The 72,089-nt window shown below is 49.1% G+C and overlaps 1 protein-coding gene and 1 long non-coding RNA gene across 2 annotated transcripts in view; both read left to right on the top strand.

Moving 5' to 3' along the window:
* LOC122393856 overlaps positions 1-3,896 on the top strand; it is a 5,332-nt gene extending 1,436 nt beyond the window's left edge. The window contains exons 1-2 of the mRNA XM_043390275.1: positions 1-250; positions 3,855-3,896. The exon at positions 1-250 is cut by the window's left edge and continues 1,436 nt beyond it. Of these exons, the coding sequence (XP_043246210.1) occupies positions 1-250; positions 3,855-3,896 (292 nt within the window). The remainder of the gene's footprint in view (positions 251-3,854) is intronic.
* A 24,183-nt stretch (positions 3,897-28,079) lies between these two features.
* On the top strand, positions 28,080-63,171 carry LOC122393852. Its single transcript, XR_006258767.1, has 2 exons — positions 28,080-28,221; positions 62,434-63,171. It is a non-coding gene; the product is annotated as an uncharacterized LOC122393852 (long non-coding RNA).
* The last annotated feature ends 8,918 nt before the right edge of the window (positions 63,172-72,089 follow it).

The following is a 72,089-nucleotide window of genomic DNA, read 5'->3' as shown; positions in this document are numbered from 1 at the left end:
TCTCAGACTGAAGGCAAGGGCCCTACCAGCGCCACCTAGCGCGAACTCACACCCGGCGCCTGTCCGAGTCTCTGTTCCGTTTGCCGGCCCCCTGTTCTACCAACTCAAACGGGAGGCCAGCAAGATCGGGATCCAGCTCGTCTCCAAGCCTTCAGTCACCATCGGCTCGCTGCTCTGCAGCAAGGCTAAGCACCAACTGCCTAAGCTACAACAGAGCAACGTCATCTATCGGATCGAGTGCTCCTGCCAAGTGGACGGTGACCCAATGGTCTATATCGGCGAGACAGATCGTGAGCTGGGCACGAGACTCCGAGAACACCGGGAGAGCTGGACTGGAGCAGTCCGCTCGAGAGCCAATACATCGGCCTTCAGTACCCATAGAGACTGCTCACCTGCTTTCGATGCCATCAAGATCTTGAATCGAGCCAGTCATCACCAGATGCGACTTCTCCTGGAATCGGCCTATATTCGGACTGTTGGTCGGCGTGAAGCCGTCCTGGTGTCGCCGAATGACGCAAACGTGAACAGGAACTCGGGTGCCCTGCTGCATGACCGCTGGCTGCCGATAATCCGCCGTTTTTGTCAGTAGTGTTTACGTCTAGTTCGGCCTTTGTATGTATTTATATTTGTACTCGTCCTTTTACAGTTTTTGCACTCAGTTTTGTATAGTCTTTGTTCCCTTTTCTACTCAGTCTTTATCACCATAGGTATCCTGTTCCCCCCCCCCCTTATTGTACTTTTATACGTGCCATTTATGCATTTTAGCACCCCATTTTAATTCATTTTAGCAGCTAGTGTATCATGATTGTTCTCACGTGTTTTTTATTCTCTTTAATGCATAATTCGAATAGTATGTGATCGCTCTGCCGCGCAGCTCCCGAACCTCTTCGATACCCGACTCGATTCGACCCGTTATTGATTCGCTGACGACGATATGTATAATACATATTGAAAGCGCTCCGACCCATTCGATCTCCTTGTGGAGTAAGTCCTAGTATTTCATCAATTTAATTCCATCTCCACATCATGTCATTACGTCAAGATACAGTTCAGTTGACACACGAAAACATCTGCGTAGATAACAGCCACACAATGCGAAAATTACACAAATATTATATTTGTGAATATTATAATATTGTAAATATTATCTGTGTATATTAAATGTGTAAAGTAAATATGATAACTTTTACTTAGATACATCTTTCAACTTAACTATTGTTTTTAAGCAGGTCGTATTTTGTTGAAAACCCTACGGATGATATTGGTAAAACGTATTTCAGATATTCGATTCGGAAAAGAGATGAGTTGCTTTTCGGCCCCGCGTCGCCATTCTGGGTATTCTGTGATCGATTCGCCCCGTGTTTGGTTGGGCCCGCGCCGCGTGGTTCGGCGGTATTTCTTTGTCCACGACTTCGGTTGTGAAGAACACGCCTGTAGTGTTGGACTGGCGCGATTTGCCTACTTTGTCCGCTTCAGTGTCGCGTTGCACTGATTTTGGTATGATTTGCTGCTTGGTAGAGCCAGAATACAATACGGGTTAATAGTTTGGGACGCAGGAACGCTAACGCACCGAGCGAAAAAAAATTGAGGAACGCTATTCCTGGAACGCACTAACCGCGGCCGGAGGAACGCAGGAACGCTAACGCACTACCGAAAATCGAGGAACGCGCCCAGCTCTGACAATTGGTACCTATAATTAGTATTCTGTACCAGAGTGCAAACTCCCCTACGGCAAATGATAAAACCATTACAGGTTTTCAAAGGCTTCACCACTTTCAATGTTGCTGGGCATCCTTTGCATGATTTTTTTACAGGCATGACTGCTTATCAGAATGTAAGATTAAGGATTTAAAATTTTATATTTGAGTACTTAAGATTGAGCTTGAAATCTCACAGCCGTGGCCACAGCCGTAGCCGTGTTCTTGGAGATATTTGCAGCTGCCCCGGCCCACAGCCGTGGGGCTGCAGCCAGCCGCGGCTGCAGCCGGCCGGTGCAGACCTCTAGAAGCCATATATGTAAAAAAAAGCTGATGCTCAGCTGGTGGCAACATTTTGTTGGATGTGAGGCGAGGTGTAACGTTGTTCGACACTGTCAGAGGTTGTACACTCGAGGGCAGATTGATGTTCTACAACTCTTTATCCACCGGGTTCCTATGGCTCAGCATTGGCAGCAGCCGCCTGGTAACTACCTACCGGTAGACTGTGCCACTTCACTTACTTGTCAAGCGGCACAGCCTACCCACACCGTATGACACCGGTCTGGGTCGGTGGCTGGAAGGTGATGTGGGCCGCCTGTGACGTCAGCGCAGCGGTGAGGGCCGAGCCCGGAGGCATGGCTCGGGTCGGCGCGGCGCGGCGGCCGGCGAGGGCTGGGGAGTGAGACGGGGTGGAAGCATGGACCATCGCGCGGCTGGGCGAGCGTAGTTAACTTTCGCGTCTCCCAATTATTCTACCTATCAATTGCGCTAAAGCATTTGTTAAAATATCCTATGCCCAAGACAGCGCCTATCATTTACTTGCTATGCGTATTACGACGCACTTAAGCGTGGCAATGGGACAGCCGATAGAACTTATGTCACACGTGCATCGATGTGGGGAGCTATATTTTGTATAACATATTAGTATTAAGGCCTTGATTGAGCAGATTGGTGTCTATTGTTTCGCACGGCAATCGTCTAGAGCCGTGGGAACTAGGGGTTATGGGTATAGTGCGGCAGCCAACGCCCCAATTTAAAGCGATTATTACTGTTGCTCTAATATGTGGTCGCAGCCGCCAATAGCAAACCGTTTTAACTAGGAGCCAGAACTTCGGACACTCAGGCGGGTTCGAACCGGGCTTGCCCCACCGTTCAGCTTACGACACGAGCGTTCATCCACTGAGCTACCGAGAATGGTCCCCGATTGCACAAAACAAAATGACATTCACTCGCTGACTGCAAATGACAGTTTTGTGACATTTGATCGCGTTTGACCGCGGCGGGTGGTCGCTGGTCTCGGTAGCTCAGTGGATGCAGGCTAGCGTCGTAGGGTGACCGGTTGGAGAAGCCCGGTTCGAACCGTCTCAGATGCGCGACTTATTTGCTCCTAGTTGGAACGGTTTGCTATTGGTGGCTGCGATCACACATTAGAGGAACAGTAAGATTTGCTTAAAGTTGGGGCGTTGCCCGTTGGCTGCCGCGCTATCCAAAAACTGCAGTTCCCACGTCTCTGGACGATTGCTGTGCAAAATAATAGACACCAATGAGCTCAATCAAGGCCTTAATACTTATCTGTTATAAACAATGCAGCTCCGCAACTCGATGCACGTATGATATAAATTCTATCGGCTGTCCCAATGCTACGTTAAAGTGTGTCGTAATGCGCATGGCAAGTATGATGATAGGTGCTGTCTTGGGCATAGGATATTTTAACAACTGCTTTAGCGCAATTATTAGGTAGAATAATTGGCGCCTTGAGACGCGAAAGTTAACTACGCTCGCTCAGCCGCGTGATGGTCCATGCTCCCACCCTGCCTCACTTCCCAGCCCTCGCCGGCCGCCGCGCCGCGCCGACCCGAGCCATGCCTCCGGGCTCGGCCCTCACCGCTGCGCTGACGTCACAGGCGGCCCACATCGCCTTCCAGCCACCGACCCAGACCGGTGTCATACGGTGTGGGTAGGCTGTGCCGCTTGACAAGTAAGTGAAGCGGCACAGTCAACCGGTACCAGGCGGCTGCTGCCAATGCTGAGCCATAGGAACCCGGTGAATAAAGAGTTGTAGAACATCAATCTGCCCCCGAGTGTACAATGTGACGGCCGCCCGACCGAGGCGACCTCTACTTAGTTGAGTTGACGATTGCGCCGGTCCGCCGCCAGACGGGCAGTAGCCCCTGCAGTCTCGGTCTCGGTCCGCAGTGAGTCGCAGTCTAGTCCGAGTCTCGTCTCAGTCTCCGTCGCGTCTCAGTCTCACTCTCGTCTCGTCATAGTCAGTCTTGGCTAGTCTCGTCTCGGTAGAGTCTCGGTCCACAAATACAGTGAACCTTCCGAGCTGAACTCTTTGACTGAACTGAACTGAACTGAACTGACGAGCCTTCTTTGGAAGGCTCGCCGCGAAATATTGCTACACGAGGCCGGACGCGTATGCGAGCACTGAACAGGTATAAGACAATACTGGCATGGCGCAGCAGAATACGTATTATAATGCTAAACGCTCATTGGCAGTCGCAGAGTGGGTGGGGTAGGGGGAAGGGGGAGCTTGGGCCATGGACCCCGGGTTTCGGGTTTCTTTAAAATCAAATAATACAATCTAAGCTGAGTGACCCACACTACCATCATCTAACAAGCGAGTATGCATGTTTTAGCTTGCGAGTGAGCTTGCATCGCATTCCAAAAAAATGATTTTGAGTCAAATTCGTTTCCCTTGCTGCGAGGTCCGCTAGTTCTGCGCGGTTTGTGGGTTTTTCGTTGTCCGTTGAAGTCGAATTTTGGTTCGTTGTGCTGGTATTGCGACTATATATAATTTTCTGAAGGTGTGCCGGCTTCACTGCATTCATGAAGTTATCATAAGGGAACGGTTTAATCACTCTATGAATTAGTATTATGCCCGCAAACTCAAAACCCGCAAACTCAAAACCCGCAAACTCGCAACCCGCATGCGAGGTCCAGTGTGGGGCGGCCAAGGGGTGTTTGAATATCCCCTTCTTACCTGACTCCTGGGTCACGTAGCGACAAGCGCGGCGGTAGGCGGCTTTCTAAAGAGCGTCGAAAGTCATGAAGAAATTACTTAAGTTAATGATGCTCAATCAATCCGTATGGATGACATTAACACCTTCTAGAATTCGATTGCTCTACCTCGTCTTCTATATCAAAAGTAATAGTCGAAAAACCGATGGTGAGCTTTTTGACCAAACACGACCTTTTCAGTGGCCGCTGGCCATCAACTGCACGCTACCCATCAAATACGGGCAAAATGGTAGTGTTTCTGTAAATATGCTGTTGTTTTTTATGTGCCCCTTCAAAGCCAGAGGTATTTCTACTTTACCCCGAGTTGGCTGGTAATGATGACAAATAACTGACCTGACCACAGATCAGAGTGTTAACAAAGTTTAAAAATGAGAAATTCATATTCAATGATTATTCAAATGGCTTTGTGATTTGCCGAGAATATTCGACAAAACAGCAACTGTTTTTGTTGTTGGTAAGGGGGCCCAATTTGGTTGAGGGGGCCCGCTTTGCTAGGGGGCCCATTGCGAACGGCTCTCACCCCCCTCGCCTGAGTTCTTATCTCAAATTGTACCTCAGTTATTTTGGCATCAAATACTAACTCCCAATTTGCATCACACCCAGAAAAATTAACAAGAGAAAAGTGTTCCGGCTCCGACACACCTGCAAAGGGCGCATTTACGGACTCCCCCCCCCCATCAAAAAGCGCCCATGCCTCTCATGTAAAAGCGCACTATTAAAAACAGCGGTTTGCCACCTAACTAAGTAGTAAGTAGCCTATTTGAACGTGTCAGCCCATTAACCATTTATGCTGTGAGAACTAAGGTAATGGTAAGGTCAATTATCAAAGTGTTCAATGAACTGTGTCCCAACCACCAGATGCTGTTTCTCTAGGTTGAAGAATAGGGTGCGAATATGGTGGGCGTAATTACGAATGGAACACATTTTTCATGACCTTGAAACATGGCGGCGACAGCAAAGCCAGTGGTGATAAGCTTTCAAAACTGCCATTAAACGAACAATTAACAATTATAGTTAGTTGGATCACTATCTCTAAAATAAACCATGACACTAGCAAAGGTCGAAATAGCCTGTCTCGCGCAAGACAATAGAGAAAATCACAAAAATGGTCTGCGAGAAAGCTGAGACACCTCATCTGCCCCCGTGGACCGGAAGTAGAGCGAGTTATTGGTGGTGAAGTAAATGCACACATTCGAGTGTTCGTTCGAATCGAATTTTAGTTAGGAGGAAGGTGTGGCGCATTTAAGAACAGGGCCGCAATATGACTTCTCTCCCCTACATGTGCTCTGGAACAAATAGACGTCACGAGCATCCCTAACCATAAAACACACGACAAACGTTGACTTTGCAAAATATCATCTTGTTTCCTACAATGGCACAGCTTATTTCGCGTCACCCCCTCCCCCCGGTCACAGGTTTTGAAATTCGTTGAGCCCCCAAAACAAGTGGCTGGATACGACGTGGGGCAGGGGAGGGGCAAACAATTTTGCCCATCCAGTGTAAAATCCTTAGAGGAGGCCCTGGTTCTCAATCGTACGGTCGAACTGATCCTAGCATCAGTATTCTTTTAAAAGGGGTTCATTTCTGTTTACAAGGCTTCATCGTGAATGACCGTTGCAAATAATCACGTTTTAAATCATTTATGGATGATTTTCGGAGGGGACGTCCCCCCGGATTCCTCGACTGGGGGGGGGGGTGTTCCCCGTCCCCCGCTTTCGACGCCCATGCTCAATTTAAGAAAAGCTTCACCTATACGAATGTTGAAATAGTCTGTTTTAGCGTGCCGCCGGATGGCCCCCCAAGCGGCTCGCCGCCAATGACGTTACCCGCCGACCAGCGGAACGCAATGTCAAACGCGTGTGCTCCCTATCGGCAGTTCTATGGCCTTGGGCATACCCAGTATGGGCATTCCCGGTGCCCACTCTCCTGAGTCATAGCTCTATCCGACTTATCTTTGAGCTGATCTGAACTGCACATAGGTACGGTAGCATCGGCAAATGGTACATGTTTAGCGCCAGCCAATGCATGGACGAGTTTCGTTTGGCTCGTTTCCATGGAGACGCTTCAGTGATGTGATGCCACATAGGCGCGGTCGATCCAGTGTGGGGCGCACGGAGCGCCGCTGCGCGGGCAGCCATATCAGCACATCTGGACTGTACGCCGGCTAAACATCGAGAGCCTTCCAATGGATCACGCTGCCCGGTGAGAGCATCTTTGAAAAAAAAAACTGATTAGTGTGTGCCCATGGCATACCTTGCTGTGAGTATGTGGCGGTGAGGCCGGTGAGCTGGATTGGGCTGCTGTTTTCCGGTGTGAATGCGGCTCATCGCGCTTACCATTGTCAGGGTCTATTTTAAGGGAATTTGACTGGGGGGGGGGCAACCTGGAAAATTGTCGTTAATAATCCATTAACCCTCGCCCGCACATGCCATTTTCCCATCCTAGAACGCACATGGGGGGGGGGGGTGGTTGCCACCCCCCCCCCCGCGCCATTTCGTCCCTGTTGGAGATAGAGCTTAGCAGTAAAGACCAAAAAGATTCTTTGGGAAGAGACAAATCCAATGATACCCAGTTTTACCTTCTCAGGTCAGTCATTGACCTTCCAGGTCAGGTCAAACTAAAAAATGTTGCTGTTTTGGGTCACCGTTGGATATCAAGTGCGCTGCTTATCAAATACCGATGACGATGCTGTTTTCTGGTGCCAAGCCAGCTAGAACCTCTTTGTCACACTATCCGACCAGAATTTTGCTGCTGAGGTCATTTCAGGTCAAGTTAGGTCAAGGTCAATTACATGTGTTTGTATGTCTGTGTGTGTCTGTGTGTATACTGATGTGTGCACCGATTGTTTTTGGGTCCATATCACATGAAATCATGATCTGAGAAGCTTTTACCAAAAATGCAGTCAAAAAACTTCACAAAAAGTAAATTCAGCTTGCCTAAAACGCAATTATCTTAGATGACCTAGGTTGACCTTGACCCTGACCTTGACCCCTGTACATCGTCGAACAACATGTTCCATGATAGGTGGGAGGTAAGACTGGCAAAAAAGGCCGAAATCAGGGTGTCAAAAGCTCACAAGGCCCATGGCAAACGCAAGATGTTGAGAATTGGCCATTTGGGTCATGACATGACCTGAAAAATAAGGTCATATCGCCGAAACCAAAAATCACAGAAACTTGAAATTTTCAGTGGACATCAAGAAAGGATAGACGAGCAGCTATACGAAAAATCAGCCTTCTAGCTCTAAAAATGTTGAGTGCAGAGCAGAAAGACTGCCTTGGGGGGGGTGGCAACCACCCCCCCCCCCCATGTGCGGGCGAGGGTTAACCTGCGCCCCAGTGGCGGTCTCAGCCAACTTCGCCCTAGTGGGGGGGGGGGGCATATGCTATTGTTACAGGGAGTTTGAGAAATCCGTGAGTTTGCAAACTCCCTAGTGAGTTTGCAAACTCCCTGACCCATCAGTGAGTTTGCAAACTCACTAGGGAGTTTACAAATTCACTAGGGAGTTTGCAAACTCACTGACCGGTCAGGGAGTTTGAGAAATTCCAGAGCGATTGGGCCAAATAAAAACAAGTGTGCAGCATGTGGGTGGCATACGTGCCGTCCTTGATGTTAAAACAAAAGTGGCTAGTTGTAGGGCCTCGCACGCTGACAAAAAGCTTATAGATCATATGCACACCATAAATACCTTTTTTTATTTTAAACTGCTCAGTGATCTCTCCATGCATGTACCGCCTTATTTAGTCATACATTTATTTAGTTCACGTCCTAATTAGAGCCGTTCCACTCAAGTGTGGCTATTCCAGAGTCAGGCTTAATATCAAAGTAGAAACAGCTCACTGTTGGTCACTTATGCTAAAGTACAGGCACACGCACCGATTCACGCCCATTCTCACTCCACCATAGCCGTGTCATCGAGAGCCGGCGCTGCTGGCAGCCAGCCCAGCTGCGACTGGCGCACGCTGCTTGTTTGTTTTTGTTTTGTTGGGTTAGGCCCTTTCGGTCTGACAAGACCATTTCAGAGCCGGACGAATGATAGGAATTAACCCGGCAGTTGCTGGGGTATTTCGCCACCCACCGTTTGCTGGGGGGGGGGGGGGGGGGGCGTTAAACGCCCCCAGCCGATAATTAACTCGAGAACCAATAGGCGCAGCGAAACGCACGAGGCGGCAAACGAAAGAACGCGACAAGACGCTTCAGATGGGTGCTTTAAAGTTGAATTTTGAGGTCACAGGTCGGGTCAAGGTCAGATCAAACACCTGAAATCGGGCTTTCAGTAGCATGGACTTCAAGACTTCGCAATGGGCGCCTCTCGTCATAAACTCTGTCAAAACGGTGCACAATCCATCATATAAGGCCTACAAAAGTGTCAGATCCATGTAGGGGTCAGTCAAGCATAGGTCAGGGTCAAGGTCAGGTCAACCGGCTAGGCACATATCCTCGAAAATCAAAACTGATATTCGCAGCCTGTGACACAAGTTTTATGGGTAATTTGGGGCGTAGAACACGATGGTGACATTCATTTTATAATATGTGTACGTGTTTGGCTAAAAAAGTTCAATTTAAGAAATGCATGTATCATGGTCGTGAAGTAGTCACGAGAAATTGCCAAGATTCAGTTCAAGATTTTGGAAAATGCGGAACGATAATCAATAATCGAAGATAGCCATTTGATTGTTCATGGTATTGGCAGTCCAATGGCGTTTACGGCATGTCTGTATGTCTATTTTGTGATTTTATATGATTTTTTGAACATATGCCGTTTTTGGTCAAAAACTCAGAAATCATGACGTCACTAAAACCTCGATATCTCAAAAATTTTCCGACCGATTTTTTTGAAACTTTGTCACAATAAACTTCAATCAATTCCCTACAGGTAACCAAAATTTGGCGCGCCTGCGGCGCGCCGTGTTTATGCTATGGCCCGGCGAAAAAAGTGGGGGCGTTTAACGCCCCCCCCCCAGCAACTCGCGGGTTAAGGGGAGACCTTGGTCTGGGCAGGCACCCTACAGAGTCGCCGGGGCTGAGCCCGTCCAAATGGACAGGCCGACCAGCCCCCTAGCACTCTCTGCACCCGGCTACGGGGTGCATTCGCTCGGGAGTAGCGGTGCCGCTCCAAGGGAGCAGCCCGCATGAGATTAAGGTGCCTGTCTAGCCCGGAGTGGGGGGGGGGGGTTCGGCGTGGAGGAGAAGGATTTCACTTTTCAGTATCCTGATTCCTGAGGATGGAAACGACGGAACGGAGGAGCACGTTGCTCCGAACATCCCCTTTACATAGCCGCGAGAGTAGCATTTTTTTGGTAAAACAATTAAGGATCTGTAAGCTTTTTGTCAGCGTGCGAGGCCCTACAACTAGCCACCTTTGTTTTAACATCACGGACGTCACGTATGCCACCCACATGCTGCACACTTGTTTTCATTTGGCCCAATCGCTGTGGAATTTCTCAAACTCCCTGACCGGTCAGTGAGTTTGCAAACTCCCTAATGAATTTGTAAACTCCCTAGTGAGTTTGCAAACTCACTGATGGGTCAGGGAGTTTGCAAACTCCCTAGGGAGTTTGCAAACTCACGGATTTCTCAAACCCCCTGTAACATTATCACCCACCTCTAACTCAAAAACTAAGAGGGCTAGAAAAACGCGGTAAAAAGCAGTCGATAGCTCTCGATGCGTACTCGAGGGCAGCGCTTTTCGAGGAGCGCTGTGGCCCGAAGGTTTGGAATTTGAATTGTGAAAAACGCCCGCCCGCCGCAAAACGCAAACACCGCAAAACGCGCAAAACGCACGCCCGAAACGCCAACGCAAACGTCGCAAAAAATAAACAAACGCCCGCCCGCCGCAAACCGCAAATAAAAAACGCGAAAACGCCGCAAAACAATAAAACCGTTCGCATCGCCCGCCCGCTAACCGCCAACCGAAAACGCCTAAAATCGCCCGCCCGCCGCCAAAAGCAAACACCGCAAAAAACGAAAAAGCGGCCGCCAACCGCAAACAAATTTAACACCGCAAACGACGCAAAAAAAGAAAACCGCCCGCATCGAACGCCCGCCCGCCCGCCGCCAAAGACAAACTCCGCAAAAAAACACAAAACGCCCGCCCGCCGCAAAACGTAAACACCGCAAAACGTAAACACCGCAAAACGTGCAAAACGCACGCCCGAAACGCCAACGCAAGCGTCGAAAAAAATCGCCCGACCGCCGCAAACCCTACAAAAAAAACGCCGAATCGCCGAAAAAAATAAAACCGCCCGCATCGCACCGACGCATAACTGCTAACCAAAAACGGCTAAAAGTCGCCCGACAGCCACCAAACGCAAACACCGCAAATAAGCGCCCGGCCGCAGCAAGATAATAATAATTCATCAACGACTTGCATACCGCTAGGATTCCAGAGATTCACCTTTTTGGTCATTTTCACAAATCAAAAAGATATCTGCAAAAATCTCCTAGATGAAAGCGCCCAATTAAAAAACGGATGGCACGTGCGTGTTCCTCGCCCCCAAATTCCTTCAGGTCAATCGTCATTTGGGACACCTAACGCATTGACGACCGGCTGGGTGGAATGAACATTGCGCCAAGAAACGTAAGTACAGGGTGGGGCAGAAAGATTTACCTCTTGATTTTCTTAAATATTTCGGCCCCGAACAAAGATATCAAATTGATTTCTGGCACATATATGCAGTAACATGTACACATCTCAGCGACGGCATAATGACTCAATATGGTCACCTTTGTCCTTCACCACTGCTTCGAAACGTCCCTCTGCGGAGGGCACGAGCGCCGCACTGTGTCCCCACCAAGATTCGACGGTGCCGTCTCGAGGGCCAGCTTCAGGGCGGCGATTCTGCTGTGTGGCACTGCACACACCCTCCTCTCTAAGATGGCCCAGATTGCGAAGTCCATCGGGTTCAGGTCTGGACTTGATGATGGCCGAATGTCTTTGTCCCAGAACCCAGGCATGTGGGTCTTCCACCACGGTTGAGCGATGTTGGCCGTTTGCGGCGGCGCACCGTCCTGGACGAAGACGTATCCGTCTCAGAACGACTGAGTGACCCAAGACAAAGCATGTTCCTCCAGCAGATGGACTTGAACCTCTGAATTCACTTTCACAGCCTCATTGATGAAGAATAAGGCTCCTTTTGAGCCGTCGGATGCGACGGCAGCCCAAACCATGACACCAGCAGGCTTCAAGCAACAAAAAATGGTGCGAATAGCAGGATCAATGCTGGATGGACCATCTACCAAAATTTTGACGCTTTGGGAGTGTCTCTGGGGCTCAGGCATGAGCATGTTGTCATTGGACCAGCAGAATGCCTTGTTACCGGCGCTGCTGATCTCCTCCAATGTCTTTTGGATCCTGTGTAGCCGGTTTTCCCTGGATGCCGCCGAAATTAGGTGTCGACGTTGCATCCTGTATGACATGAAGCCTAAGCAGTCGTTTATTCTTCTCTTGGCGGTTTTGGGCTCAACAACGAGTTCCCTTGGCAGTTTGCGCATGCTTCGCCTAGGAATTGAAACACTTTCTTGTGCACGATATCAACTAGCTTTTTGAAGCGGAAATCCCTTGTTCTGCCTGGCATGTACTTCGACGACACTAACACTGTCTTTTTAAGTCATTTAATTACACTGCAAACAGTTTTTACGGCAACGCTGAGCTGTTTGGCAACGCTTCGGGAGCTGTGGCCAGTCTACTTCAGCGCCGTTATTTGGGCTCACTTAGTCATCTTCGCTATAGCTCACCAACAACTATTACAAAATGTAAAAACGATTTTAAAGTTGATACATGAGTCAGTTGGGAAGCTGCATGCAAAATTGTATCAAAATCCGTTCGTAACTTTTTAAGTAATGGACTGAAAACAAACAGGTAAATCTTTCTGCCCCACCCTGTAGGTATATTGTCAAAAAGAATCCCCAAAATGGTGGATCCCAAAAGTTTGAAACTACCACTTTGACCCACTGGGCGACGCCCCCAACTTCCTTCAGGTCAATCGTCATTTGGGACACCTAACGCATTGACGACCGGCTGGGTGGAATGAACATTGCGCCAAGAAACGTAAGTATATTGTCAAAAAGAATCCCCAAAATGGTGGATCCCAAAAGTTTGAAACTACCACTTTGACCCACTGGGCGACACCTTAAACAGTTGCCGACCGGATGACACCCATTGTTTGGTCACCCACGCCATAGTATGCATCATGGGTGCGCCGAAATGACCAAAAGTCCAAATTTCCGGTGTGCAGTGTCATTTTCAACGGCACGTGGCACGTGGTTCTGGACTTTTCCGGCCACTTTGCGACATACCCATGGGTAGTGCACCGAATGGTGGTTGATCCGCATGGAAGAAAATGGGGGGTCGTTTGGATCGTTTTCGAGCAATCTGGCGTGGAACGCATTTTTTCATTTTGCCCATTGGCTTAAAACGGGAATTTTCAAAGTCACGTGGCACGTGCACCAGATTGTCCGCGGAGGAGAGACCCATACCAGAACGTAGATCACCTGGCCCACTAGATATCCTGAAAAAATCAGAATTTTTGGAACCGCCGTTTTCTAGAGCATCAAGTTGTACTGATCTCAGGCAGCTTTTGCCAAATTGTCAGGGAACTCATATTTGTTTTTCAATAGAAAAACACAATTCTAAAGAATAGTGTTTTAACTATTGACAACAAACCTTCGGTTACGTTTGGAAGTATTTCAGTCATTTTTCATCTTAGAGCAATATTGGGGTCACCAGAGGTCATCAAAGGTCAAAATTTGCGAATTGTCATTATATTTGTCAGAAAACATGCCATTATCTCAGGAACTATGAAAGCTAGAAAAACGCTGGGAAAAGCAATCGATAGCTTTTTGAACTCTTCTTTTGATAAGGTCATCATCAAAAATGGCCTCAGGGTTTAGCCTCCAGAGGGCAAAAACTCTAAAAATAACTGTTTTTGCGAAAAGTGTTTATCGACAATAACTTTTGACTAAAAAAAATCTAGGACATTTCTATTGCTAGAATCGTGTTCCTCTTGCCGAGACGCGTCGAATGAACTATAATTTGCCCTTGAAAGGTCAACTTAAAAATTTGACCACAGGTCAAGGTCATGACCTGACCGGAAAAGGTCATGTTGCATATCAGTCGATGCGTCTCGGCAAGACAAACACATTTTTTTTTAAATAAATTTAGCTCGAATGTTTGAATGGACGGATTGACAGAGCCGGAGCCCACGCTAAGCGGAGCCTGTTGCGTAGACCCCGACCCCTACCGTCCGATCGCGCAATTCCGGGTAACGGGAGAATTTAGATGCCAAAGTTTAACGTGCACTTCAAAGCCGGACACGGCCTGTCCCACTCAACTGACTTCAACTCGCTGCGGATGCTCCCACCAACCGCAGACCATCCCCGTCAGGAGTCTCATATATCGAGCGCCGGAGCGTCTCGAATCCCGGGCTCTCACTACCGGGAGTCCAATACTCTACCAACTGAGCTACGGGACAGGCTGACAATGAGGACAACCCCAGCGTTCTATCTCTTTCCAATCGAGAGTTATTGGCAAAAAGCTGTTTGTAGCCTAAAATGACCTCAGATGACCTTTCTAGAGGCTATCAGCGAAAAAGACACCTTGGTCGTCGCGGGTGGTCCAAACCATTGTGATTCTGAAATATTTGGACTGTTCCTATGCGTACACACGGATCTAGAGGCATTTTCGTCTTTCTCCATTGACTTATAATGGAAAGGTCACGCCACTGACCTGACCTTAGGTCACGCATATAAAAAAAATCCGAGATATACAAATTGTAGGCACTCATAACATCATGCAATCCACTAAGTTTAAAACCTCTCTGACAAACACTGGAGGCTGGACATGATTGCAAACTTTTTTAGGCTTGGTCAGTAAACTTGACCTGGTGACCTGACCTGACATGAACTGGGGTCCAAAATTTCACACATTGTCCAAAATTGATGTGCAAAAAGCTTCTCCAACCGGCGCGGCGGTTTTTTATTCACACGCAAAAACGCGACAGGGTGGTAACATATGCCCCCCCCCCCCCAACCACTGGGGCGAAGGTTAACCCTCGCCCGTATTGGTGTTTTTTTTTTCCAGCTGCGAACGTACATGGGTGGGGGGGAGGGTCCGTTGGACCCTCTCTCCCTTGCCATTTCGCCCCTGATCGAGCTAGAGCTTCGCGAAAAAAAACGACCGTGTTGCCCGTGATGAAAGGAAGCCGTTGATACCCAATTTTTAGGTCCTAGGTCATCGACCGAAAAGTCGAGAAAATCGGGACCTGTTAGAACTTCGTAGAGGGTGGCTGCTATGTTTTTTTTTTCGGGGTGCTGATCACGAATATCATGTTAGTTATGATCATAGATGATGTCTTCATGGATTTAGGCCAGGTCGGATCAGGTCAGGTCGGGTCAACCAGTAAGGGTTTTGTCGGGTATTCGTAGTAGGTAGCAACCGCCTCTGACAGCTTCGTGTTACGAAGGCACCAAAACTACTTCGTAAACGTTCAAAGGGTTTCTAAATTCGAATTCAGGTCCAAAAACTAGCCTAGAAACATATAAAACTCGAAAATGTGAACCGAGGTTATCAAAGGCAAATGACCTGACCTGACCTTCCGGTGACCTTGACACCCACTCTAATGCATGGGAGCAACATCATATCCCATGTTTGAAGGTTTGAAACCACGAAAAGTCTGCAAACACGCGCGGCTAATGCGAGGCGACATACGCCGAATCGCAATCCCGGCCAAACATGGTCTCGAAAAGTAGGTCACAGGTCAAAGGTCATTAGAGTCAGGGTCATGAAATTTTCAGGGTAGGTGTAAAATGAATTATCGCGAGGGTACTGAAAGTTTCGTCGCGATCGGCCGCTTTTTACGCGAGTTATTTGCGAAAAACCGAAGGTTAACCCGCGACCGCCTGGGGGGGGGGGTCGGATCCGACCCCCCTCCGTTTTTCTTGAATAACTCAAGAACCGCTTACGCTATCAACTTGAAACTTTGCATACCTTCTCCCCCATCAATTTGACGTCTCCTGTGTAATTTTTGAGAAAAAAATTTCCAAAAAGATTTGAGATATATCGATTTTAGTGATGTAACTACATGGCGTTTTTAGTCAAAAAGTGGTAAATGTTAAAAAATCGCCAAAAATCAGGGTTTAGAGCAAATTGCAAATTAAGGATATGAATAGACGCATGAATGTCTATACCTAAAATTAAAAAGTAAACGGATTTCGGCCATTTAATTTTGGTGATGCCCTACTTTAGTTTCTTTTTTTTATTTGTGAGAGCTGGTGCCCTGCAGCGGCCCAGCTAATGAACCCGACACCGCCTTGGCTATTTCCGTACCCACGACAGGCTGGGGGGGGGGGTCGGATCCGACCCCCCCCCCCTGTTATCTCGAGAACCAATGGTCGTATCGAGCCCCGCGAGGCGGCATTCGAAAGGTCTCTACGAGACCTTCCCAAAGCACTCTTAAGATTTTAAGATTGAGGTCAACTTTCGGTCAAGGTCAGGTCAAAGGTCAAATTCTGGGGTTATGCATGATTAGGCCTACGGACAGTGGAATCGATAGCTGCTGCTCGAAACTCACCAAAAATGACCTCAAAGACCTAGTGAAGGTACCATGTGCGTATAGGGGTCATACTAAGTATGGGTCAAGGTCAGGTCAGGTCACGAAAGGTCAAGGTTTTCACTTTCTGCTACATGGGCGTGCGACACATGTTTTATGGCTTATTTTTCACGCCGAATCCGATGGTAATGGTTATATGTGACCCCAAGTCACTATGCTGGTGATAAGTGTGCATTGAAAGCATAAAAAAATCGTTGATACCATACATAACTAAACGAGGGCTAAGAAAAAATGTCAATTTTTCAACTTTTTATTTTTGACATAAAAATGCACTTTTCTAGACGAACTTTGTCCCAGGAATCTAGTGGTGCCATTTGTTTTTACATGCGATGTTCAGAAGTGCCTCTAATTCACGAAAATGCTTATGACGTCACGATGCCCTATGCATGTTGGAGCTATTTTTTACAATTTGGGGATCAAAAATCAAGATAGAAAGTTGAAATTTGGGACATATAATGTTCTAATAGAGCTCTATAACATATATTCCGGTTTTTGGAAATTCTCAAAATTTTGGATTTTATTAGCTGTTTTCCAAAAAATATAGTTGTTTTTTTTATTTTTAGGGGCGAAAAACGCATTTTATGGAAAATCCGAGATAGCCATTATAAAGAACTCGTTGAGCTGCGTCTATTCATGTTCTTAATTTGCAATTTGCTTTAACCTTCGCCCCAGTGGGGGGGGCATATGTTACCACCCTGTCGCGCTTTTTGCGTGTGCATAAAAAACCGCGGCGCGTAGCGCCGCGCCGCTTGGGGTAGCTTTTGGTACATCAATTTCGGACAATGTGTGAAATTTTTTACCCCAGAACATGTAAGGTCAGGTCACCAGGTCAAGTTAACTGACCAAGCCTAAAAAAAGTTTGCAATCATGTCCAGCCTGCAGTGTTTGTCTGAGAGGTTTTAAACTTGGTGGATTGCATGATGTTATGGGTGCCTACAATTTGTATATCTCGGATTTTTTATATGCGTGGCCTAAGGTCAGGTAAGTGGTGTGACCTTTCCTGTACCTATAAGTCAATGGAGAAAAACGAAAATGCCTCTAGATCCGTGTCTACGCACAGGAACAGTCCAACTATTTCAGAATCACAATGATTTGGACCACCAGTGACGACCAAGTTGTCGTTTTTGCTGATAGCCTCTAGAAAGGTCATCCGAGGTCATTTGAGGCTACGAACAATTTTTTTGCCAATAACTCTCGATTGGAAAAAGATAGAACGCTGGGGTTGGCCTCATTGTGTTTGTCTTGCCGAGACGCATCGACTGATATGCAAAATGACCTTTTCCGGTCAGGTCATGACCTTGACCTGAGGTAAAATTTTGAAGTTGACCTTTCAAGGTCAAATTATAGTTCATTCGACGCGTCTCGGCAAGAGGAACACGATTCTGGCAATAGAAATGTCCCAGCTTTTTTTAGTCAAAAGTTATTGTCGAAAAACACTTTTCGTAAAAACAGCTATTTTTGGAGTTTTTGCCCTCTGGAGGCTAAACCGTTGACCTGAGGTCATTTTTAATAATGACCTTATCAAAAGAAGAGTTCAAAAGCTATCGATTGTTTCTCCCAGCGTTTTTCTAGCTATCATAGTTCCTGAGATAATGGCATGTTTTCTAAAAATATAATGACAATTCGCAAATTTTGACCTTGACCTCTGGTGACCCCAATATTGCTCTAAGATGAAAAATGACTGAAATACTTTCAAACGCACGCATCGAGAGCTATCGACTGCTTTTTATCGCGTCTTTCTATCCCTCTTAGTTTTTGAGTTAGATGTGGGTGGTAACATATGCCCCCGCCCCCCCCCCCCCACTAGGGCGAAGTTGGCTGAGACCGCCACTGGGGCGCGGGTTAAACCTTTATTTTTGGCGATTTTTTAAACATTTACCACTTTTTGACTGAAAACGCCATGTAGTTACATCACTAAAATCGATATATCTAAAAAAAATCGAAAAAAAGTCTTAAAAATTACACAGGAGACGTCAAATTGGTAGGGGAGAAGGTATGCCAAGTTTCAAGTTGATAACGTAAGCGGTTCAAGAGTTATTCAAGAAAAACAGAGGGGGGGGGTCGGATCCGACCCCCCCCCCTAGGCGGTCGCGGGTTAAGCCGATGGTGCCCCTGACAGGCCTGTGGTGCCTCTGGTCTGGTCTGGGTAGGCCTGTGGTGACTGGTACCCCTGCTAGGTTGCTGGTGCCTCTGGAAGGACTGTGATGCTCCTGTCCCCTGACAAGCCTTAAGTGTCCATGGGCCCTGACATGCCCGTTAGGGTGTGTCACTAATCGCAATGCAAGGTGCTCCATCGATTTTATTGTGCTCCACTCATGTGTAAAGGGCGTGGCATTGTTTATTTCCCGCAAATTTTAACCCCCCCGGGCGGCGTCGAGCGAGAGAAGTTCACCCTATCTCACAACATAGGCGACCCTAGCGCCACTAGCGGCTGTTTGCGAAACTAACAGGCCGCTGACTATGGGCTTATCTCTGCTCTCTGTAAGCGCGTCTAGGGACAAAGAATAGTATGGGCAGATTGCAGAGAGTGCAAGTTAATGACAAATACCTATAATTAGTACAATGCATTGTCACAGGGGCCCAGGAACACTGGAAGTTGGGGTGCAAGCCCAAAATACCTGACATGACGCATATGAAATAGTAGCGTAGTCAAGGGGTCCCAGGAGGCACGTGCCCTCCAGTCCCCCCCCCCCATCGGATTCAGAGGACCCCTCTTGCGGAGGGGCTCTGTGGATGTATATATTTCGTTTAAGAAAGGCCCCATAGGGCTCGTAAGAGCACCTCGTGGGTCCAAATAAGCCACACTAAATTGTCCATGAGGGTTAAACTCCGGCTTCTGAAGGCGCTGAGCCCCGAGGGCTCTTTACCGGCCTCTGGTAGCCCCTTGCCTGTCTCTGAGAGTCCTTACCGGCCCAAGAGGGGCCATATCTAGGGCCTTACACCAACATGTAATGGCCTCACACCAATTTCTCTGACGGCCCCATTACGACGACTGTGAGACTGAGGGCCCTCACTGGTGCATCTGAGAGCCCACCCGGCCACAAAGGGCCCTTCGGCACCAATTTGCCTCTGAGGGTCCAGGCTGACTATATTTCGACTGAGAAAGACCTCACAGGTCTCGTAAAAGCACCTCATGGACCCCTAAGTAGCCACACTAAGATCTCCGTCAGGGTCTACGCCGGCTTCTGAGGATCCCATAACGGAGACCGTGAGGGCCCTCAGCAGTGCCTCTGAGGGTTCACAACCGGCACCTCTGAGAGCCCTACACCAGTGGTTCTAAAGGCCTACAAGGACACCACTGAGGGCCCACCACGCCAGTGCCCAGGGGTGGATTTTTATATTAAGTTGGGGTTGCACGTGCAACCCCAACTTTGAATTGTGCAACCCCAACATCGGTTTGTGCAACCCCAACTTTACAACTGAAATAAATCGGCGGGCGACTTCAATGGTGCCGCCCCCATAACCCTGAGCCATCCCAAAACTCTATGCCACCCGTTGACTTGGCACCATCTTTCAAAAGAGCCCTACCCATCATGTAGGCAATAGTCACCCCTCAACTATCTAGTGTAGTTGCCGCCTCCTCAGACCTCAAATGTAGGTGCCGCTCCCTCGAATGTAGGTGCCGCCCCCTCGAATGTAAGTACCGCCCCCGAATGTAGGTGCCGCCCCCTCGAATGTAGGTGCCGCCCCCTCAAATGTAAGTGCCGCCCCCTCAAATGTAAGTGCCGCCCCCTCGAATGTAGGTGCCGCCCCCTCGAATGTAGGCGCCGCCCATTAAATGTAGGCGCCATCCCCTCGAATGTAGGTGCCACCCCCTCGAATGTTGGTGCCGCCCCTCAAATGTACCTAAATGCCGCCCCTCGAATGTAGGTGCCGCCCCCTCGAATGTAAGTGCCGCCCCTCAAATGTTAGTGCCACCCCCTCCATCGAATGTAGCTGCCGGCCCTCCTCGAATGTAAGTGCCGCCCCTTCGAATATAGGTGCCGCCCCCTCGAATGTTGGTGTCGCCCCCTCAAATTTAGGTGCCGCCCCCTTGAATGTAGGCGCCGCCCATTAAATGAAGGCGCCATCCCCTCGAATGTAGGTGCCACCCCCTCGAATGTTGGTGCCGCCCCTCAAATGTACCTAAATGCCGCCCCTCGAATGTAGGTGCCGCCCCCTCAAATGTTAGTGCCACCCCCTCCCTCGAATGTAGATGCCAGCCCTCCTCGAATGTAAGTCCCGCCCCCTCGAATGTAGGTGCCGCCCCCTCGAATGTTGGTGTCGCCCCCTCAAATTTAGGTGCCGCCCCCTCAAATGTAAATGTCGCCCCTCGAATGTAGGCGCTGTCTCGTCGAATGTAGGTGCCGCCCTCTCAAATGTTGTGCCGCCCCCTCGAATGTAGGTGCCGACCCTCCTCGAATGCAGGTGCCGCCCCCTCAAATGTTAGTGCCGCCCCCTCGAATGTAGATGCCGGCCCTCCTCGAATGTTGGTGCCGCCCCCTCAAATGTACCTAAATGCCGCCCCTCGAATGTAGGTGCCGCCCCCTCAAATGTAAGTGCCGCCCCCTTGAATGTAGATGCTGGCCCTCCTCGAATGTAGGTGCCGCCCCCTCAAATGTTAGTGCCGCCCCCTCGAATGTAGATGCCGGCCCTCTTCGAATGTAGGTGCCGCCCCCTCAAATGTTAGCTCCGCCCCCTCGAATGTAGGTGCTGGCCCTCCTTGAATGCAGGTGCCGCCCCCTCAAATGTTAGTGCTGCCCCCTCGAATGTAGGTGCCGGCCCTCCTCGAATGCAGGTGCCGCCCCCTCGAATGAAGGTGCCGCGCCGCCCCCTCAAATGTTGGCCCCGGCCACTTATGCATAGGTGTCATCGGTCAATCATCCCATAAAATGTAGGTGCCGTCCCTTCAAATGTAGATGGCACCTCCTAGGTTGCCGCCCCCTAAGGCCTAGTTGCAGTGCAGCCCCCCTCAAATGTAGGTGCCGTGCCACTCCCTAAGTGTAGGTGCCACCCCTTCAAATGAAGGTGCCTTTCCCTCACATGTAGATAGATGCCGCCCCCACCCCCACCCCCATGCGTGGGTGCCGCCCCTCAAGTTAGGGTGCTGCCCATGAAATGTAGGTGCCGCCCCCTCTAAGTGTAGGCGCTGCCGCCTCAAGTGCAAATGCCATCGCCGCCCCCTCTAATGTAGGTACTACCCTCCTCTCAAGAGCTTGAGCTGTCACAAGGCCGTATAGAGCTGTCGGACATGCAAAAATGACCAGTTAAAAAAAATCGTGGATTTCGATTCCTGGTGCGCCGCTCACCGCTCAGTGGGCGGTGGGGGTGGTGCCCAGTGGAGGTCGCAGGGGGGCATCAGGGCCATGGCCCCCCAAAGACAAATCAGGGGCCATCATATAATTTGCTCCCTTAAACAACCGATGGGCCCCGAAGGGCGTAGGGGCCCTGGCTCTTACCCGATTGTCACGAGGCTCAAGAAACCAACGCCAGGTATTATGTAACAGCCCCCATACCGGTCTTTGAGTATCCTGACTTCTGAGGGCGCTTCAGTGGCCTTCAAGGGCCAACCCTGACCGATGAGGGCCCACATCGACCGATGAGGGCCCACATCGACCTCTCAGGGCCCTCCACTGGCCCTAAAGCGGCATCAGGAGTCCCCCAACCGGTCTTTGAGGGCCACACACTGATCTCTTGATGGCCTCATTTCTGTCTCTGGGTTTCAGTACTGACCTTTGGGTGCCGGTCACTAAGAGCCCGCATCGACCTCTGAGGGCCCCAAACTGGCCTTTGAGGGCCCTATACTGGTTTCGAGGGCTCCCAAACTGGTCTCTGGGGGTCCACGCCTCTAATGGCCTCATTTCTTTTTCTGGGGGCCCAAGACTGGCCTTTGGGTGTCCCCGAGGGCCCGTACTGACTTCTGAAGGCCCGATGCCGGTCTCTAAGGGTCCACCTCGGCCTCTGAGGGCTCTATGCTGACCTCTGGGTTCCAACACCGACCCATGCTGGTCTTTTAGGGCCCACACTGACCTCTGAGGGCTCCACGCTGGCCTGTAAGATACCACACCGGCATGTGAGGGCCCACGCTGGTCTTTTGAGGGTCCAAACTGGTCTCTGACGGCCCAAACTGGCCTCCTAGGGCCCAACACCGTGGCTTCGGATGGCCCAATTTCTGTCTCTGGCGGACAAAGACTAACCCTTGGGCACTTCTAAGGGCCCGTACTGGCTTCTGAAGGCCCGATGCCGGTCTCGTAGGACCAACATTGGCCTCTGAGGGCCCATCCTGGCTTTTGAGGACGCTCTGTCCGGTCTTTTAGGGCCCCATACTGACCTCTGAGGGCTCCACGTTGGCCTGTAGAAATCACACTGGCCTCTGAAGACCCACGTCGGCCTCTAATGGTTCCAAACTGACTTTTGAAGGCCCTGTACTGGTCTCAGAACCCAGAGGGCCCTAAACTGGCTTCTTAGGGTCCAAACTGGCCTCTGAGGGTCCCAAACCGGCCTCTAAATGTCTCACACCGGCTGCTGATAACCCCATTTCTGTCACTGACACCCTAGGCTGGCCCTTGTCCCTTGGGTGCCTCTGAGGGCCCCGTACTGGCTTCTGAAGGCTCTATGCCGGCCTCTGAGGACCCATGACGGTCTTTAGGGGCCCTGTGGTAGTGTGCTCCTCGATTGTCTCCCTGGAGCCGCCTCTGCGATGACTTGCCCGCCGGCGCATGGGCCGACGGCTGGGGTCAGCGGGCGCGGTTGGAATGTGGACCAGTCTTGTTCGAGACACAATGCAAGCAAGAGCCCTACTGTCGCTTATAACAGGCCCCACACTGGACTCTGAGGGCCCAAACTGGCCTCAATGGGCCCCAGCCGGTCTATGGGGTCTCTACACCGCCACTGATGGCCCTATTATGGTCTCTGGGGTGCCAGGTTAGTCTGGTCCCTGAGGGCCCACATCGGCCTCTGAGCCTGGGGCCCCATACAGGCCTTTGAGGGCCAATACTGGCCTTTGAGGTCCCTACACCGACCTCTGAGGGCCCCGAATCGGGCTCCTCTGAGGGACCCACACTAGCCTCTGATGAACCCACTCCGGTCGCTGGGGGCTCAAGATTGAACTTTGGGTGCCTCGCACTGGGCTCTGAGGGCCCACATTGACCTCCGAGAGCTCCACACTGGACTGTAAGGGATCATATTGGGCTGGCCTGTGATGACCAACTGGTTTTGGAGGGCCAGTACTGGCCAGTGGCCACTCAGGGTCCCAAACCGGCTTTTGAGGGCCATAACCGGCATCTGATGGACCGAGCCGGACCCTGGTGGCCCAAAACAGGCCTCAGAGGGCCCCGCACCAGACTCTGTGCGGGGCCCATCTTTAGTTTAATCTTTAATCCCATCTTTAATCCCATCTTTAATCCCATCTTTAGTCTCTGGGGTCCAAGGAAGAACTTTTGGCGTTTCCTGCCGTCCTCCAAGGTTCCCTGTCAGTGTCTGTTGGTCCCCATGTCGGAATTTCGGAATTTGAGGGCCGTTATCTCGTCGCAGCGGGCCGGCATTAAGGTCTATTACCATATCGGTGTCACATCGGTTTCTGAGGGCCCATGTCTGCTGCCAAGGGTCCCTGGTCTCTGATAGTTCCATTAAGGTCTTTGAGGCCCGGGCCTGCCCATCATAGGCGCCTCACGCTATCTTCTTATTCTCTGCCGATCTCGGAGGGCCCCTGTCGATCTGTTTGGCCCGTGCAGGTTTTTACTAGGGCCGCTGCTAGTCTCTGAGAGGCCCATGTCGTTAGTTGTGTCTATTTTGGGTCGCATTGGCACCACACATGTCTCTTAGGGCCCATACCAGTCAAGGGGTCCCACATTGACCTCTCAAGGACCAACGCTGGCCTCAAGGGCTCACACCACCTCAGAGGTTCCGTTCCGAACTGGCCTTTGACGACCCCGCACTGGCCTTTGATGACCTCGAGCCCGCACTGGCCTCTGATGGCTCAGGCAGGTCTCGTAAGACCCACGTTGGCACGTTGGAATTCAATGACCCATACTGCTGTGCGAGGTCTCACCCGGTTTGTGAGGGTCAATCTCAATACTGGCCTTAACCCGCGCACCGACGGGGGGGGGCGGATATCCGCCCCCCCTGAGGTTTTTCGCGGATAGCGGGAAAACCGCGGCGCGTAGCGCCGCGAAATTTAGTATGACTATTCTCTCATCAATTTTACACATGGTGTGCAAGTTTGAACCTCCTAACTTTTAAGGTCAGGTCACCAGGTCACTTTGAATGACCCAACCTCAAGTCACTTTTTTGCAACTTTGTCACCGTGCCAGAGCTACAGTAGATGTCGGAGGCCTTTGAAAGTCGCAGGATGTTATTAGGTCATTAGTAGCTACAATTTGTATATCTCGGAATTTTGATGTCGGTGACCTAAGGTCAGGTCAATTTCGCGACCTCCCCATTATAAGTCAATGGGGGAAAAATCAACTCCCTGTTTTTACCACTAAAACGGGTCGGAATGGCCCCATATACCATACATGACTTCACATACGATCAACCTTCACTACCTTGAGGTCTGTTTTGCTGTTGGGCAGCTGTAAGGTCATGTGACGTCATCAAAGGTCACCAAAGGTTTTTTGCCAATAACTCCTTACAGGAACAAGATACAGCCGCGCGGATGGTCTCATTGTGTTCAGCTCGTCAAGACGCATCGAATGATATACATGATGACCTCGAGGTCACGTGACCTGAGGTCAACCTTTGACCTTGACCTTTCGAGGTCAACATATACATCATTCGATGCGGATTGACGAGAGGATCACGATGATGCCCTTAGTTTGTTCCTATCTTGACTACTTCGAAAGTTATTCGAGAAAAACCCTCTCCATATCTAGCGCCGCCATTTTGACTTTTTTGACCCCTGTGACGTCATCTTTGACCTGACCTGAAAATGACCTTAGTAAAAATTGTAGACCTTGTCCGTGCGTATCCGATGCCGTTTACCGCTTGTCGCTATCTTGCTTCGTTCTCGAGATCTCAGGGGGGGGCGGTCATCCGCCCCCCCCCCCGTCGGTACTAAGTTGGCGCAGACCCCCGTCGGTGCGCGGGTTAAATGATCTTACGCCGGGCTTATATAAGGGTCTCATACTGGTTTCAGAAGTTTTCCGCTACTTACGAAAAACTTCAGGGGGAGGGGGGCGGACATTCTCCCCCCCCCCCTCCGCGGTACGCGGGTTAAGCTAACACACCGCCCCCAGCGAGGGTCTACAGGGGCCCCTTTGCCAATTCGCCCCCCCCCCAACGCCAAGTTTACGACCGTACCTGGTGGCGCCCACTTCCGGACTATTGCGCCCCTCGGAACCGCTTTGGGCGCCCTTTCAGGGTTGTGCAACCCCAATAAAAAACACATAAATCCACCCCTGCCAGTGCCACACCATTTATGCAACCCTATATTGGTGGCTCTGAGGTACCCACACCTGCGCCTGTGAGGGTTCCACAAAAACATATCTGACGGCCACCTACCTGCAACTCTGAGGGCCCTACACCGGAGTTTCTGAGGGCCGGAATGGCGTCTCAGAGTACCTTGTCGGTATCTAAGGACCCCACAGGGCTTCTGAAAATGCCGCCGGCCTCTGGGCCCCTTGCCGGTCTGAGGTCCCCCCGCCGGTCGTTGAGAGCCCCCTGCCGAGTGCCGACTTCTGAAGGGTTCGCACCAGTGGGCCACACACCACAAGGGCCACACACCCACATGTAACGGACCCACACCAATATCTCTGAGGGCCTACAACAGCGTCTGTATTCTGTGAGGACTCTCACCGGCGCTTATGAGGGCTTCACACTAGCACCTCTGAGGGGCCACACGGGCGTCTGTGAGGACTCCACACCAGTGCCTCTAAAGGCCCCTACATAATTGGAGGCTCTGAAGGTCCTGCATTGGTGATACTGATGATCCTACCAAAGGCACAACACAAGCCATTAGTCTCCTTCTGAGTCCCACACCCCGCCCTCCCACCGGAGCGAGTAAACCTGTAGCAATCAACGACTTTACCACCGTTGTCCGTCATAATGTTCTCATCACGCCAAATCAAATACCATCCGGGACCAAAATGGTGCAGCATAAAATCTGGCCTACCAAAGTTTTGATCAAGTTCAGATAAAATCAAGGTGGGATGAAAATAGCAGGTGTTCTCAAATCGATGCCGAATTAGCAGAAACCATTCACATGCACGAGGAATTACCTTGTGCTGATGTTTATATAAAAAACAGACATGTAGGTCCATAAAAGGGAGCAGAGATCATTCATCGTTGCATCAATGTTGAGGAAGCGGCGCCCACTCGGCTCTCAAGTTGGGGGGGGGGTAAGCGCCCCCGCTGCCCCCCCCCTGTTCCCGTGGTCTATGCAGTGAACGACGCTACCAAAAAAAAAAAACATGTGACACCTAATAGCAGGTACTATAAATATGTACTCGTACGTATCCCGTCAGACCAGGGCCCGATTTCACCAAGTGAATATATTCCATTACGGCGGCGTACATATTCACTTTTGGCATATTATGACATTCAGTTTCACCAAACTCCGTACAGGGATACTTATTCAAGACAAAGACAAAGTACTTTGGAACTGTTGGTGCAGTCATACTGCGCTTATTGAACATCTTGTCGAGCACTGTCCGGATAATTGTCCGGAATCACTTTTCATCCATCAACTGAAGCCAAGGCTTAATGGCACAACATCGGCATATCCCCTGTCTGTTGTAAGGTAACCTTGCTTACAATGTGTAGCTCTTCATGCGTCGAAACAACCGCCTTCAGATGTCCGTTTTCCGAAAGCCCACTTTTACAGGCTTGGGATTGAGCTTTTTCAGTTTTATCCCACAAACCGTCAAAAGGGCAATAGTTTATTCGGCTGTGACTCGTGCCTTCCGCCTTTGCTCCAATTACAAATTGATTGATATAGAGCTGAACTTCATCAGAGATTTCTTCCAAAAGAACGGCTACCCCAAGCAGTTTATTGAAACAATTATCCGGACAGTGCTCGACAAGATGTTCAATAAGCGCAGTATGACTGCACCAACAGTTCCAAAGTTGGAGAAGTATTTTGTCCTCCCATATCTAGGTAAGGGTTCGATCAATATGCAAAATGAGCTAACTGAGATGTTTAAGAAGTTTTACCCATACCTAAGCCCCAAGATAGTTCTCAGGAATAGATTTACCATTGGAAGTCTCTTTAAATTCAAAGACAATGTCCCTATGTGCATCCGCTCTGGTGTAGTGTACCAGTTTCGTTGTTCCTCGTGCGAGGAATCGTACATAGGTTCCACCTATGTACGCTTGTACACCAGGGTATGTGAACATAAGGGCATTTCTGACCGCACTGGTAATATTCTAACAACTCCAAAACAATCGTCCATTCGCGATCACAGTCACACATGTGACACCCCTGTCTCCTTCAACGATTTCACCATTTTAGGCAGCGAGCCATCACATTCTCTCAGGATCTTGGAATCACTTTTCATCCATCAACTGAAGCCAAGGCTTAATGGCACAACATCGGCATATCCCCTGTCTGTTGTCAGGTAACCTTGCTTACAATGTGTAGCTCTTCATGCGTCGAAACAACCGCCTTCAGATGTCCGTTTTCCGAAAGCCCACTTTTACAGGCTTGGAATTGAGCTTTTTCAGTTTTATCCCACAAACCGTCAAAAGGGCAATAGTTTATTCGGCTGTGACTCGTGCCTTCCGCCTTTGCTCCAATTACAAATTGATTGATATAGAGCTGAAGTTCATCAGAGATTTCTTCCAAAAGAACGGCTACCCCAAGCAGTTTATTGAAACAATTATCCGGACAGTGCTCGACAAGATGTTCAATAAGCGCAGTATGACTGCACCAACAGTTCCAAAGTTGGAGAAGTATTTTGTCCTCGCATATCTAGGTAAGGGTTCGATCAATATGCAAAATGAGCTAACTGAGATGTTTAAAGACAAAGTATGACTGCATAAGTCCGTCGTTTTTCGGCATACTATTACATTTGAGGTACCTCTGGTACGCCGATCTGCTTTTTCAACAGCTGTTTGCCGAGTTTGCTGGCATTGAAAGTATGCTACTTTTTGTGGCATACTTTGAGAAACAGCTTGGCATACATCAATTTTTTGTATGATAATGTTACAAATTTAATGACTTCGTCGATGCAACGTATGATAAAAACATGCCACAGGCTACGCAAAAAGTTTTTGATGTCATAATGGTTATTTCTTGCTGGATATATAGGGTATCGTGTGTCAGGGCTTATATTGAAATTAAACCCCAGAACAGCTATTTTTATAAGGCTTATCTCATCGTGGCATCACTGCGATTAAAATCACCCCATCATGCAGAAACACAACAGGGAATTCCTTTTTTCATTCGCATTCCCGATTACATTCAGTTTTCCACTTAAAAAAAACGACAGTTCACATTGTATTTTGATAACACAAAAGGCCAAAAGCGTTTCAAATCTTTCTCACCGTGATTATTACACCGTGCTCTTTATACAGCGTTTTACCGAAGAGGAAGTAAATAACTGGCGAGGGCGAGAGGAAGGACTGAAGTCCAGTCCAGCAACGCCTTGATTGACATGCCCAGCATGTTGCATCACAAGTCACAACGCGTTTACATTCGTTTTCATCGCCCACTTTTGCTATTTCTTTGCAGTACCCATATGCTGTTCGGTTCAATGTCCATATTTTTTTTTTGTGTGTGTGTTGTGGCCAAATGATTCAATTTATCACCGGCTTCCCGCTTCCGTTCAGGTTCAGTCTGCCGAATGATTCCGAAATATTCTCCATATTTGAAGTCGTCCGTAGACCCTTCGATTATTTAAAAACTTGATTCAAGTAATATTTCAGATAACTTGTCGGCTAGTCGGCCGTGCTCCTTACAATCGTCAGTGATCGGTAGTTAGATATAAGATAGGTGCCTCAAGTAATGCCATTTCTTGTTCGACTTTATTTATATTTGCTTTGAACCACTCCAGAATTGCGTAGAAGATGTGAACAAATATTGAAGCAATATCTAATGAGAAGTGATTTGGAAGAAAAAATTAATATCAATTCAAAATCCAATAAAACCCACACACGCCAGTAACGTCAACTGTGCTGCGCGGCTTGCTGCCGATTGTTTACATTTTTGGCTTTGGAATATCATGCTCCCAGCAAAAATCAAGAGCATTATTAGCAATATTTGTTTAGGTACTTCCTCTTGTATGATCAGCAAATTTAATTCTTATTAGCGTAGCTAGAAATTTTTTCCATAATATTGTATATCTGAGCATTTAAGCTCGTCGACTTTAAATACGGAAAAATATAGTGACTGCATGTCCCCGACAAGAAAAGATATATGCATGCGCGCCGGTGGCTCTCTAAGTACGTAAAGCGGGCGTATTGAATATATTCCTGTGGCGAAACCGAATAGTATTATCGTCGTACTTTGTCGGTGTACTTTTCCAAAGTACACCAAGAATATATTCACTTGGTGAAATCGGGCCCAGGACGGGGATCCGGGATAGTACTATACAATATACATTCACACAGGACTATGTATTTCGTGCTGCATGACATCACATTTTCATCAACACTCTGAGTGCTAGGCAAGCCAACAACAAGGCGTCAATTCTGTAGAATGCATTTAATGATGATCGTAAGCTCACAAAGCATAACGAGCGTGTTAGTTCAACACATTGCCGCCAGGGGCGCTGAGGTCGCTAATGCTGAGAAATAGGCCAAAGTGTCGGCGGTCGGCGCCGCATGGGAGTTAATGTTTGGGGGAAATGAAAAATGCCACACGGTTTCTACGTGTCTGGGGCACGATAATATCAGTGGAGCACCATGTTTTGCGAAAAAGTGCCCAAAATGACACAACCTAATGCCCGTTGTGTCCCTGACAGACCTGTGGCGCCCCTGCTAGGCCGCCGGTGCCTCTGAAAGAACTGTGGTGCCCCTGACAAGCCTGAAGTGCCAACGACACGCCCGTGGTGCCCCTGACTGGCCCATGATGCCCTTGCGAGGCCGGTGGTGTCCCTGTTAGCAGACTGGTTTTTGATTCACCTTTTTTGGATCGATTCAATCATTGATTTATTTGATTTTTGTTTGATTCAATCACCGTTTGATTCCTTCAAAAATTTTGGTTAATCGATTCCTTTGATTCAGATAATCAAAAAACAATAAAAGGAATGATTCACGCTTGATTTAGCCAATTTTTTTTTGAATGATTCTTTTTTGATTCAATTAAAAAATAAAATATACAAAATATCAGGGATAGTATTGTATTTGTTTTGTTCTTTTTGTTGTCATGTATTGGCAGTAGTGTTAATATTTGTTGATAATGAACTATGTTCCTTCACTTCGATTTTTTTTTAAGTTCATGAATCATTAATTTTTTTGATTCAATCAACCCTGATTCCCAAAGCGTTTGATTCGATCATGGCTTGTGAATCAAACAATCCTGACGGTGAATCAAACCTTTTTGATTCAACAAATTTTGTTTCATTCAATCCAATCGATTCAATCACAGATGAATCAAACACCAGTCTGCCTGCTAGGCCGGTGGTGCCTCTGCTAGGCCGCTGGTGCCCCTGGGCCATGACAGGACTGTGGTGCTCCTGACAAGCTTGGAGTGTCCCTGACAGGCACGTGGTGCCACTAACAGGCCCAAGGTGTCCCTGCGAGGCCGGTGGTGCCCGTGGCAGGCATGTGGTGCCCCTGAAAGGACTGTGGTGTCCCTGTTAGGCCGTTGGTACCCCTGGACCCTGACAGGACTGTGGTGTCCCTGGCAGGCCCAAGGTGGTGCCCCTGGCAGATCTGTGGTGCCCCTGGCAGACCTATGGTGCTCTTGCTAGGCCGATGGTGCTCCTGACAGGCCTGTGGTGCCCCTGACAAACTTGTGGTGCCCCCGACAGGCCCGTGGTGCCCCTGACAGGCCCAAGGTGCCCCTGCGAGGTCGGTGGGGCCCCTTGCAGGTCTGTGCCTGTGGTGCCCCTGGCAGACCTATGGTGCTCTTGCTAGGTCGATGGTGCTCCCAACAGGCCTGTGGTGCCCCTGACAGGCCGGTGGTGCCCCTGGCAGGCCTGTGGTGTCCCCGGGCCCCAAGGGGCGGGGGGTCATGACCCATATGACCCACCCTTGGATCCACCACTGGTCATTACTTGCAGACTGACTCATTTGACATCCATTGCAAAACAAGTCACATTAGTACGTTTGTCACCCTGTTCCTTTATGCCCATTTCGGGGCATTTCCCCCCCCCCCCAATTAACATGTTAAAATAGGCCCTGAACATTGTTGGAGGCCTGTGCGATTTGTAAACGAACGCTTATCTAGAACGCATAGGCGGCGGAACGGGGGGGAGGGGCGGCACCGGGGCACCGTGCCCCCTTGATTTTTGAAGGGACACCAAAAGCGAAGCGTCCCCTTTTAATTGTGTACAGTAACAATCAGATGCATGGATAACTAACATGGATTGGACTAGAGGTCTGCACCGGCCAGCTGCAGCCGCGGCTGGCTGCAGCCCCACGGCTGTGGGTCGGGGCGGCTGCAAATATCTCCAAGAACACGGCTACGGCTGTGGCCACGGCTGTGAGACTTAAAGCTCAATCTTAACATTCTTAAGTACTCAAATAGAAAATTTTAAATGCTTAATCTTACATTCTGATAAGCAGTCTAGCCTGTAAAAATCATGCAAAGGATGCCCAGCAACACTAAAAGTGGTGAAGCCTTGAAAACCTGTAATGTTTTTATCATTTGCCATCATAAGTAGGGGAGCTTGCACCCTGGTACAGATGACTAATAATATACACTGCTCCCTCTTCATCACGAGCTTGACAACTTCAGAAAATGCACCATGTTGCATTGTCATATCCCTTTCAATTTTCAAATCAATCTTACCTGGTCATTAGGAGAGCACCTTACAGCTATTGAAGACAAGCGTTCAATAATTCTTTCAGGTAATAAAAAAGGAATAACACCTAGGTAAAGGCAGTTAAAGGCTTCATAAAATAATAAATATTATGTTGCCGAAACGTCATTATTCTTTTCCTCAGGTTAATAGATCTCTAAACCTTATTTTTTTCCAAACGGGCTTCGCTGAGGAAAACTAAATACACCTTTTTGCACTCAAAATAGGCATCTTTTCATTCAATTTCGGCGAATTGCATTCAATTTTAGCGATCTCTCTATTCGAAGCAAATGAGAGATCGCTAAAATTGAATGCAATTCGCCGAAATTGAATGAAAAGATGCCTATTTTGAGTGCAAAAAGGTGTATTATAACCAATTATTTCGGCTTTATTGATCAGCCTTGTTCACTGGTTTGAAATACATTTTTCTCAAAAACATGACCTCAAAATTCAAATATTCATATCGTGCCGTCAGTGATGACGATCTTCTAGCTTACGAAAAAACCGAACAAATGAATCGTGGTGAAACACATTTCAAGGCACACTGTAACAGGCAAACGCACACATGTTCCTATCTCAACGCAATGTCCCAAATAGGGCTGATGGTGACCTTCCCGACCCCTGTTCATTGACGAATTGTGCACCTTAATCTCCAGTGCCTCACGGATTGTCCTACGCTTCCAGTTTCTTTCAACTGCCAATGTTTTCGCGTCTCTTGGATTTAATGATTTGTTGCATGAGTAGGCATGCTGAGCTGTTGCTGACGTGTCTGTGCGACCATGTTTTAAATCAGCCATGTGCTCCTTCATTCTGGTTGATTTTGGACGTCCACTTTCTCCTATGTAGGACTCACTGCACTCCAGCGGCGTCACCACGGTTTCAGAACTTCTAGGGACACTTTTCCAGGGCGCCGCCACAAACCTTTGCTTGAGTCTGGGCGCCAATACCCACCTACCCCCAAATATGCGTTCCTCGTTGGATTTCGGCCACTGTAATTTAAAAACGAGGGAGATAATTAATATTTAGTTGGGAAAAAAACGAAGAAGTTACGCGGTAGTACTAGTAGGCATATTCTTCGATCATGCCAAACGCGTGCCCACATCCTTCTGCCTATGCATGGGACACATTAGTATGCATTAAATCGTATAATCGGCTCCAACTGCTCATCCTTCAGCTGCTCTGCTCGCAGCTCAACGGCACTCAGCGATTTGATTCCCATCTCAATGACGGTACAAACCGACCGAGTGCACGAGTCGAGGTCGATGACCACGGTCACTGTTGTGTCCCGCTTCTGTCTTCCTCGTCACACGCCCGGGAGACCCCAGAGTGCGGGTTTATTGCGGAAAAGCCAAGGGAAAGCACAACAGAACCGATTGTTTACATTTCCAATACCACGTTCCCGGAAGAGAATGAAACTGTAGTGATGGGGGTCCTTTTCACTCGCCATCACTGACCGCGTAGACTACACCTACTACACCTTAGTCTCTGATCAGGGCTGGACGATAAATCTACGGAGACCCAAAGAACTCGATCCGACATTACAGATATAGGATCGCTTTTCCAACAAGAAACTAAATATACATAATACAGTCACAGAAATCCAGCACTAAACAGAGTAATAAATAAACACAACTTCGGCGCGGCTGAGACATATTCGGCGCACAAACAAACTCCAACACCACCCCTCCCTTTGAGGGAACACACTCTACTCGGGGCAGCCCCCTCGACCTACCTACTGATACCGGTCCGGCGTGAACCGGTCAGGAGCCCGGCGCCGGCGACTGCCACGGCGCGGAGAAACAGGAGAGGTCTGAGGACCCGCCCGAGGCACGGATAGCTCCCCGGCGGCGTGTGACACAGGGCGAACTCTGGGCGGACTGACAGCGCCCTCAGCGCTCCCAGATGGAACCGAGGAATCCGGAATAAGGCTGGCCGGTAGCTCCTCCACTACCGGCTCCTCTGTGGCACGCCCAGGCACGAGACGCCTGGCGTGCACTCTGTCCCCCGTGCTTACCCTGTAGCTCACAGGGCCGGTCCTCTCCCGGATCTGGACCGCCGGCTGGCCTGCGACCCGAAGGCTGACTGGCTTACGGACCCGTACCCAGTCTCCGGCCTCCCACCTGGGGGCGGCGGTCGCGGTGCGATCGTACCTCCTCTTGTACGCCGACTGATAGCGGCGGTGCCGCCGGCGTACCGCGCGTTTCCGGCTGTTTCCGGTGGGCGCGTCCCGCTTCAGCACGTCCAGGGCCGTGCGCGCCTCCCGCCCCCTCATCAAGCGGAACGGCGTCTCCCCGGTGGCGGGGTGCGGAGTGGCGCGGTACTCACCCAGGAATCGACGCAGGTAGGGTGAGCGCGGCTCCCGCGCCAGCCGAGCCGACTGAATGGCCCCTTTTATCGTGCAGTTCAACCGCTCGACCAGCCCGCACGTCTGCGGCGAGTACGGCGAGCTGAACGTCTGCCGCACACCACATTTCGTCAGAAATGCTCGGAGCTCTGCCGATCTGAACGCTGGGCCGTTGTCAGAAATGAGCTCGAGCGGGAGCCCCTCGCGAGCGAATAGCGTCTCCAAGAACTGGATGATCGTGCTCGCCGTCGCGTCAGAGCAGAGCGCGACCTCTGGCCACCGGCTGTAGAGGTTGCAGAGCACGATGTCGTACCTCTCGGTCGGAGGACCGTGCATCGGCCCGATGATGTCCACCATCAGCCTCTCCCACGGGCCCTCTGGCAGGGGAATGGGCTGCAGAGGTGGCTTCTCCCTGCGAACATGCTCGTCATGCTGGGGGCACCCCTGACAGCCCCTCAGCTGCTCTCGCACCTCTCGGTCCAGCCGAGGCCACCAAAACTGCGCGCGCAGGCGCTGTTTGGTGCGGACCACCCCTTGGTGGCCCTCATGCGCGTTTCCCAGCACACGCTCACGCAGCGCCGACGGAACTACCAGCCGGTCGCCTCTGAATAAAGGCGACCCGTGCTGGGACAGCTGGTCCCGGACGTGGTAGTAGGCCGACACCCGCGGGTCGAGATCCCGCTGCCGGCTCGGCCACTTACCGGTGACGTAGCCGCGGACGGCTTTGAGTTCCTCGTCCGTTTCTGCCGCGCTCCTGAACTCGTCCTCTGTGACGGCCGACGCCGCCGTCAGCGACGCGATCTGGACGCTGTCATCGTCTGGCCACCACGTGTCTGCCACGGGCAGCCGGGACAGCCCGTCGGCCACACCGTTGCGCTCCGACCGGATGTACTCCACATCGAATGAATATTCTAGGAGACGGGCCTCCCACCGCGCGACCCGCCGGCCGACTCGGTTGGAGCCCTTAGGTCCGAAAATGGTACAGAGCGCCTGGTGGTCTGTGCGGAGGGTGAAACGCCTCCCCCAGAGGTAGTGGCGGAATTCTTCCACTGCCCACACGCACGCGAGCGCTTCCTTCTCAACTACGGAATAGTTGCGCTCCGCGGCCGTGAGCGTCTTCGACGCGTAGGCCACTACCCTCGTGTGACCCGAGCGGTCGGCCTGCGTCACGCACGCCCCACACCCGATATCGCTGGCATCCGTCGCCAGGATGGTGGGCAGCGCCGGATCGAACATTGCCAGAGCCGGAGCGCTGCTGATGGCGTCTTTGATCCGTCTCACAGCGCTCGACAGCGCTTCAGTCCACTCGAAGTGGTCCGATCGGAGTGCGACCCTCAGCGGCTCCACGGCGTCCGAGAATCCTGGAACGAACCGGGCGTGGTACCCCACTGCCCCCAAGAAGGCACGCAGCGCCTTCTCGCTGCGCGGTTCCGGCGCTTCCAGGAGCGGCCTGATGCGGTCCCGGTCGACCTCCACACCGGCCGCCGAGACCCGGCATCCCAGGAAAGGGATCTCCTTCTGAGCCGTCGTGCTCTTGGCCCAGTTGACTCGGACCCGGTGGGCCTCGAACCTGTCCAGGACCAGCCGCAGCCGCGCATCATGCTCGGCCTGCGAAGGAGCATGGCACACCACATCATCAAGATAAATCTCGACACCGGGAATGCCCTTCAGCAGAGACTTCATAACTCGCTGGAAGCACGGACCAGCACTGGCCAGACCGAAGTTAACCCGAGTAAAGCGATACAGGCCCTGGTGGCTGACGAAAGTTGTCAGCTCACGGCTGTCCGGATGCAGTTCCAGCTGGTGGTAAGCATCAGTAAGGTCTAACCGTGAGAAGAACTGGGACCCACTGAGCCTATCCAGGACGTCCTCTATCCGGGGTAGAGGATACCCGTCCGTGATGACGGCCTTGTTCGCTTGTCGCATATCGACACAGAGCCGGACGCTACCGTCACGTTTGCGTCCCACTACCAATGGCGAGACCCAACTGGCAGCGCTCACCTGCTCGATCACCCCCTGTCGTTCCAGCTGGTCCAGCCTCTTACCTACCTCATCCACCACTGACAGTGGTAGCCGGCGTAGGGGTTGCCTTACCGGAGGTACGGTCGGGTCCACCGTCACCCGGTGCTGGAAGCCGAGGATGGCAGGCTGGGCGTCATGGCTGGGTGGCGGCGCGCTGGTAGGCGGACTGGCGGCGGCCCGCGGAGCAGGAGGTGGGCCGGACTGGATTGTGGGTTCTGTGGACACAGCGCAGACTTTGTTACCAACAATGTTTACATCGAACACACGCATCATGTCCAGCCCCATCAATGCTCGACCCTGTTCTACCACATACACACACACCTCAGCGGCTCGACCATTGCACATGACAGACACAGTTTTCATACCCAACACTTTCAACCCCTGTCCCCCATATGTACACAAGACCCTGTCTGGTGCTTCCAGAGCACCTGACACGAACTCTCTGGGGAGAAGGGAGACTGGTGACCCCGAGTCCACCGTCAGAGTCACTGCCGAGCCCTCTACCAGGGCTGGGATCGTGAGGGACGACTCCCCCACCGCCAACACCTCAACACTGGATACCGTTCTCTTCCCCGTCCCACTCCCTGAGGGACGGCAGTGCTGAGCGAAGTGGTTGACACGGCCACACTTGCTGCCCGAGCCCCGTAGGCTGGACAGCTCTGGTCACCCCGGCGGTGTCCGGCTCGTCCGCATCCCCAGCACAGCCCAGCGCTCCCTGATGGCTGCTGCTGCTGCTGCTGTCGAGGGAGAGACAGCTGCCGTTGGTGGGGAGGGGGAGGCCCCGAAGGCCTACCACCCCTCGACCCACGGTTGGGCCGTCTGGCCCGCTGCTGTACTGCCTGCACAGGAACTGCCGCTGGCGGCTCCTCCATGACCCGAGCCTCCCGCTCGGCCGACTCCAGGGTGTCAGCGATCGTCAAGGACTTCTCCAGCGTCAGGTCAGACCCCTCCATCAGGAGGCGCTGTCTAAGCTTGGGTGACACTGTCTTTTCAATGACCTGGTCCCTGATGAACTCATCTGAGAACCGACCGTAGTCACAGGTGCTGGCCAGCTGACGCAGCACTGTCACCCACTGGGCTGTAGATTCCCCCTGGGCTTGGCCTCTGCTGCGGAACCGGTAACGGGCCACACACACATTTTGCTTGGGTGCAAAATGGGCCTCCAGGCGTCGCCGGGTGAACTGGAAGTCGTTTTCCCCTTCCAGCTTCGTGCAGGGGGGTAGGGACTCGTGGACACGCTGTCCCTCTGCCCCCAGACACGTCAAAAGGACAGCCTGCTTCCTGGCGGGGGCAAAGTCCTCACCCCCAATCGCGCAGAGAAAGTTGTCATACATTTTGATCCAGCGTGGCCAGGGTATCGCCGGCTCCAACCCGGCCGTCGGCAAGAACGGCGCAGGGGCGGCCGAGAAATCCATGCTGCCGCAAGACTACGGCACCGCGCGAGTCTTGGCTTTGCCCTTCTTTCATTGCCCTCCAAGACAAACGGCTCAGTCCACCCACGTGCGGTATTTCGGGCCCCGGGCGATGCCGCACGTCGAACTCGGAATCGAGCACAAGCAGCCTCAATGCATCCCTCACAAGTCGTGAGGAGCATTTGGGTTCCGTTGTGGCCTGGAGCAGGTAGCCGAGAGCGCTGTTGTCTGTGGTCAAGGTAGAAAAAGAACTTCTAAAAGAGCAAAGACGACCACTAGGCTCTCTTTTACCAGTAAAGGCTGCGGCAGCTCGGACGGCGTCAACACCCGGCTAGCGTAAGTTATAGGGTGAGAGCCATCCTCAAACTCCTGATGCAGCGCCCCTCACAGTGCTCGTTAGCTCGCGTTGGTGTAGACGTGAAATGGGTATTAACCCGAGAAGCCGGGGTACCGGAGCACCGGACTCTCGCATAAATACCGTTTCAACGCCTCAACAAAGTACAAACTCCCTACACTCCTCGGTGAATGCGTAGGGCACGTTCTTCTTCAGTAAGTTCAATAAGGGCCGTGAGAGGGTCGCAAAACCCGGTACGAAGCGCTTGTAGAAGCTGGCCAAGCCTACGAAAGCTCTTAGCTCTGTCTTATTGGCTGGTTCTGCTATTTGGGCAATTGTCTGTGTTTTTCCGTCATCGACACTAACATGCCCTCTGGAGAAATGACATGACCCAGTACTTTCACTGACCGACAGAGAAGCTTGGTCTTACTCGGTTTGTACTTACCTCGTGCTTCTGAGCCAGCTGGAGCGTGTCCTCCAGCGTCTCCAGGTGCTCAGTTTTGGTCGTGGTGGAGCAGATCAGAATTCAGATCATCAAGATAGCAGGCCACCTTTCCCGTGGCCAGCACTGGAGCGTACACGGCGTCCACTACCCACTGGAGACCAGCACTGCTATTCTTTAGACCCATGAGCAGCACCTCGGGCTTGTAGCCCCCGGAGGGTGTTATGAAACCAGCGTGCTTGGCGCACTCGGGCAGCACCCGTATCTGGTAGAAGGCAGGAGCTCTTAGTCATGTCCATCTAGCTCACAAAGCCCCTATTTCGCCCCAACTCTTCTAATATGCGCTGCATATAAGGGAGCGGGTCGCTCAGGGCTTCGGTGACCGAGTTTAGCTTGACGGAGGACTGACAGACAGGGACGGTCGCAGACTTGACGTTTGGGGGGGGGGGCAACATGGCAAAGGGGTCCTGTCGACCCTCGGGGGGCCCGATGCTAGCTTGCAGGGGCCCCATTATTACCATACCGGCCTTAAAGGCCGCTATGGGGCCCCAGAGGCCGGTGTGGGCCCTCAAAGGCCAGTGCGCGACGCCCAAATGTAAGTCTTGGGCCCCCAGAGAACAAAATAGGGCCATCAGTGGCCGGTTTAGTAAACTCATAGGCTGGTTGGGGCCAATAAAGACCAGTTTGGGACCCTCAGAGGCTAGTGTGGGGCCTCAGATGTCAGTGTGGGGCTCGCGGGCCTTTTTATTTACCGTGGCGATGTTGACGCGACCGTTCGCAAGGCAAAACACATATGTTCGGAGAGCTGATCAAGTTGCGCCATTATCGTGTCCCGAGTTCTTTTCGTGTCCCCAGTAGAAGGAGCTCCAAAAACTTCTAGGGACAATCCCTAGTAGTTTTCGATGATTTCAAAACTTCTAGGGACAATGTCCCTAGTGTCCCCAGTGGTGGTGACACCCATGCTGCACTCACATCTGAATCTGATCTGATAGCCTTTTTTGGTGCCTTTTATCATCTCAGGTGGCACTTTGTCCTTCACCTGCATTAAATGGTCTCGGAGTGTTCTTGACTTTGGAGTGTTCTTGTGTCCTGTTTTGATGTGGTGCTGCTTCAAAAGTCTTGCTATGGGCTCACTTAACCCCTTTACGTATGGAAACAAAATGTATGCTGTGCGGGTGACCTCATTTTGATTGACTGTATCCTGGGCTGTGTCATCTTTTTGTTGGTTTCGCACATCAAAGCCCTTTTTTATCACATGGCTAGGATAGCCGTGTTGTCTGAAAACAGTCTTCAGATGTTCTTTCTCTTTGGCTTCTGCTTCCGCACAACATACATGAGGTCACCCGCACAACATACATTTCACTTCCATACGTAAAGGGGTTAAGTGAGCCCATAGCAAGACTTCTGAAGCAGCACCACATCAAAACGGGACACAAGTCAAAAACACTTTGAGACCATTTAATGCAGGTGTAGGACAAAGTGCCACCTGAGATGAAAAAAAAGGCACCGTCTATCAGATCAGATGTGAGTGCGGCAAGTCCTTCATAGGAGAAAGTGAACGTCCAAAATCAACCAGAATGAAGGAGCACATGGCTGATTTCAAACATGGTTGCACAGACACGTTAGCAACAGCTCAGCATGCCTACTCATGCAACAAATCATTAAATCCAAGAGACGCGAAAACATTGGCAGTTGAAAGAAACTGGACGCGTAGGACAATCCGTGAGGCACTGGAGATTAAGGTGCACAATTCGTCAATGAACAGGGGGGTCGGAAAGGTCACCATCACAGTTGGGCAAACTAGACCTTTGGAATCAAAATATGGAGGCATCAAAAGCTTGATTCCTTATGACCATATTTGGGCATAAATGCAGACCATTTCTAACTTACCAATCACATAAAAATAAGAGTGTTTCAAGAAGGAGCAGGCCTGATCTTGAACCGTATTCCGTATACCGTATTATACCGTATTACCGTATTCCGTATACCGAACCGAACCGTATACCGTATTCGACGCTCACCACCCTAATCCAAAGTCTAGTCATTTCGCTCATCCGCTATTGTATCAGTGTGTACGGCTCCTGCAATACCACTCAGCTCACACGTCTGCAAAAGATGCTGAATTTCTCAGCCCGTGTGATATCGGGGCGTCGGAAGTTTGATCATGTCAGTGACGTCCTGCGTGACCTGGGATGGCTGTCCGCGCGTAACATGTACTCATACCATGTGCTGACCCTATTGAAACGTATGCTGGTCACTGCGCAGCCCGAGTCAATCGCGAGTAGAATAGTGCATAGACGTGACGTACATCAGCGAGCCACAAGACAGATAGATATGCTACATGTGCCCAGAATCAAATCGGAGTCCGGCAGGAGACGATTCCTCTTTACCGCCGTGACCAGGCCCATGTCACTCCACTTTTGATGACATCATAAGGGGGCCTCAGGACAATAATGGCGCGGTGCGCCACAATCGCTTCAAAGCTACTTGCCAACAGTTGCCATTTTTTGAAAATAGTATTTTGAAATAAAGTTCCAAGTAATAAAAATATTGTAATAAAGTTGTTGAATAAATCGATACCATATCTAAAAACTTACTGAAAAATGATTTATTCATAGTAAAAATATAAGCTAGATGCGTTTTTACGCTGCTTTTCTGCAACTGCAGAGGATTTTTAAATCGTCTATATCTTTAAAACCGGCCATTTCTTAGCATATTGCTGCTGTTTTTTATCGCTAGAAAATTAGTTGCACTTTCCAATGACATCAACAACTGAGCGATATGTGTAGAGTGTCACCAACAATCTTCAAATGAAGTTAGTCATTTTTACGTTGTAAAGGAATGGAGTACCCTTTGCGAGCTTCAGGGGTGACGTCACTCAGGATCTGTCTCTGATTGGTCGGCGGGGGAGTGACTGTACCTTCTATAGATGGCCTTGGCCGTGACAGCTTTTAATAGCCTACCACCGGCGATGTGTGACCTGAACCTGCGCGCGTTCAAGGCAGAGTTGCGCCGGCACTTGTTGCGACAACAGGCGGCCGACCGTTAGCAATACTTCATGACGACACGTTTGTGAGAGAGTGACTGCGAACGAATGTCTGTCTGTGTGCGTGCGTGCGTATGTTTTTCCCACGACACCCATCATTTTATAATCATTCTAAGCAAAATAATATTGCTCCTATCATAACAATTTGAATTCTACATATAGGTAGTGAAAGGCAATCAAGGAATTGATTAACTTTAAACAGATAATCATAATATTGATTCCCCATCAGCTGGCTAATCATTATTTTGATTCACAGGTAATGTTAAGAGATAGGCAACAATGACTTGCAGGAATACATCATTTATCTTGCTATTATTCTCATTTAGTGGTATCCTCAGCACCACAACATATACCTATAGCATTGTTGTACTTAACCTTCACTACATTTGATAATAATTCACAATTTTTAAATGTCAAAAATACAAAAACTGAAGCAACAGGTACCTAAAAACCATACAATAAATATAAAAGCACTACAACAATGATAATTAGGGGTTTTAAAATTTCATTTTGCCATTTTACACAAATACTGATTGTTTAGTATGCGATTCATGATACAAAAATTACATACAGTGTGATTTCCTCAAAACAGCTTTACGTGATTGGCAGTGGCTCTGTCTTTTTCCCATTCACAAGACCAAAGGGACAATTTCTTAGTTTTGAGGTAACACTTTTTGGAAACCTACCACATCTTTCTACCTTTTTAAAGAAAAATCTCACCGTCATGGGCCTTTTTTCAACCGTAACGATACATTTGAAGTCAAAAGTGTACCCAAATGAATCAAAAAATTGATTCCATGCCCATATTTGGTCATGGCTCCTCCCACCAGAATCAAATTATTGATGCCTCCATATTTTGATTCCAAAAGTCTAGTTTGCCCAACTGATCAGCCCTACCTGGGACATTGCGTTGAGATAGGAACATGTGTGCGTTTGCCTGTTACAGTGTGCCTTGAAATGTGTTTCACCATGATCCATTTGTTCGGTTTTTCGTAACAAGGCCGTATAAGTTTCGTAAGCTAGAAGATCGTCATCACTGACGGCAGTCGGCACGATATGAATATTTGAATTTTTAGGTCATGTTTTTGAGAAAAATGTATTTCAAACCAGTGAACAAGGCTGATCAATAAAGCCGAAATATTTGGTTATAATATTTAGTTTTCCTTAGCGAAGCCCGTTTTGAAAACAATTAACTTTTAAGAAATAAATATTATCTAAAATATTAAATAACCCTTTAAGATGTATTTCTGGGCGGTGTTTCACGGGACGCTGCTACCACGCTGCTATCAAATTGCGCGAGCTGACGTCACACTTGTGGTAGTGTTGGAGCAATGGGCCTGTTGATGTTTCCATGGAAACCCAATTTGACACTGTAAAAGCAGCGTGCTGCTATCACCGGTGAAACAGGGCCCAGGATTTTCGGCAAGTCCAATTACATAATACAAAACTGGCGCGCTTATGTTCTAAGTGGTGAGTGAGTGAACGCTAACAGAAAATGCTGATCAAAGAAGCCAATGGAATTAGACAATAAGGGAGTGTAAACCGTACTTACCTTCCTCACCTTACCTTCAAGGTGTTCGGGTTAAAGAAGGCCACTTGGCCTGAGGATCCCGCTCTCATCGAGCTCGTGAGGATGTACATACTGGACTCTTAGCGGAAGGGGATGTCATACATCTTGTTCTTCCAGTGTTTGTCCAGTCGCGCCTTGAATTGGTTTACCGACGTCGCTGACACCACGGAGTCTGGGAGAGCGTTCCAGTCGTTGACTATTCTGGTGCTGAAGGTGTTTCTGCGCACGAGTTTTCTAGCTTGTGGTTTGTCCAGTTTCCAGCGGTGTCCTCTTGTCCGGTCAGACTCGTTCCGTGTCAGAAACTCCTCCGGTGTCAGCGCCATGCCTCCGTGCAGCAGCTGGTACACGGTGATCATGTCTCCTCGGCGGCGGCGATAGAACAGTGAAGGCATTCCGAGGCTATGTAGTCTTTCTGGGTATGGCAAGTGTCTCACGGACGGGACCATTCGGGTCGCCCGGCGCTGAACTCGTTCCAGCCTCTTCTGGTTGCCAATACTGAATGGTCCCCATATCGTGTTTCCGTATTCCAACAACGGCCTGACCATAGCATTAAAAAGCAATGGTAGCGTGGACTCGTTGATGTTCGCAAAAGAGCGTCTCAGTACAGCCAGGGTTTGACGAGCTTTTGACACGGCCACTGATGCCTGTTTCTTGAAGTTCAGGTCGCTGTCGATCACGATCCCAAGGTCCTTTTCCTCGTCGGTCGCTTCAATCGGGGTACCGTGCAGCGTGTAGGTCAGGTTTGGATTTTGGTGGCCAATGTGCATTACCTTGCATTTCGCGACATTGAGCGGAAGCATCCATTTCCGAGACCACTCACCAAGCGCATCGATGTCGGTTTGCAGGCCCACGTCATCCTGGTTGCCCACCATCCGACGGTAAATCTTCGTGTCGTCGGCGAAGAGCTTGATGTGGCTGGAGACTTCCAGGGGCATGTCGTTCACGAAGATCGTGAAGAGGACTGGCCCGAGGACTGAACCCTGTGGTATGCCGCTGAGGACACTCGTCCATTGCGATTTTGAGCCTTGGATCACGACCCTTTGTCGACGATCGAGCAAAAAGGCCTTGATCCAGTCAAGAAGTTTGCCTCTGATGCCGTACGCTTGTAGCTTGTGGATCAGTCGACGGTGGGGCACAGAATCGAACGCTTTGGCAAAGTCAAGGTAGGCCACGTCTACCGGGTCGCCGTTCTCCATGGATGCGCTCAGGTGCTCCATCACCTCCATGAGTTGGGTGGTGCACGACCTTCGTGGGAGGAATCCATGTTGGGAGCTGTGCAGTATACCGTTTCCACAGAAGTGTTGCAAGAGACTGTCTCGGATAACTGACTCCAGTATTTTGACAGGAATAGCAGTGAGGCTTACAGGACGGTAATTCTCTGGTTTTTGACGGTCTCCCTTTTTAAAGATTGGGATTACCTCACCCGATTTCCAGTCCGGAGGGAGCTCTCCCGCGTCTAGGGACTTTCGAAAAATCGTGCTGAGTGGGCTACTCAGAGCGTGTGATGAATCCCGGAGCACGCGAGGGTGGATGGCGTCTGGTCCTGGGGAGCTGTCGGGTCGAAGAGCTGCTAGTTTTTTCTCCACTAACTGAGGAGAGACGTCGACATCTTCCAAAGTGGGTCCTTCCCAGCGGTTCCGCATTATCGGCGTTGGTTCGTCTCCTTCCTTGGTATAGATGCTCCCGTAGAAGGCACTCAGGACCTCAGCCTTTTCTTGGTTGGTAGAGACGAGCACTCCACGGTCATCCAGGAGGTCCTCGACTCGGCACTTTGTTCGGAGTCTGGAACTTGCGTACCTCCAGAACGCCTTGGGGTTCTGCTTCAGGTTTTTGGCCAAGCTGGACTCAAAGCTTTTTCTGAGTTTCCGTGTCAGACTTCTCAGTTCGTTTCTACATTGGGTGAATCTGGCATGATCGATAGGGTCCAGTGTGGTGCAGTATACACCCCACAGTGATTTCTTCTTTTTCCTTAGTTGCATTGCATGACGGTTCATGTATATGTTTTTGTGGCGCGTTTTTCTGGTTTTGGAGCATTTCTCAGTAGCTTTGGATATAGTGGACTTAAATGCAGTGTAGGCTTCGTCAAGTTGCATTGTATTCAGCTGGCTCCAGTCGTGTGCCTCAAGCATACCCGCCAGGCGGGTATAGTCAGTAACCTTGTGTGGAGGTGGGAGTGACACATCTGAGTAGCATGCCAGGTTGAATCTTAAGACCACATGGTCACTTCTGTCCAATCCTGGCTGGTATTGGATGTTCCTCACCATACCTTCCTCATTGGTGAAAATGAGATCTAGCACATTTGGTGATTCGCCCAATCGGTATCGAGTTGGATGGTGCACATGCTGGTACAACAAGCAGTCTTGGACTGTTTCAATGAACGTGTTGGAGCCATGGGAAGCTGGAGCAGATGAGGTTTCCAATGTCCAGTCAATCTGAGGCAGATTAAAGTCCCCTGTAATCAATAAGTGAGAAGCAGGCATTGTAACCACGTCCTTGAAGATGTTGTCAATGTGTTGCACGCTTTCTTCCAAGGCACATGAGGGGCTGCGGTATACACACCCTACGATTAAGCTGTCACTCCCCATCAGTGTCACTTTTATCCAGACATTCTCCACAGACTGGCCTGCACTTGAGATGGGTACTTCCGAAGCTTTGAGCTGATTTGATGCATAGATGGACACTCCCCTGATGCCACTAGACCCCAGGTTTGGGAATGCTGGGTCAAAGTTACTATAAAGTGTGTACCCTGGAATTTCAAGTAGAGCTTGAGAGATGGGTAGACGTTGAGCCTTTGGTATTACCTCAGTGATCAGTATTAGCTCTGGTTCCTCTCCACAGATCAGCTGGCACAGGTCATCTCATCTCTCTTGTTGACAAACTGATCAGCATTTGTATACAAAACTGATAGCCTTTCGGCAATATCATGGCGGCCTCGTTGATCTAGTCAAATCCTCCGAGGCTCTGGGTTGTCCAGCCTCTGGTTTAGCACTGGTTCTCCAGTAGTTTGTGGCTGCCCAAGGTGAGCTGATCCCTCACTGCAGTCAAGGGCTGCAGCCAGCTCTGTAGACTTGTCTATGTAGGTTGGTGGACCCATTTGGTTGTTGGGCGTTCGCACTCGTCTCACCTCTCTCCCCTGCACTGGGGTGACCGCGAGGCATGTGGCGCCTGTTACCATCAGGGGTCTCCTCATCCCGCAGGTCTGATCCAGGCGCAGCAGGTCTGGCGGTCAGTGGGAGAATCTGCTGAGTGTCAGATGTCCTCTGGTGTGAGTTGATTGCAGGAGGGGTCGCCTTCATCTGAATGATCCTACCATTTCTGATTGTTAAGTTTTGCTCACCAGATTTGCGACGTTCTGCGAGCTCACCCCTAAGTTTTTTATTTGTTTCTCTTTCCTTTAGTGTCAGGTCTGGGGTGATGAAGATGTTGGGATACTGAGTAGAGTGGCGGAGCTGGGGGGCATTTCTGAGAATGTCATGTTTGCAGGCTGGGTTGCCCAGTGTGACTATAAGCAGCCTAGGTCTACCAGGCAACTTCTTCCCAACTCTGAAAGATCTGGTAGCGGTCACATGCAACTTTAGCTCACTTTGGATCATGCCTTTGAACAGCACTATGTCACTGTCTGATCTCTCCGCAACAGAGCTACCTGGCTGCTCAGGGAGGTTGTGTACCACGACGTTGGCCCTTCTCTTCTCTCTGTCGAGGTGATCATCAAGAACCTTTGACAGGTCTCTAGTGGCTGCATCCCCGACCCTATCGCAGCTTTGATTTACTTGGGAGAGCTGAGTCAGTTGGGATTTAACCGTTTCAGCAACCTTTGAACAGGTTCCCTTCACAGCCTCGGCATATGATGATTTGTGCTGCTGTGTCATGAGCTCCAGCGACTTTTGCTGGTTTTCAAGACGTTTGTCGATGGCCTTGATCGTTTTCTCCAGGGCAATTTCTTGGTCGTCAACTGCTTTTTTGTGGATCTGGACGTTGTCTAGCAGAATCATGTTGGTTTTGTTGACTGCATCCTCAACTTGTTTGATTTTCATCTCCAATGGTGATGCTTTCATGGGCTTCGCTTTATTCTTTTTCAGTTCCGCCCTGCACACGCAGCATAACCACGCGAGTGAATCGTGTCTTTCCAGCGCCTTAAGGGCCGCTTTGGGGATCGCCTGGCAGGCAGCATGGAACCCGGCCCCCAGTCAATGGCATTGGTAGCTTCACGCTCTGGTGACGTAAGCAGAGCGTGAAGGTTTTTTTATTTTCCCTTCACTAGTGCTTTACCTATGGGAGATACCGATTTCGAAGGCAAAACTAAAAGTCGATTTATTAACTTATTAGTCGAGATACGTATAAACTGAGTGTACCATACGACAGCCTGATCTTTCTTCTATCGATACCCGCATCCACTTTGGCGATGGTACATACATAAAACGCTGAAATTTGGCGATAGGCGGGAAGGTGCAATCCTAAACGGTATCATTCAATTACATCTTGATGGTTGCTTTTTCGAATGCTCGGAACATACCGAGTAGTGATGAACCTGACCTTTGATTCAAGCCGGATCTTGCAATACCAGCAGCTTTTTCAGGTCAGGTCAGGTCACTGACCTTTGACGTCATAAGTGAACCTCTGCACGGTCCTCAGATACCGCAAGTTCGCAACGCCCTCAGTGTCAGAGCAGATTTCACAAGGAGATGAAACTTGCAGGACCTAGTATCCTCCAGAAGTCTCACAACGTGTATATCTCGCTTTTTTATTCAAGGTCACATGAGGTCAGGCCGGTCATATGAAGTCACCATTATAAGCCAATGGGGGAAACTTATAAACAGCTATTTTGGAGCCCAGAACGATCTCAGACTAGCTGTAACACACGCAACCGAAATTATTTCATGCACTCTTTATAGTCACCGTGCTCTTTACAAGGTTCGATGCTTCATTTTTGCACCAAGAGCTTGCATGACGTCATTGATGACGTCACTAGTGTCATAAGTTTTTCGACAATAACTTCTGATCAAATTGAGCTAGCGAGTCGGGAAAGCCACCAATAGACTCGGGAAGACCTGCCAAATCGAATGATATGTGACATGACCTCCTTCGACCAAGTTCGTGCCCTTGGGATCTCTGACCTCACCGTGACCCGAGGTCAACACCCAAAGTTGGCCTCACCCAAATGAAAAAGAATACCATTCGACGCGCCTGAGCAGGGCGAATACGATGCTGTCAAAATCGCGGCCCTGCAATCATTTTTTGTGAAGTTATTCGCCAAAACCGAACCGTACCTTGGGCCACTTAACCTGACCTCAGAGGTCACCGGTTAACCTGAGACCTTAAAATCGGGTACAAAACGCTGCATCTCGTAACGACACACACGCTCGTCTTTTCTGCGACGTTCTAGCTCCATTAGGGGCGAAACGGCGAGATGGGGTCGTACTAGAGATGCCACTTTTGGACCCGCGAACCCGCTTTCTGCGGGTTTTGAAAACCCGCAGGGTTTTTGGCGGGTTCGAGAAGCAAAACTTGTCGTGTGGCGGGTATTTGGCGGTCAGACTTGAGAACCTAAAAATTTTATTTTTTTTATTTTTTTATGCAAAACAGCAATTTCAAGTCCTTACTATTTGTTTGGCTCTTTTTCTGCACAGCAATGAAGCAAGTAAGGTTTATATAGCTCTAGCATTGACCCAGCTGCATTTTTTTTTTCTTGCAAAAGCAGGTTTTTAACATTGCGGGTTTTTTGCGGGTTCGGCTCAGCCAAAATCAGCTTGCGGGTAGTTGTGGTTGGGCAAGGGGTAGCTGCGGGGCGGGGCGGGTAATGAAATTGCAAATTTGTGGCATCTCTAGGTCGTACCTCCCGCCCCCCCCCCCCCACACCCCGGCCCCCGGCCGGCGCGTATGTAGAAAACCAATAAGTCCGGCGAGGGTTAAGCGGGTTCCACTGTGCACAAACAGCTAAGGGTTGTGCATTTAGTATGGTCATGAGAGAATCCTGTTTGATTTGGGCTCATAATACAATGCATGATCACTTTTTGTTCATAAGTTTAATTGATTTTCTTCTTCCCAAAAACAAACAATAAATGCTCTTCTCCATATTCCCCTTCACTCAACAACTTTTGATCACTTTTCCCTAAAGGCCTAAGGTAATGCATTGGTAAAAACACAAATGGATGGCTCATCTCAATAGTCAATACTTCTGTCTCCTAATGCTCCTAATGCCTTTGATCATGGTGGCAATGCAATGTGATGATGACAGCATTCCATTTATCACCACTGAAACACAACTTAGCTCAAAAACACTCATATACATAAATTTATTTATCTCCATTTGTGCAAAATTACTTAACTTATCATATTCTTTGACTATTGCTTCAGAAAGACATATCAGACCATAAGATTGTGTGAAACAAGAAAAGATTATCAGGCAATAGAGTTGATATATGTGTAGATGAAGTCCAGATTGTAGACTTGAGTTTGGTAGGTTGTAGGAGTTAGGTTGTAGGTTTTAGGCTGGTGGGTTCATAGGTAGTATATTGGTAGGTTGAAAGCTTTGAGTTAGAAGGTAAGGTTAGGTCAGGTTAGATGTTCAAAATCTTCACTGGACTTCATCTTCACATTTACCAGAGTTGACACTTGACAAGCTGTGCCAGCCAATCTAGCAACTAGGAGTATTCCGCACTAGCACGCACATAGGCTGGAAAAGTGCACAATCACACGAAAAAAGGCTGCAAGTTTGGGAACTCTGCACTTACATGGAAACTACACTAATATTCAATGATGTCTCATTTGCCTTCTGAAAATTTCGGTAAATATTTACTTTAGGACCGGCACACTTTTTCAAAGGGAAATTTTCGACAATCTTCCATTATTTGACATCCTAAATCAAGAAATGATACTTACATGTCACCAAAACTGCAAAAAGTCACACAAAAACTTGATAAAATCCATCCATCTCACCCCGCGTCACTTAACGTACACCAACGAAATAATACGAATGCGGCGATTAGAATATAAACAACGTGTTTGCGCCATTGCCATTTGCGAAAAGGAAAAATGTGTGCATGTTTAATTCAATGAAAATGACGTCATAAAAAATTGGGTGATATGGGGTAGGATAGCAAATTAACACGGAAAAAATAATCAGAACATAACCTAACCTTACCTAACCTGACCTACTGATATTTGCCTACCTATATTTGATAAGGAAAAAGTTGCTCGCATGAATAGATTGCAAGCAATGGTAGGTCAAATATTTTTAGGTTAAGTGATTGTGCATTAGGCTTCAGTGAAGCCAAATACACAACCACTTAACCTAAAAATATTTGACCTACCATTGCCTGTAATCTCTCCTAAGGCATTGCCTTCGGCACTGCCGCTGCTTCGCGACGAGAAATTTCATGACGTCACTTTCCTCACAGTTGAATAGCATCGTTAACCCTCGCCCGTAAACGGCGATCTGCCACCTTCGCCCATGCAGGGGGGGTTGGTGCGACCCCCCCTTGGCGTTTGAAAACGGAGCGTCGTAGAGCTTAGCGGAAAAGACCAACGGATTGCTCTCGCCGAGATCTCGCGATTGGTGGTATATTTTTTGGTCCTAGGTCAACATTTGACCTACTTTTGACCGGTCAAAGGTCAAATTTTTCGGAAAAATAGACTTTTTTCAACTTTCGGCGGCGATTGCGGCAAAACGGTGGGAGATATCGACTTGAAACCTTCACTATCGTGTTCCTTGATCAATTCTCTATCGTTTGGTATGTATTTCGTTTCCCTAGCTCTAAAAATGGCGCGTTGGGAGCGCCGGAAGTCGGCAAGGTCACAGTCGGCGGCAGAAATTCGAAAAATCAAAATTTAAATTTTTGAAATCTGATTGTATTTTTGGATTTGGGAGGTCCATTTGCTCCCTATAGAAGCTAATATTGCTGCATATTCCCATTGAAGTGACAAGAATTAGCAAAATAGTGGTTCGGGCGCTTTTCAAAAATAGTACCGGACGCTGTTCCTCTTGTGACGTCATAGCTCCGTGACCTGACCTGACCCGGTCAAGTTTCTTATACCATATGATAGCCAATACTTGCCCCAACATGCATGGGAAGTTTCATCACGATCCATCAACCGATCTCCGTACCACCGGCAGGAAACCTCGGGCGTTGGCACTCAGTTTGTGAAAATCCGGCCGGAGGCTGTTCCCTTTGTGACGTCATAACTCCGTGACCTGACATGACCCGGTCAATTTTTTTATCAAAAGATGCGCAAGATTTGCCCCATAAGATACCCAAAATTTGGCGGCGCTGCGCGCCGCCGTTTTTGCACTATTTCCGAAAAACCTCAGGGGGGGTGCACCAACCCCCCCTACATGGGCGAGGGTTAATATGTATTCACTGAACCTTGGAGCACAGTGCGTGGCCGGTGGAGTACGCAGTCGGTGGGGATCTACGGCGGTGACGGTAAATGTTGTATTGGTGCATTTAAACTTGTTTGTGCCATGAATGACTATCAGCTATGAAATCAAAAGGTCAAATTATGTAATGTGATATGCTTCTTACTATCACTTGGGGTTCGCGACGAAAGTAAAGGCTGCCGGTCCTTAAGTAAATAAATATCAAAATTTCTTAGATAGCATTGCATCAACACTCGACAGTGTCAGCTCATATCACAGCACAGCCATTCGGCATGGCATTTACCACATCATGGCACGCATTGTGCACTGATCCACACAAAATTCACACCACAATTAATCTGCACTGCATTGTGCATTGGCTAAGTGCCTCTGCCTGCACATACATCTTGCTGAACAGCCATTCTTAGCAATATAATGTTGCAGCCGCAAGCATTGTAAGCATCAGAAGAGAGCCTGATGTTCTGGAGATTAACGGAGCAGTTTGAACATGCTTGCAAATCTGATGTTATTCATAGGTCTAAGCCTGACTTTGAGGAAATTTGAAGAATAATTTGAAACCAGTTGCAATACTGTTATTTCAGCCGTTTCAGTTTCACTTTTCAGCGAGGTTGTGCAGAGCCATATCAAGGCCTTCTTCACTTCAAATGATAATTGCCATTGCAAATCAGAGGCAGAACTGAATACCACAATTATTGAAGAAAATTCTAAAAGTGAATATCACTGCGACGAAAAAGTACTGACGGCAGGAGACGCGATTTCAATAATAGAAATCAAGGCCCTATATACCATATAGAAATAGCAATAGCAATAGCATATCAGCATATCATAGCATATCATATAGCATATCATAGCATATCACCCAAAGCTACCTATACTGTAATTTGTTTACCTCGGCCGCCGAAAACACGTGTTTTTTTCCGACCGACTGCATTCGCCGACTCGCGGACCTAGATGACGTAATCAACAAATAATTGGCCAATAGAGATAATAAAAAATGATCGTTGGAACAATATAAGAAAGAACAGGTAACACAATATAATTTTGTTATTTAATAATGTCAAAAATTCGTCTTAACGACCTAAGATGAGAAATTTTTACTTTATGACGTCATGTGTGCCAACAGTTTTCAAGAGGAAGTATAACAGTGGAATAAACCTAGCTCTATTTGTAACTTGTTCGCCATTTCTGTCGACATTTGACTGCTACCATATCCCAAACTCTGACTGTACCCGGTGTTCTATATACTCTGATGGAACCACTCATGGCAATAGTCGCAAAGGACCCCGGCCTCACCTTCTTTTACTGGGTTTCCACACACCTTTTTGCCAGGGCCTTACGGTTCTTACTTACGGTTCATTCGCATGATGTTGTAAACCCTGAACACGACATTTCTTTCACGAGTTGTTTACTTTACAAATGAAATGACGTCTTTTTTCTAAAAATGTCAAAAATGATCTTTATTTTTTTTTAGAGCAGTATGTTGACTGCAAACCCCTAATATTTGATTATCATGATTTGATTGGCTATTTATTGGCTTTTTGTAGAAATACGAAAAATAATTGTTTTTTTTTTTTACAAATGACGTCATCAAAACTCCAATAAACTCTTAGATTAAAAGAGGCAGTTGTGGCTCACACGTCCTTTGTGATTTGAGCGCAGCTTTAAGAAAAATGAAAAATCAAATTGTAAAGATCAAAATAGGTGGATTGAGGTGGATGATGTCTTATACCAGGTCTTATACGGCCTTGGATGATGTTTTTCATTCTTGGATGCTCCCTAGTGTTTTGATGCCTTACATAACAAATTAGTTTGAGACTTGCTCAGAAGGTTGCTTCAAGCCTGGCATATCACGCCCCAGAAAATATGCAAGGTAAGAACAAGAAAGAAGCAAGAGTTATAAAGGGACTATCCCACCTTTAACATGGGGTTTGAGTTGAGATAGCCAAGTTTGCGGCGAGGTTCAGAAACCACTATCTATCTAGGTTGCAACCCCCGCGGCCTCTTGGTGTTGAAGAAATTCGTTCCCTTCATTTGAAAATGGGCCTTGTACAAGGCCCTATCTTCAACATGGAGCGACCGTTAGTGTGACGTCACCTCGTTTAGTCATTCTGATTTAAATGGGTTTGTTCGTTGAAAAATCGCTTAAAACTTGGTCTGAACTTTGTTGTGGTGCCTACAGAGTAAAAAGAATCAGCTTTATGACAGTAATGTGGCCTGGGGAAGGAGGTAATTTTGGGCTGTGACGTCACATATTTGAAAGTTTGTGTTTGGAATATGGGAAGCCTAAGATATTTAATGAAAAATAAATGCCAGAACCGTGTTCCTGGTCATCCAATCTATAAAGTCGGGCACAATTTAACTGGTTTTAACAACATTTTAGAAGGTGGGATAGTCCCTTTAAGTACCTATCAGGTCCAGGACAATCACTGTTTGCATGAGTGGCAGGGCCTAATCTTCCCTGGTTAAGACAAAGCCTATTTTAAGACAAATGGACTGGGGTGGCCAGGCAGTGGTGAGTGACGCCCCTGTCTCTTGTGTGGGTGCCCCCCCCCAACTTTCAACTTTACTTCCAACCAACTTCACCCTATTGTTGCTTGTAGATAAATGTAAATATCAATATCTCGCCATGCCAATGCCCCGAGAAGCTCTCCAGATTTTGAATTGCTTATGGCTCTGTACCTAATGCCAAGAAAGATGCATTGGTAACCAGTGTTGTAGCTAATTCATAGAGGGCGGAACGGGGGGCACCTGTACACCATTCCCCCTTTGATTTTGGCATTAAACCGTGCCGGGCCGGTGCTCCACCACTTCCGCGCCGGGCAGGGGGGGGGGGGGTGTCTGAACGCCCACTACCCTTCTAACTCGGTTCCTGGGCCACGTAGCGACATGCGGTAAGCGGCATTCGGAAGAACATCCAAAATAAGGACGAAAACACAGACACTTCAGTCATGTTTTGTGTCAGGTCAAAAATCGGGTCACCAGAGGTCATCAAAGATAAAATGAATTGGCTATTTCAACATGTTGGAAACTGCCAATGGCAACCGTTGGCAGTTGGCACTCGGGAACCGTAAGAGCTAAAGCCATACCATACCATACCATACCATAACGTATTCAAGAATTTTGTAGGCCACTTGGCCTGAAGGTCCCGTTCTCATCGAGCAGTGCGTGGATCAGTCTGGAATTTGGTATCGGATGCCATCCCAGTGGGCATCCAGGCGCGACTTGAACGCGCTCAAGGAAGGAGCAAGGACGACCTTAGCGGGGAGAGAGTTCCAGCCACTTATCACTCTCGTGCTGAAGCAGAGTCTTCTTGTCCTCGATTGTGCTTGTTCCTTGTTCAGCTTCCATGGGTGTCCCCTTGTTCTCCGGTCCAGAGTTGGGGTGAAGAAGTCCTCTTGGCGTACATCTACCTCTCCATGTATCACCTGGTACGTCTTAATCATGTCTCTGCGTCGTCGTCTGTAGTACAGAGAGGGGAGATCCAGGAGCCTCAGCCGTTCGGTGTATGGTCTATGCTTTAGGTCGGGTACAAGCTTCGTGGCACGTGTCTGCACACGTTCGGCGGCTTTTTGGTCAGCCTTGGAGAAGGGGCCCCAAATGCAGCAGCCATACTCGAGATGGGGCCTGACCAGAGACTTAAATAGCAGGGGGAGAGTGTCGCAGTTGATGGCTCTGAATGACTTGCGTATCAAGGCCAGTACTTGAGAGACGCTTTTGCTCCTGCAGTTGCCGCCTGTTTTCCAGGGGCGGTTCTCCCATATAGGCAAGGTAGGCAGTGCCTACGTCAATTGCCGTCTCCCCTGCGTCTAAATCATCCCTATATCGTGGCTTTTGTTTGCTTGATTGCTTTTGTTAAAAATCTTTTCTTTCTCGTTTTTCAGAATGCGTTGAAACGACAGAGAATTTCCTAAACTTTTCAAAAAACGTCACATAAAGATCGTACTATAAGAACCTTGACGAAAACCTTTGCCTAAGCTGTGCCTACCTCGTCCTACTAGATTATCGACTATTGCCATGTTGAGGCTATTGAGCCTTTTGGTAGAAAAGGTCTAGATGGTCGGCACATCGACTAGGTGCTACCTTCTAACTCTCAAACCTAACTTTTTAATACGTCCATTTATCGTAAAATAAAGCACTTTTTACTTTATCAATTTTTATCATAAGTTCAGCGTACGTAGCGTTGTTATGCTTGTTGTGTTATTCTATTGTTCCTATTGTTATTCTATTCTATTGTTCTAAATTATATTGAACGAACTAGACTCCTACTGAGAGACTCGTTTGCCTCTGGCGGCAGACGTGTAAGCTCTAGTTAAGTTGATGGTTTTTGTAGATGACGCTGCTGTCGCTGCTTGACGCATCCAGACTAAGCGATAAGGCTGTCTCCCCCTCCTCCTTTTACCTATTCCGTATTGAGCTTTTCTGCCTTACCTACCAAGTGCCTACCTACTTTCAATAGGTCAGCGCCGCCCCTGCTGTTTTCTGAATTTCAGGTCGTTATCAATGTGCACCCCTCTCTGAATCTGTCTCGTTAAGTTGTAGGCCGTTGAGCGTGTACGTGTACCTTGGGTTGCGACTGCCAATGTGGAGAACGGTGCACTTGTCTTCATCAAACGGTAGCTGGCAGGCTTTGGACCACTCGGCGATGGCATCCAGATCGTTCTGAAGGAGTCGCCTGTCCTGAGTGGTTGGCACCTTCCTGAATAGCTTGGTGTCGTCGGCGAATATTTTAATCGAGTTGTCAACAACATTTGGCATGTCGTTTACGAACGTTATGAAAAGCGTTAGCCCGAGTACAGATCCCTGGGGACCCCGCTTAACACCGGAGACCATGGTGATCGTTGTCCTCCGATGATGACCTACTGGTGCCGTCCTATCAGAAAAGACTGGATCCAATCAAGCACTTTGCCCGCTACTCCACATGCTCTCAATTTGTTCAGGAGGCGTTGGTGGGGCACAGAGTCGAATGCCTTCCGAAAATCGAGGTACACAGCATCGAGCGGGTCTCCGTTTTCCAGGGTCGTCGTCCACTCTTCTAGAACCTCTAGGAGTTGGGTAGTGCAGGATCTCTTCGCCCTGAATCCGTGCTGGTCTTTGGAGAGCTGACCCGCGGCTGATAGATATTCGACGAGTTGGTCTCGTATCAGTGACTCCAGCACCTTGCAAGGCACTGAAGTCAGGCTGATGGGCCGGTAGTTTCCGGGAAGACTTCTGTCGCCTTTCTTGAATATTGGAGTCACTGACCCAAGTTTCCAGTCCTGAGGGAGTCTCCCACATGCCAATGACTTTCGAAAAACATCTGCGAGTGGTGACGCGATCGATCGTGCGGTTTCCCGAAGAATACTTGGGTGTAAGCCGTCTGGGCCAGGTGAGCTAGACGTCTTGAGCTTCTTTAACTTGCCCATTACCAGTTCGTCTGTGATGACGATCCTGTCGAGCAGGGTTTCTCCACAGTGTGAGTGGATTGGTGTGCGGGGGACTGTGGCAAGGTCCTCTTCCGTGTAGACACTTGGAAAGAACTTTCCTCAGTCTCCTTGTTAGCCCTCTTAATTTGTTCTTGGCTCGCTTGAAGCGTGCTAGGTCAATGGCATTCTTGGACTGAACGGACTGTGCCCAGAGCTCGTTCTTCAGCTTTTTCAGATTTAGTGCCTGGCTCGTCATGTATAGGTAGGTTCTTTTTGCGGGGCTTGGTCTTGGTGAGTGGAAAACATTGTGTGATGTGTTTCTTCAACACAGCTTTGAAAAAGCTGAAGCTCTCGTCAACATCAAGCCCGTTCATGACCCCCCCAGTCCTCAGTGCTGATGAGCCTGTTTAGCTCCACGTAGTCAGCTCTCCAGTAGTTGTACTTCTGGACGAATGACTCAGTTTTGCAGGCATAGCAAGCGAGCTTGAACCTCAGGGTGACATGATCGTTGTTACCCAATCCAGGGAGATATGACATGTTTTACCCTCCTCTAACTCAAAAACTAAGAGGGCTAGAAAGACGCGGTAAAAAGCAGTCGATAGCTCTCTATGCGTACGTTTGAAAGCATTCAACTTTACTTCCAACCAACTTCACCCCATTGTTGCTTGTAGATAAATATAAATATCTCGCCACGCCACTGCCCCGAGACGCTCTCCAGATTTTGAATCGCTTGTTATGATTCTGTACCTAATGCCAAGAAAGATGCATTGGTAACCAGTGTTGTAGCTAATTCATAGGCGGCGGAACGGGGGGGGGGGAGGCACCTGGGCACCGTTCCCCCTTTGATTTTGGCATTAACCCGCGCCCTGCTGGGGGGGGGGGGTGTTGCGCCGCCGTTTTTGGTACACCTTATCATACATCAATTCTACACACGTTGTGAAAATTTCAGACCAAGGTCATTCAAGGTCAGGTCACCAGGTCACTTGAAGTGACCTCACCTCATAAAAAGTTTCAATGTCTGTCATAGCTACACCGAGTGACTGATCGCTTTGAAACTTTCAGCGATTGCTAAGAGCAATAGCATGTACAAAATGTATATCTCATAATTTTGATATCGATGACCTAAGGTCAGGTCAATTTTGCGACCTCCCCATTATATGTCAATGGGAGAAAATTGAAATGCGCCTCTTTTGGACGAAAGACATTATAAACACTCCCAAACACCGAATTACAAGTGGTTTAGACACACTGAACATGAAAATGGTGTCCGTGACCCTTGTTTATGCCCTGAGGTCATCTTAGGTCACGAATGGTATCTAACAGTTTTTCGCAAATAACTTTTGATAGAGGTATGCTAGAGCGATAAAAACGCCTTAGATGTGTTCAGCTCGACGATACGGATCGACTGATATGCAACATGACCCTTTCCGGTCAGGTCATGACCTTGACCTGAGGTCAAATTTTCAAGTTGACCTTTCAAGGTCAAGGTATAGTTCATTCGATGCGTCTTGACGAGAGGAACACGATGCTGGTAAAAGTAAGCTCGTACAGGGCTTGGGTCAAAAGTTATTGCAGAAAAACTGTTTCCGAAAAAATCGGTTATTTTTGCAGTTTTTGCCCCCTGCAGGCAAAACCGTTGACGTTAGGTCAAATCTGATAGGATCATTCAGAAAGGGCGTTAATAGGGCTATCGAATGCGCTTTTCCGCGGCGCTGTAGCTTTATTGGTTCCCGATTTATGCGTTGGCTTCTTGGAAATTTTCGACATTCAACCTGGAAATCGGCGAAATTTTGCCTTCAATGACCTCTGGTGACCTGACCTTTGACCTGACCAGAAAATTGACCGAAGTGATTTCGTCATTATTTTTGACGCTCTTTCGAACGCCGCCTTCCGCGTATCGCTACGTGGCCCAGGAGCCGAGTTACAAGGGGGGGGGGTGTTCAAACACCCCCCCCCCCCAGCAGGGCGTGGAAATCCAGGACCCCCAGCCGGGCGCGAGTTAAACCGTGCCGGGCCGGTGCTCCACCACCTCCGCGCCGGGTAGGGGGGGGGGGTGTGTGACTGAACACCCACCCCCTTTTTAACTCGGCTCCTGGGCCACGTAGCGACATGCGGTAAGCGGCATTCGAAAGAACATCCAAAATAAGGACGAAAACACTTCGGTCATGTTTTGTGTCAGGTCAAAAATCAGGTCACCAGAGGTCATCAAAGATAAAATGAATTGGTTATTTCAACATTTTGGAAACATCAAGGCTTATGAAAATCGTGAGTAGGGCTGGGAAAAGCAGAAAAAGGATCACGTGACTCGCGTCCCAACCTTATCTGTAAGAATCTTGGTTATACCAACAGTCGGAACGCATTGATTCTGTTTACACACCGTTGGACCCAAGTTGGACCCATCCGATTGTATACGACTCAATCAATAGCAATCACTTCAATCACGACAAATTTGGGAAACCAATCAAATCAATCAAGTCAGAGCAGTTTTCGGGAATTGATTCAATCGACTCAAACGCGACAATGAAAGGAATCAATCAACTCAATCAAACGACTCAAACCAAGACATACATTAGGTTTTTTTTGCCCTACCAACTTGGAAAAGTGTCCATACAGTCTGGTGTACCTACCTACCTACATACAGAAGATACATAAAAATATTGTCATTTAAAATTATAAATTGCCATGCCATTCAAAGTTTCTATGTAATAAGGAAGGATACCTAGTGATGGACAGGTGGATCATGATGTTGAGGCTCAATGAGTAGAATTGGAGCAGAAGTTTCATTTAATGGGTGCAAAATAACCCAGTAGTTGACTCGCCCCTTAACCCAAATCACCACCTTTCACCTAAAAGTTGTCAATTTAATTTTGGCCATATTCCAATTTCCAGCTAAGTCATCAGGCCATCTACCCCATGTAAAGCCCCTGTCTGTCTCTTATGTGAGTTATGCGGAGCTCTTCTGAAATGAACCCTGAACATAATGAACCTAGCTAGGTTTCATGCCACACTGACACCATATGAAAGTGTTGAAAATGTGCTACAAATTTGACAGCTTCATTAGGTATGCTTTATGAAGACAGCAGGAAAGCAGGTAGGTACCTACTTACCTGCCTAGATGTGTCACTGGCTACCAACAGTACCAACGAAGGTAGATAGGTTATATGTGAAGAATTCAAAACATTTTATTGCAATACAATTTGAAACTGTTAGGACTGGGGGATAGGGATGAGGATTAAAAATATATTTAAAAGGAAATGGAGAGGACAGGGACTCTGGAACCAGAGGATAAGTTAAGGACAAAGGAAGTAGGAACAAGGAAAATTAAAACGCGAAAACGGCACGGTGCGACTGCGAAGCAAAGAAAACGTTTTGCCAATAAGTATGCTAAGCTTTTATAAATCCTTATTCTATGTCTTTTGATTTTTTGGTAAGAGGACGTCATTGATTATCATGTCGTATGGTAGATCATCATAAAATAAATCCGTTGTACACACCAATTTCGTTTTAATTATTATTTCATTTGAAATAAAACCACTTAATAATATTCGGTAAAATATTTTAAGGAAAATGAAATATATTAAATATGTTATGCTTAGGCTCTCAGGAGAAAAGGATCAACAAACGTTCTGCTGCAAATTAAACAATGCAGCAAATTAGCTATTAATAAGGTACGTAAACGTAATTAGCGAGACGAAAACGGCGCTTTTGTTTCAGTTATTTTTGTAGGAACAAGGAAATCGGCGGCCGGCTGATCGGCGGCCGGCTATTACTCTTGCCCGCGCTCACATACGTGCACGTTACCCCGGCAACGGGCTATTGACCAATGAGAAGCGAGAAAAGTGTTACGTCACTGCGATTTTTCATATACCTGTGCCCCCCGGACGTGACGTAGTGTGCTCGCGCGCGTGCAGGTTCTCTGCGATCGAAAAAGAGCGCTAGCAGCGCGCCACTCGACGCCGCCATTGTCTAAAGCGGCGTGTTAATATGCTTTATTATGAATGACGTGTGTAAATGTGAGTTTTTATGTTGCTAATTTGGAGGAAATGGTTGGAATAAAATAAGTTATTTTTATTTCAATTGGCTGGAATTTTTATTCAAAAGATTTCGGTATATAGCATTGATATTTACTGAAAATACCTTCGTTTGAATAAATTGCAGATAGTTGGCAACTGAAGTGTTAGGTAAGCCAAAATGATAAGTAAAAAGATAAGAGACACCCTGATTATCATTTGAGAAACGAAAATATATGAATTTCCCTTATAAGACTCGCTTAATATGCTACTCCGCGGTTTATGCCCCGAGGGTGTCCGAGAGTTCCCGTTAGTTTGTCGTTGGCGCTCGGCTCGCGCGCGAGCCGTCATCGCCCGTGACGTCGGCTCGCGGAATGCGTCATACCCTGCACACAAAATAGCCGGCTGCCGAACAGCGCTGGGGTTTCAGATATTTATGATATTCATAGAGTTCAGTGGGTTGTTTCTGAGGAGATGTGGAGATGTGAATTATTAATTAATCACCCTTTATTAGTATATAGGGCCTTGCACTTTATCATCTGGATTAAAAAAAAACGTTTCCTGCTGAGTGCAGAAAGGTAGGTAGGTGCATCGCCAGGTTCTATCACCAGGATTGGAGCAGTTATTGCAGTTGAAAGTCAAAGTTGGCTGCTCATGTTTAGGCCCTGTTCTTTATTTGGCCATCTACCCCATATTGCAGATGTGATGAGAAGCAGTATTCAGTGTAGTTTTGTGATCTTTGATGTTATCAATTGGTGTCATTATTTTTCGTCAACTAAAACTTATTTGAACTTTCCATTCAATCGACTCAATCATACGAGTCACTCTAATTTTCGGGAATCAAATCAGTCAACCAGTCGCTAAAGTCAAACGAGTCAGTCAACCAGTCATCTAGAAAAGTCAATCGACTCAATCCAATCAACTCAAAATACGCGTTGAAACAAATCAATCAATTCAATCGACTTGATTGGTATGCAACCCTGCTTCTGTGGACACGTGGGTCAGGGGACGACCGTTGACCACCCCCTCAACTTCCGTCAGCACGGTCTGCAGTGCTTCGTCCGTGACAGTCAGCTGGCTCATCACTGCTCTCAGAGCACGCTTAACGGAGGATATGAGCCGCTCCCAGGCGCCCCCCATGTGACACGCACCTGGCGGGTTAAAATGCCACTTAATGCCATCTTGTGCGAGGCGGTCACTGATGGCGTGGACGTTCCATGCTTAGATCTGCCGACGCATCTCCCTCTCTCCTGCTCGCAGATTCGTCCCGATATCAGAGAACACTTCTTTCGGTCTGCCTCGCCTTGAGACGAATCTGCGGAACGCCATGAGGAAGCTGTCGGTGCTGAGCGAGTGGCACAGCTCGAGGTGCACTGCTCGGGTGGCGAGGCACGTCACCAACAGTCCGTACCTCTTCTCATGCCGTCCTCCCGTCTTGACGAGCATAGGACCAAAAAAAATCGAGACCGACGCTGCTGAACACACACTGCTGGCGTGTCGAACCGCGCCGGGGGCAGATCTGCCATCTTCGGCTGGCACGGTTTTGCGCGGCGCCGGCGACACACCGGACAGGTGTGCAGGACTCTCCTCACCATTGCTCTCCCTCTGGGTATCCAGAATAGCTGTCGCAGATCTTTCAGTGTCTGCTCGACTCCGGCGTGCAATAGCTTCTGGTGGACGTCCTTCACGATCAGAGCTGTCACGCGGCTGCACACAGATCCATCGCAATTTCAAATGTGGCTAAAACCTCGAATAATGACCATTTTTAAATTCCTTCAGTGAGTGATTTTTTTAACACAAAACGGATTGAAGCATCTGAAATCACCTTCGGCATATTTGTTAACCACCTGATCTCCGCTCACCGCAGTCGTGAACCTGGAACTTCTTCGGAAGCGCATGGTAGACCCAAAAGACATGTGAAACGCGCGCAACTTTGAGTGACTGTAACATTGTAATAATTTGATCGAAACCGCAATAAATGGGCATCGCTGTGTTGCATGGTTCGTGCTGAAAATTTTGGTAGCAAAAATAATGTTTTAGCTCGTCATCAATGCCATGCTAATAAGCAATGTTCGGGCACATGCATCACAGTCCGCATTTTCACTCATCGCATACTTGACAAAGGCCTACAAGAAAATCATCAATCACCCCCAAAATTTGAATAGCTTAAAATGAGCCTGAGAACGTTCACAAACGGTTCCCGAAAGAATTAGCTGGGCATCAGTGGTCAAACTTTTGCTATGGGGGCAGAAGTGATGTGATGTCGGGCGGATTCGGCCGGCCGGCTGACCCGCGAGTCAGCGTCAGCTGTTGCTAGGCTGGGTCAGGGTCGACCGAGGTCAATAGACGCGTTTACATAGGGTTTGTTGCAAGCTTATTTCTCCGTCCGTGATGTTGCAAAAGATGCCAATGGTGCTTAACAATTTACAAAATGATCCCCTCTAAATATTTGAAGATCACTGCATCGAAATTATCGCCAAATTAACCCGCGAGTTGCTGGGGGGGGCGTTAAACGCCCCCACTTTTTTCGCCGGGCCATAGCATAAAAACGGCGCGCCGCAGGCGCGCCAAATTTTGGGTACCTGTAGGGAATTGATTGAAGTTCATTGTGACAAAGTTTCAAAAAATCAGTCGGAAAATTTTTGAGATATCGAGGTTTTAGTGACGTCATGATTTCTGAGTTTTCAACCAAAAACGGCATATGTTCAAAAAATCATATAAAATCACAGAATAGACATAAAGACATGCCGTAAACGCCATTAGACTGCCAATACCATGAACAATCAAATGGCTATCTTCGATTATTGATTATCGTTCGGCATTTTCCAAAATCTTGAACTGAATCTTGGCAATTTCTCTTGACTACTTCACGACCATGATACATGCATTTCTTAAATTGAACTTTTTGAGCCAAACACGTACACATGTGATAAAATCAATGTCACCATCGTGTTCTACGCCCCAAATTACCCATAAAACATGTGTCACAAGCTGCGAATATCAGTTTTGATTTTCGGGGATAGGTATGTGCCTAGCCGGTTGACCTGACCTTGACCCTGACCTATGCTTGACTGACCCCTATATGGAGCTGACACTCTTGTAGGCCTTATATGATGGATTGTGCACCGTTTTGACATAGTTTATGACGAGAGGCGCCCATTGCGAAGTCCTGAAGTCCATGCTACTGAAAGCCCGATTTCAGGTGTTTGACCTGACCTTGACCCGACCTGTGACCTCAAAATTCAACTTTAAAGTATTCATCTGAAGCGTCTCGTCGCGTTCTTTCGTTTGCCGCCTCGTGCGTTTCGCTGCGCCTATTGGTTCTCGAGTCATCGGCTGGGGGCGTTTAACGCCCCCCCCCCCCAGCAAACGGTGGGTGGCGAAATACCCCAGCAACTGCCGGGTTAACAAGCTAGAGCCTCGTCAAAAATGCTATGTAAACCGGGTTAATATTGGCTGGTTGCCAGCGGGCGGGGAGGCCACGGGAACTGCGTGAATAATAAACAATCCTTGGCCGTTTCGGTCCGTGACTCGCTGTTCGCTCCATTTCAACCGTGAGTCGTGGCAGCGGAGAAGATAGCGGTGTGTTGGAGGGAGATGCACCTGTCGTTTTGTTAGCAGATCTTAACAATGGAGCTGCGACCTGCGTATCAGTAAAAGAGTATTTTTTGATGCCGTTATTGAAGGAGGGATGCTGTCCAAGCAAATGAAGAACAGCACCGCGCATGCCGTGCAGCTGGTCTGGTCGCAAAATTCAAATCGGAGAACATTTGACTCCTGTCTTGGCCAAAAACTGTCCAAATTTGCCCAAATTGGATATTTTGCCTATTTTCGACAGTTTTTTTTGCCAAAACAGGGGTCAAATGTTCTCCGATTTGAATGTTACGACCATATTTGGAATTCTCTCATCATTTTACGTATTATAGGCCCAAATTAGTAACGAGTTTTACATTTTCATTTTTGACCTCCAATGCATTTTTGAATTTTTTTTTTTTCAAAGTAAAAGCGCACATAGTAAAACGCGTCGGAATGATTTCATATTTTGCACTTTTCATACTCTCACCAAATGCAACCAGACGCAGGATGGGAAACGATGATCCCAGACAAAAGTGTTTTTTACGAGCCCTAAAATAATCCCTCTTCAAAATTTCGCGTATCGCAAAAAATGTGGTTTAAAATGGCAGAAATATGTCTCATTTTCTAAGAGCGTGATTCATCTGCTTTCATTTGAGCCCTATATTACATCTCTAGCTTCCGTAGTTTTTGCGCTAGAGGTTTTGTCCACATTTGAATTCGAGATGGACCTGTGTGGGCTGTCCCGCGGTAGGATGACCGGATGGCGGGCGGACTCAGGCAGAGGGGCGTTCACCAGCCGCCCACCGACTCGAACCAGGCCGTTTTCATCAAGAACTGGAGAGAGCATAAGTAGACAGCTACTCGTGCTGATGGACCTCCCGCTTCTCAGCGCTGCAAGCTCTTGAGTGAACGCCCCACGCTGCACCTCCCGAATGACAAGATTCTGTGCGTCTTGCAGCTCATCAGCCGACAGTGGACCACTTCTCAAGTCGTTCTGGCGGTCTTCGAACGAGTGAGATGCCACGAAGTTGACCAGGAATTGCTGCGTCCAGCCGACCCCACGCCTGTAGCGCAGCCAGCTTGAGAATCGCTCTGGGTCAGGAATGACCGCGGTTGCCGCTCTGGCTTTGTGTTGAGTAGCTAACACCACTCTAACTTCAGGGTCCTTATCAGGTAGCTTATGCTGCTCGCTACCAGCCGGCCAGCAGGTTTCTGGCCTCCACAGGAAATCGGGCCCACGGATCCAGCGGCTGTCCTTAGTGAGCGCAGAGGCTGTTAGCCCGCGAGAGCAGTCATCAGCTGGGTTGACCTCACCAGGAACGTGTCGCCACTGGCTGGGCTCTGTCAAGTCACGGATTTCAGCAATCCGGTTGGCCACAAATGTGTGGAATCTCTTGCTGTTGTTGGCTATGTAGTTTGAAACCACCTGGCTGTCGCTCCAAAACACCACCCGGTGCACCTCTTCAGTGAGCTCTTGGACAACCGACGTTGCCAGACGCACAGCCAGCACAGCTGCCTGAGTTTCCAGGCGCACGATAGATAGTTTCTTGAGCGGCGCGACTCTGCACTTGCCCATGACAAACGCACAGTGAATGGCTCCGTCTGAGTACTCGTGACGCAGGTACGCGACGGCTCCGAAAGCCTTTTCAGATCCGTCACAGAAGACGTGGAGATCTCTTTTCAGGGGGACTTCTTCCTGAACGCCATACCATGGATGATATAACACTGGATTGGTGTCTCGTGGAAATTAACATTGGGATCCGCGACATTGGGATCAGGCCTGCCATCTAGCGAGAGAATTATCGTAAGTTAGGAGCAAGCCGAGTGAACGCCATCTCTCAGCATTATGACACACGTGGGTGTGGTGTGTTAGTTGGCTTACAGTGCATATTCCCACGAGTTGGAGGTAATCTTACTGGACTTGAGACGATAAAAATGTCTTAAATGCTTGCAAGCCAAAAATGTCAAGCAGCATTTAGGTAATAACGAAGATAAAATGCGTAAGACGGTGTGTATTGAAACGCCCAGTCCCATCGGCCTGTGCGACCTTTTCGATGGTCATTTACTCACAATGGTACAGCAGTTTGTCAATATGTCATACATATTTGGTAGGCTTATTCCTTCTCCGAATTTCGCTTGATTTTCTTCATCTTAGTTAATTGTTACGGCACGTGCCACGTGCCAACTTAGGTGTGTCGAAATTGTTCCACATAAAGTAACTCCGCAATGGCTGGGCCCATTACAGTAAAACTTCGTCAATAGCTAGGCACCCAGTGGGGCAGTGGCCAATGCATTTCCATGTGTCACATGAGGGTGCTACTGCACGTGCGCACGTGCGGGGTGCCGCTTCCATATCTCAAGAGCGGCTGGGCGGATAACACTCAAACTTGGTACACAAATGTCACATCGATGCTCGCACTGCATTGATCAGTGCTTACATTGGTGCAGAGTCGTTAAGAAAACGATGAAATGAGATGCGTGGTGTTTATGCCTTTCTGTTCCAGCAGCTGATTGATCCGCAACAGGAGATCCTTGTTTGTGAAGGCTTCGTCTCCTTTTTCCACCCCTTGTTTAGAATAACATTAACAATGTACGAAGAAGATCACACATACACATCAAAATTGTTTTAGGCGGCTCTTTTAGGCCAGGGCTGCGGAGTTGTAGTCAGAGCCAGCGGTTCAGTTCCGACTCGGAGTCGGTTGATTTTTAAAAGCTGTAGTCGGAGGATGAGTCGAACGTCACCAAAAAGTCATCGACTCCACAGACTTACCAGGGCTGCAGAGTCGGAGTCAGAGTCAGAGTCTGTGTGAATCGACAGTTCTGCCCGGAGGAGTCGGAGTCGATATTTGGATAGGTACCGGAATCGGAGTTGGAGCCAAAGTCACTGAAATTTCATCGACTACGCAGCACTGGTTGGGTCCTTTTCATAGACCGTCTTGAATGACACTATTGAGCGGCAATGACGTTAGCAATTCCGTTCAAATTTTTCATTAGGCTTATAGATAGCAAGATAGATAGTAGGGTGTCCAGGAAAAAAAGATACTACGGAAATTAAGCCGCATTCATTAACGCACGTGCCGATTTTGTTCCAAAAATGAAATTTTACCATGACCTTGTACCGGTTTTTCTGACCTGACCCAAGGTCACCCGGACCGGAAATTTTCAGGTCATAGGGTAGTGTGGGGTAATTTGAACATATTTTTACGTCTTCTCCGTTGTACAGTCTCGCGGGTTTTAGCGGTAGGTCGCTCGGCGAGCGGGAGGGCAACCAGTTCCGCCTCTGTATCGATGACCATTTGCTCCGCCCAGTTACTAGCGAGCGCTTATTACGGCACATAGTGAGGAGGGGAGGGAAGGGTTAGAGTGGCAGCCTGCGTAGAGGCTAAAACCGGTTTTATCGCCTGGGCCGGCGACACGGCATGCGGTCAGGGGATGGGGAAAGGTCAGAGGTCACTCACAATGTGCAGTACCGCGTCCCGTCCTCTCTGCGTGCTGACCAGCGCACGACCTCGGCCGTTGGCCAATCGGTATTGAACGGTCAAGGCCACCCGTAGCCAGCGGGCGGGGTGAGCCGGCAGCGTGCCGATTCATAGGTAGTCTTCCAAAGTTTTAGCCGAGGCCGGGAGACGACTGTAATGTTATTTCTTGAGAAGTTCTGTCATTTAACCTGCGCCCCCTTAGGGTCTCCCGAGCATCGGTCCCATTGGGGGAGCATTTTGCCCCCCCCCCCCTAAGATCTCGAGAATCACGCAAAATAACGACAAGCAGCAAACGGTGTTGGTTCATTTTGCTGACGATCAAAAATACACCAGGCGGATGTATTTTTGATCGTCAGCAAAATGAACAACCATGGCAGGGCAGGGCTCCGACTTGGCCCAGTACAAACTCTGCACCAAGATACGCCTACTCGATGAAATGAGAGCCTCGTTCATGGCTCCCCAATCCGTAAATATCCTCCCTGAATAGGCGCGTTGCCGTATGAAATAGCGACCTTGCAAGGCACGCTCAAATGATATGAACAGCTCCGCGAATATGCTCGCCGAACAGGCCGCTCAGACTAGTAAGGTTAACATATTCACGGCGCTGTGCTATCGGTGGTTGGGTCCAAAAAGCGTATGTGGAGCCGAGCCGGACAGACTCAGTCCCAGATTTAGACCCTCGAATGTATATGCGTCGCCGAGTAAGCCGACAGCAAGCCTCTCAGACGAGTCTGCCGACGTCCCCAGCAAACGCATATAACATTCGAGGTCCCAACGCACCAGCCGCGACAACAGACATTGCCCGACTGCCCTCCGCCGGCGCGCCCTCACCCGACCTCGCCTCACAATCACGTGGTCAGCAGCCGACCAATCACTGCACGAGTCCGCGCCGCACAGCCCCGCTCCAGCGAGAGATGCTGTGCCGCAATACAGCGGCCGCGCGTCGGCCGAGGAGAAATACGGGCGGCCGAGCCGACACAAGCGGGCGAAAAGACGATAACTAAATTAACTGAGTTCTAACATACTCCCCACCAAAATGGGGCTTGCCCCATTTTCATAACTAAAGTCCGCTTTAGCACATCACCGGCGCACCACTCCCATGACTGTCCTGCGCAGACCGCCGTAGAACTGGAGGTCGCCGGCCGTGGCCGCGTCTGTGTCAACGCTCAGCTGGAAGCCATCGGCGGCGGCGGCGGGCGCCGCCACCTCAGCGTCCTCCTCGTCGTCATCGTCGAAGTGCCTGCCGATGATGAGGACGGCTCGTCCTCGTACGTCTGCAGCGACTCGATGCGGTCCAGGCCGCCGCACTCATCCACCTGGAGAGCCACGGTGCCCTCCCGGTCCACCTGCTCGGCGCACCTCAGCACGTTCGACAGCGCGTCCAGGAAGACCATGATGAGGTTGACGTCCCCGGCGGCCAGCAGGTCACAGCGAGGCCTGGCGGCGCCCAGTCGGCACAGCTCCGCCACCAGCTCCTGGGAGCCGCCCGACGTCAGGTTCAGGATCACCATCACCCGGACGGCCTCCCGCTGCGACCGGTAGTCGTCCTTCTGAAGCATCTCCAGGACGTCAACGATGACACTAAAAAGACAAGAAAAATTCGTGAGTAGCGAGAACAGCAGATCGCATAATCCAGCGGCAACATGGTGCTGCCAAGCTGCCACGCACTCAGCCGACAGACTGAGCTTGCCATCCTTCTACCGCCTAGATTGCCTTTCTGCGACCAAATAATATAAACACTTAACTAAGCTTATCCTATAGTTACCCTACTATCCTTTTCAGACCCCACGAATCACTGCCAAAAGCCTCCCCACCATGGGACAGCCTCGGGGATGAACCTCACCGGGGCGCGTTGCGGTGGGCTCACCCCCGACGGCGCCACCGATGCCACCGCCAGATCCCGCCGGGGTGCTTCCTCTGCACCGACGGGATGGGTCGGGAGCCGACGATCAAGGGCGGCGCCGCACGGCACCACGACGGCCAGGAGCGGCGGCCATATGTCGGCCTCTCGTCAGAGCCCCAGATCGGGGGCGGCTCGTGGAGCTTCTCACTCCACATCAGTTCGGAGTTGGAGCGAGAGTCGTTCAGCTCGGTATCACCGATGCCAGTTGGGCTCGCGTCCAGGTCGGCAGCATCGTGCCGACTTGGAACGCACTGGCTCATGTGGGGACCACCATTGTCTCCACCTTTCAGCCCATAGTCAGAAATAGTATCGATGGCTCTCAGCCCATCAGCCTCCAACTGATCCTGTAGGACGACCTGATGCACGTCATAAGCCGCTACGAGGACGTCAACCTCACCGCCCCGGAAATCATCAGCCGTCTGGATCTCAGACGGCAACCGAGGCGGCTGAGCAGTTGGGGGTGGTGAGCACAGCACGCCTGTGCTCCTCATGTCAAGTTCGGAGGCGTCAGATCCTCCATCAAGGGGACCGCATGTCGGTTTCCGACCACTGGGACCTGCAGCCACAACAGCAGAGGTCTGCAAGAAGCTCTTTTCTGTAGAGCTGACATTGTATCGGTGACGGCTGGGCAGCTCAACACCGTGCGTCTGAGCCTCTGCACAAGTGTCCGAAGCAGAAGGCCCGGTGGGCGAGAGTGGCTCAGCCTCAGGCCTCAACTCGGAGGCTGAAGAGGACGAGCGCTGTGCCCAAAGCTCTGCATCATGCAGCAGCGAGTGATGCTGGCGGCCACACTCAGCACACAGGCTGCCCAAACACTCTCTGGCCATGTGCTCAGCGTCGAGGCATCTGAAGCACACTCTCCAGGATTGGACGAGCTTCCAGCGATCCTCCACTGCTGTCATTTCAAGGAAGCTCTGACAGTGGTCGAGCTTATGGTGACCCTGCCTACACGCGCACTCATTATCCCTCGCCCGCACATGGGGGGGGGGGGGTGGTTGCCACCCCCCCCAGGCAGTCTTTCTGCTCTGCACTCAACATTTTTAGAGCTAGAAGGCTGATTTTTCGTATAGCTGCTCGTCTATCCTTTCTTGATGTCCACTGAAAATTTCAAGTTTCTGTGATTTTTGGTTTCGGAGATATGACCTTGTTTTTCAGGTCATGTCATGACCCAAATGGCCAATTCTCAACATCTTGCGTTTGCCATGGGCCTTGTGAGCTTTTGACACCCTGATTTCGGCCTTTTTTGCCAGTCTTACCTCCCACCTATCATGGAACATGTTGTTCGACGATGTACAGGGGTCAAGGTCAGGGTCAAGGTCAACCTAGGTCATCTAAGATAATTGCGTTTTAGGCAAGCTGAATTTACTTTTTGTGAAGTTTTTTTGACTGCATTTTTGGTAAAAGCTTCTCAGATCATGATTTCATGTGATATGGACCCAAAAACAATCGGTGCACACATCAGTATACACACGGACACACACAGACATACAAACACATATAATTGACCTTGACCTAACTTGACCTGAAATGACCTCAGCAGCAAAATTCTGGTCGGATAGTGTGACAAAGAGGTTCTAGCTGGCTTGGCACCAGAAAACAGCATCGTCATCGGTATTTGATAAGCAGCGCACTTGTTATCCAACGGTGACCCAAAACAGCAACATTTTTTAGTTTGACCTGACCTGGAAGGTCAATGACTGACCTGAGAAGGTAAAACTGGGTATCATTAGATTCGTCTCTTCCCAAAGAATCTTTTTAGTCTTTACTGCTAAGCTCTATCTCCAACAGGAACGAAATGGCGCGGGGGGGGGGTGGCAACCACCCCCCCCCCCATGTGCGTTCTAGGATGGGAAAATGGCATGTGCGGGCGAGGGTTAAACGAACTTGATGGCGGCCGTGACGGAGCTTTGTGCGTTTTGTGCAAATCACGCTGGGCATTCAAGTTGGTGGTCACCGAG

This window comes from Amphibalanus amphitrite, unplaced genomic scaffold (genome assembly GCF_019059575.1).
Source record: "Amphibalanus amphitrite isolate SeventyFive unplaced genomic scaffold, NRLGWU_Aamphi_draft 000558F_arrow, whole genome shotgun sequence".
In the NCBI taxonomy this organism is placed as follows: domain Eukaryota; kingdom Metazoa; phylum Arthropoda; class Thecostraca; order Balanomorpha; family Balanidae; genus Amphibalanus; species Amphibalanus amphitrite.
Note: the sequence above shows the minus strand (reverse complement) of the source record. Positions and strands in the feature narration are given on the sequence as shown.